This window comes from Adiantum capillus-veneris, chromosome 21 (genome assembly GCF_014529385.1).
Source record: "Adiantum capillus-veneris isolate H3 chromosome 21, ASM1452938v2, whole genome shotgun sequence".
Taxonomy (NCBI): Eukaryota; Viridiplantae; Streptophyta; class Polypodiopsida; order Polypodiales; family Pteridaceae; genus Adiantum; species Adiantum capillus-veneris.
In genome coordinates this window covers 38,638,140-38,710,228 of record NC_140951.1, presented here as the reverse complement: position 1 = coordinate 38,710,228, position 72,089 = coordinate 38,638,140, and the positions used below count along the sequence as shown (strand labels likewise).

Here is a 72,089-nt window from a genome sequence, read left to right as displayed (position 1 = left end):
TTCATATACTTTTTTATACTGAATTAAGATTGTGGATGCAAGGTCCACCACTTGTTCAAGTTAGATCTAAGAAAGTATATATACTGAGTCTTCAAACTAGTAAACCAAGGGGAGAGAGAAGCAGGGTCCATCACTTGTCCAAGCTCATCTCTAGACAACATAGAGAGATGTTATGTCTACTAATTGTCCAATATAGTCATGGAGAAATGATAGAAGGTTGATCCACTTGTCCAACCTATCATCTCTAGTAAAATGGGAGGTTTGGCCTTAAGATTCACCATGTAACCAACATATACTTCATTGTATTATGAAGAGTAGAAAAGAAAAGCTCCACCACTTGTCTAAGGTAGTTCCAAAATCAACATGGAGAGAAGAAAGCTTCACCATTTGTCCAAGATAGGCTCCATTAAAACATGGAAAACCTCATATATGTTGTACATGGAAGCTTTTTTCCAAGGTCCACCACTTGTCCAAGCTAGGATCCATTAAAACATGGATAGAAACAAGGCTCCACAACTCGTCCAACCTTTATAGCTGCGAAGTGTACCGGTTGTCTAAACTAGGCATGGGAAAATAATAGAAGGTCCACCACTTATCCAATATATTATCTCTAATAGCATGGGAGGTTTGGTCTCAAGATTTAGGAATTGGCTGACCTGTATTTCATTGTATTATGATGAATTTGGTTTTAAAGTCAACTACTTATCCAAGCTATAAGTTTATATCTTGAATGGTATTCCTTCCCATCACTTAGAAAACCAATGATATGTTGTACATGGGAGGGTTTGTTACATCCAAGCTAGTTTCATTGAAACATGGATGAAGACAAGCTCCACCATTTGTTAAAGCTAGACTCCATTGAAATCTAGAAAATCCATTCTATGTTGTACATGGGGTTTTTGTTTTAAGGTCCAACACTTGTCCAAGCTAAGATCCATTGAAACATGGAGTAGAGAAACACTCCACCACTTGTCCAAGCTAGGCAACATTGATAGTAGTTGGTTTATTTTGAAGATCCACCACGTGTCTAAGCTAACTCTATTGAAACATAGAGAGAAGCAAAGGTCCACCAACTGTTCAAGCTAGGCTCCATTGAAACATGGACAGAAGCAAGCTCCACCATTTCTCCAAGATAGACTCCATTGAAACATGGAGAGAATCAAAGGTCCACCATTTCTCCAAGCCAAGATCTAGTTGTCCAACCTATAAGGTTATATCTTAAATGGTAATCTTTCTAATCACTTGGAATACCCATGATATGTTTTACATGGGGGTTTTGTTCCAAGATCACCACTTGTCCAAGCTAACTCTATTGAAACATAGAGAGAAGCAAAGGTCCACCACTTGTCCAAGCTAGTCTCCATTGAAACAAGGAGAGAAGCAAGCTCCATCATTTCTCCAAGATAGGCTAGCATGGATAAGTGCACCTTGAAACCAACCTTCCTATGAGGCAATAGAGCATATGCTACATATTTTATGTATGTCCCATGCCTCAAATTAAGAAGTTATAGATTAGAAGTGGACCTTGCTTGAATGTCACATGCAATAAATTAAGGAAAAATAGCCAAGTGGATTGTATTCCTCAATGGATCCTTGCTTTCACAAGTTGTGAACCTTGAGTCACTTTTACATTAACTTGGACAAGTGGTGGACCTAGAAACCAAGCTCTCCATGTTGAGATAAGTTGTAGTTAGGACAGTAGAACATAGAAAACGATAATGGATGCAATATACTCGTCTCCTAATAATCCAATTGATTGAAACCATGGTATTTTAGTTGTTTTCATTGTGTATTGTATGTGCATAAAGTGGAATGAGACCTTAAGAAAACTCAAATTTTTGACAAAATCTCTATATTTTGTACATGATATATTGAAAGTTGTCCAACCTGGGAATTGGGATTTTCCCACTTTACCTAATATGGTCTTTTTACTTCAGTAAAGCATAATTCGTGTTCCTCTCTCCATTCAAATGTGGGTTTGTTTGCTAGCTTGTGCAAAGGTGCAATAGCTTCTGCTAGAAGGTGAATGAAACGAGACATGTACCTTACTTTGTGGTTGAAAGTCATGAGCTCCTTGGTTGTCGTTGGTGGTTGTAGTGACAAGAGAGAATTTACTTTTGATGGATCCACTTGAATTCCTTGCAAAGAAACCACATGACCTAGCAATACCACTTGTGACTCTGCAATGTGACACTTCTTAGGATTAAGCTGTCCCCCAAATTGATGAAGCCTCCTAAGGGGCCTCCTCAACTTTTTGGCAATGAAGTCTTTGGCTACTATAGATACAGAAGTCATCCATAAAAACCCTAATTGACTTTCCAAAGAAGGGCTGAAAGACAAGAGTTGTAAACCTTATAAAGGTACTAGGAGCATTTGTGAGCCCAAATGGCATCACTCTATAGGCAAAGCAACCCCAAGGTGTGATGAAAGTGGTTTTTAACTGATCTTCTTCTGCTATTCTGATTTGAAAATACCCTGAATACCCATCACACACTGTGTAACATTCATAGCCGGCTACTTCGTTTAAGATTTCATCTTGGAAAGGAAAAGGAAAATGATCCCTCTTTGTTGCAGCATTGAGCGGTTTGTAGTCAACACAGACCCTCCATTTTCCGTTCTTTTTAGGGGTTACTACAATTGGGGACACCCACTCAGAGTTAGACACAGGGTAAATGAAACCAGCTTTGAGGAGTCGGTTAACCTCTGTCAAAAGTGCCTCTTGTTGTATTTTTCCTAGGCGCCTTAGCTTTTGAGCCACAGGTTTAATACCTGGTTTTAATTCTATGCCATGCTCTATAACATCCACACCTCTAATTTGTGAGTAATCAGTGATAAACAAATTGGGATACCTCTTGAGCATATCAATGTAGGATCGCTTCTCCTCAGGGGTAAGATCTTTTGCAAGCATCCTCTCAAAGTCTTCAAAGTGCTTGTGGTCACCTTTGTCATCCTTTGTTTGCTCCTTTGTTGGGTGAACCTCTATTGATGGAGTTTTTGATGTGTTGAAGATGATTCCCATTACCTCCAAAGATGATTCTTCTTCGCTATTGGATGTAGTGGTTGAACTTTCCTCGTCGCTTGAGCCAAAACTCTCTTCACTTTCTTCATCATCCGTGGTCTCATAGTTGATGTCGAGCTGCTTTCCTTCATGCCAATCGTATACTACATGTTGCCCCTTTTTGAGAATCAATTGTCCTCGTCCCCATTTTTGATCTGCATTCACAGCAATGAGCCAAGGCCTCCCTAGGATGATGGGATAGCCCTCCCCCTTGGCTGGCATAACATGCATGTCCACATGTGCATCTATATTACATACAGAAGCTTTTACATTCTCGATGATCCCTAGGCACTTCACACTTGCATTGTTGGCCAGCCTAGCTTGACAATTAGAGGATTTAGTGATTTCAAGCCCTAGTCTATTCATGGCTCTTTCCGTGATCACACACATTTGTGCTCCACCATCAACATACACATTGGATACCTTCCTACCCCTTACATAAGCATCTATAATAGGTTCCACATCTTGTTGTGGCTTTGAAGTCAATGCCTTTACTGTCACCTTTTCTTTCTTTCTTGGGAGTCTTGTGCTTACAAGTTTGGACCAGTGCTTTCTCACCTTGGGTGATAGATGTAGGAGTTGAGGCCAAGAAATATTGGGCTTTTGAGTTTGCAGATCTTCTAAGATGTTGTAGGGTTCCATATTCTTTCCTAATGGAAAATAGTCGATGCCGATCTCCCTTCGCCTTGACCTCTGCTTCTTGCCTCCTTCCTCCTTCTTTGACTTTTTCTTCCTCTCCTTCCTTGCAGGTTCTGACTCTTCATTCCTTGTGTCTTCATCCTTGTTGTGTGCTCTTGTGCGCTTTTCTGCTGGCATAACATCAAAATGTATAGGGCTCACCTCTATCTCCTCTTCCAGCTTTATGACGTTTACTCCTCTCTCTTCCTCCACTAGTGGAACAGGAGGGATGTTTGCCACTGAGGTGGTGGTGGTCGACGAAGAATTTACGGGGCTTGAGCATGCTCTTGTTGCACCATGAGCGGAGGGGGTCTAGGAGGGTATATGTCCCCTGGAAGCCCTCGAGGGTGAGGGCAATTATACATGCCATGACCAACTTCGTTGCAATTCCAGCATCTCAACTCTTGTGCTTGACGTCGTTGATTGCGATTCCCTTCTCTTGGTTGTCGTTGTTGGGGTAGGCCCTGCACTAGATTCAAGGTGAGACTCTCTAGTTGTTGAGTTAATCTTTGCAAGATCTCTTGTTGTGATCCTTCCCCTATTTGTGAAGTTTTGCCAAGAGAGCCCCTAACTTGTGCTCCCATGCTTGGTGAAGAATCCCTCTCAATGACTTCATTTAGGTCCCTTGTTCTATGTGCTTGAAAATTTAACTTCTTGAATTTGACCATGGCCACCTCACGTGCTTCTTCAAATGTTGATGGGAATTTTAACTCTACCTTGGTCTTCAAAATTGGATACAAGCCATCCATGAACCTATCTTTCTTTAGAAAGTTTGGTGCACCACCTTGGTTTTGTAAGGTAGCCTCCCATCTATCCCATAGGTTAAGGAAAATGGCCTCATAAGATGGGTAGTCTTCAAGGAATACCTGTTTATGTTGAAGTAGACACTTCAAAAGACCCTCTGGAGTATCTCCTTGTCCAAATTTGGCAAGAAAAATTGCACGTAGCCTCTCCCAATTGGTTTTGTTTTGAGGTTGCAAGGCCTCGTACCATGCCTTAGCCTCCCCTTTAAGAACGAGTGGAAAAGCACACAGCTTTACCTCTTCTTGATCTCTCCCAGAGATGAGGTGTGCCATCTCCAAATTATCCAGAAATTCTTGTGCATCCTCACCATTTTTAGAATGAAAGGTAGGAAAAGTGCTTGACATTTTTACAATACAAGGAGGCTTATGTACCACAAAGTTTTGACTACGATGAGTGATCACATCAAAATGAAAATATATACATCAAGTGTTAGTTCATAATTTATCATAGGCAAAATAAAAGGGTTGATTGAGGCATTAATTTCATTAAGGCGAGTGGGTCCAAAAATTCTCCTAATGGTTGCTTGAAATCTAAATTTTGTAGCAATTATGATGTGCACAGATTGAGGAGCTATGGGTGTAAAAGGAGAAGCAGCTCCAGGTTGGTTCATGTGACAATGTGTTCTCCTTTTTCTTTCTCTTGGAAAAAGTTTCCTTTGAGTGGATCGCTATCTAAGCGCCTCTTGTCCCTGCCTCAAAACAAAATAAAAACATGGACATCAAATGAATCATCATAATTAATGAATGGAAGAATGATGGGATTTGGAGATGCCAAGATTTCACCAAGTCTTTCTGCTCCAAACATAAAAACAATGCGTTGTTGGTAAAAAAAATTGCGATCTACACAAATGTTAATTCTGATGCGTTGTGAAAAATGAAAAGCATATGGTGCAACTCTATTGTTCATGAGGAGAATAGAAGGCAATTAGGAAAGTTCCTCCGTGGGGGCACCACTTTTATGAGAGCGGATTTTTTGAGATGGGGCTCAACTCAAGGCTCCCACCAGACAACCACTCCGTGAGACCCTACACACGCATATTTCTTAGGGGCACCACCCTCTTTTATGGAGAAAGAAGGAAACCAAAACAAACCATATACAACACACACACACTCACACCTTCCTTATGTGCTTCAACACAAAATGCCATTCAACCATTCAACACACACTCCTTAAGAAATCCCTTTGAACGCTGCACAAACTCACATGCAAAGATTGACCTTCACCATATTAGTGCTCATATACTTCTAAGAAAAGCAATCACAAAACCTCAAAACTCAAAACACCACAATGCACAAATACTTGACAACTCCTTTCCTTTCCCAAAAGAAGAGACTACTTACACACATAAGGCGGCATGCATAGAGAGCTCTTCTCCATCTATGCAGCCCCAAGACTTACTTACACACAACATAAGGAGAGAAGCCAAGTAAATAGACACCATGGTGCACAAAAAACTTTCTCAACAAACAAGCAACCCAATGAGCACAAAATATGAAAAGCTGCCAAGATAGGCTTACCAATTTTACATGCGTTTAGAGCAAAAGTGTGACGACGACACCCCAATTGCAACAATTTGTTGATCAAACCATGAGATAGATCATTGAACTTGATATCCTTGCTCTCATATAGAATCTACAATCCTTATTTAGGGATGAGTATGATAAGAGAAATGTTTGCAAGAGAATGGTAGCAATAGCATATTGATGCTCTCTCTATGGTGCCGCTTATGATAGCGAGCTTAGGAAATGGATAGGGAGACAAGAGGAGAGAGAGATTAGGGCTTCCCTAACCTTAGAGGAGCTTATTTGCAGCAATGGAGTAGGTGTGTGTATTTTTGTGCTTGCCAAAGGGCCTTTTTATAGTTGTACAAGACCTTGGGTTAGGTTAAACTTGACTAGGGTAGGTAATTAACCATAGTTAGGTTCCCTTTTGACCATTCCTTCAATTATGCAAATAAGGGACTTATTTTTTCATTAAAAATAGCCTTTTAGGTCGTGGAGGCTCCATGAGGGTTGATAATGTATGTGGGCCCCACCATGATGTCCCTCCAGTGGCCCCTGCAGAGTGTCCCCATCTTGTTTGTTGTGTCTTTGGAAGCATCTTGAGCCGACCCCTCCACATGCAAGTGGTTTTTTAACTCCCCATTGGTATTTTAGAATGTTGAAGAAGTCAAGAAAACTTTTCACCTTTGTGGTTTACCTGATTGTAACTTTGACCTGCAGTAACAGTGTCCGCAGCACCTTGTTTTCACCATAACTTTCAGCCTGTAACTCAGAATTGGGTGTTGTAAAAGGCAAAGTTGACCTTCTCAAAGTGTTTAAGCTGCTTTTGGAGTGTTCCTCAAGTATACCCACGAGCTAAGACATTCAAGATGCATCCAAAACACCTTTTGAACAAAGTCTCCTTGTAGGGCCCCTTTAGCATGCATCCAAGGTGTAGCATGCTTTTTCAAAAGAGAATCCACCTTAAACAAATGAGGTGGGCTCCAATAAAGTTTGATTTATTGGGGATATACATTATATTTAAGATTTGTTGACCAGCACAAGTAAATGATCCAAGACTTGGGTCACATAGTGGTGGGGAAGGGAAGGCCTACAAGGTTAACCCTACCCTTGAGAGAAGATGGGTAAGATAAGTGCCCATAAATTATCTATTTACAAATTATGGGATGTAGATAGCTATTTAAATTAGTAAAGGTAATTAGTTAAAAGAATATACTGTAAAAAACTAGGAGAGTAGAATTAAGTTTACTATTTACATTTAGCATGAAGAGAGAAATATGATGTAGATGCATAAAGATCTGAGAAGGGTAAGGTGTTTGTATGGAAAAAGGCTATTACGGAAAGAGAGAATGAACACTAGGTTAAAACTTTGATAAAAAATATATACATTTGAGTAGAAATGTAGTGCAAATGCACGGTTACCATTTAACGCTACTCATATTAGCCCTCCCCCTTCATCTAGGATCATTCATGCTCCTAGATGAAACAAAAGAGTTTTTTTTTTCTTTTCTTTATTTTTTCTTTTTTTTTCTTATTTTTTTTAAAAAAAAGGAGGAGTCATATACACTCTTTTACTCCATTAGACCTGCTTTTCATTACCTCAATCCCATAAATCGGAGATGGGAGGGTTGCCTTGGGTATGTTGAGATTCCAAGGCTGGTTCTTCTTTGCACATCAAAGCTTTAAAAATAGGTGGAGCATTTGCCAAGCCGAAGGGAGCCATGCCAATTTGGAGCTTAGACGATGTAGGTAGATGACTTCCTATCAACGGATTGATACGTTGAAAGTAGGGCTTTAATCTCCATCCATTGACTCTGGTCTTGTGGAGTTTTCCTGATAAATCTGCTAATCTGTAACTACCATTCCCAAACTTTGTTTTTATCATGAAAGGTCCCTCCCATCTTTGCAAAAACTTTTTGTCAAGTCGAGTATCAAGTCGGTTATCATAGCGAAGAACCAACATACCTTCCTTCAATCCTTTCCCCTTGAGCTTCTTGTTGATTTTGTCCCTTTGGCTTGTGGCTTGGGCAATGTAATAGTCGATGGACTCTTCTCTATCAAGCTCAAGTAGTTGAAGATCTAAAATTCGTTCCTGCAAAGCTTCTTTTGGCCTCTTTGCTCCCCGTGAGAGAATGCGTAGGCTTGCAATCTCCACCTCAATAGGAAGGAGTGCCTCCTCCTCGGCTGTAATTCGTGTTGTACTTGCTGCCTCCGCCCATCGTGTCATGTAATCTACTCCCACAATGATGAAGACCTTCCCGGTAGATGTGCGAGGTAAGGGGCCTATTGCATCCACACCCCACTTCTCAAAAGGACCATACGAAATTATTGGAACTCGAGGTTCGTAAGTGAGTCGTCGATTTCCAGCAATCTGACAACCTTTGCATGACTTACACCAATGCTGGACATCACGGTGTAGACTTGGCCAAACAAACCCTGCTTGCAAAATCTTCCTGTTTGTAATATCATGAGAAAAATGACCCCCACAGACATCATCATGGCATGAAAAGAGGATTTTCTCTATTTCTTGAACAGAGGGCACCCTTCTTAGCACCAAATCTTTCCCTTTATGATACAGATCATCTCCTATGAGTTGGTAAGGAGTTGCCTTTTTTACCAACCTATGCCTTTGCACTTTATCCAAGTGTTTAGGGCACTCACCAGTTTGGAGGAAAAATATGATGTCCTTCAATTCCTCTTGGCCTTGGTACTTTGGTTCATAGAGCTTCACACCTCCCACCATGATCTGAAGATTCGCATTGGCGAGATAATCTGCTTCCTTGTTGAGGGTTCTCACAACATGCTGTACCTGTGTAGCTTCAAAGTTCTTTATCAAAGCCTTCACCTGTCTAAGCCACTCCACTAGAGTAGGGTTCTTGCACTTCCATATCCCTTGGATTTGCCTAATAACTAGTAAGGAATCACCTCTTATTATAAGTCTTTCGATGCCAAGTTTTCTGCATTCTTCAAGCCCCAACTTTAAGGTGACATACTCAGCCTCATTATTAGAATGAACATTTTCCAAGGTGATACCTTTCTTAACAAGAACTTCCCTTTGTGGACTTAGAATAAGAACCCCCCCTGCTGCCTGATTGTGTTGTCGTCGGTAAGCTCCATCAAAGCACAAAATGTGTGCATTGTCCATCTCCTCCTCATTATTTTGTGGTGTAGCTTTGTCTCCTGCCTTTGGTGACTCTTTCCTTTCTCTCACTTTGTATGTGAGAATGTCTGCAAGACCTGCCCTTGTGCTATCTTCCACAAGAAAAGTGTATTCGAACTCTTGAAGTTCTAGAACCCATTTGGCTATCCTAGATGAGGGGCTCATGTGTTGCACAACATATGGTAAATTGTTTTCCATGGTGAGAATGACAAATGGTGCAGGTAAGAGATATGATCGGAACTTTCTTACCGCTGTCAGGAGTTTTTTGGAGCAAGGTATTGCGCATATGTACATATACATGCATGGTGCATCAAATAAAGGATAGCCCATTTTCCTTAGCCAGGTGGTTATGTGGGGCCCACATGTGTACAGGTAGGACAGGGTGTACACAGTGCATCGATTTTCACTATTACCAGTACCAGTGTGTTTTTTCTACAATAAGGAGGAGTTGGTAGCGCGTAAAACTTCTCGAGGAAGCTATCCGCGGGCCGACGACGTGAGGTCAGCAAGTGCGTCAGATGGCATCTAGTGGCGTCAGGAGGGCGAACGAGGTCAATATTTGCACGCGGATGAGGACGGACACAACGTGGGTGTTTTCTTGTGAGAGTTATGCAGAAAGGTCATCATTAGGACCACTTTTTGGGGCCACTTCACGTGGTGGCGAGATGCATTGTTGGAAAAAAGCTGAGTGCCAGGTGTGCAAATGATGCAAAAAGGTGACAACTATGCACTGCGAGGTCAGTTTTTGGCCTGTTCGGGGTCCGTTTGAGGTCATCTAAAAGGCCAAGGGTGCCCAACTAATAAAGCTAAGTGTGGGAACTGAAAAAACAGAGAGAAGACCAGAAAAAACGTGGAGAAGAGAGGAGGAACAGCCGCAGGTGTGTTTTTTGGGTTTTTGGAGCCTGTTTTGGTCGTAAACTGCTCATCCGATGTTGGATTTGAGCACTTTGACATTGTAGACTGGGGTTTTGGGCCATTCCGAACGCGATGGCACTGTCCATTTTGCCAAATTCCTCACTCTTTTTCTGCTGTTTTTCTGTGTAATCTTCTCCGGTGAGTGAAGCTTCTTCTCCAATTTGTGATTGTATCTGGTATCTTTTACCCATATTGTGTGAGCTGTTTGCCCCATTGGTGTTGGCTCAAGCTCAATTGTATCTAAACATCAGAAATTCTCCCCTTTGGAGCTGAGTTTTTTGGGTGTGTGTGTGTGTGTATCTCTCTCTGTGTGGAGTGGGTAACCGGATCGTCTCTCTCCTCTCACTCCATAGGTGTGTGTCCTGTCTCGGCCAGGTGTGTTGTGTAAGCCGAGTGGTGCCCCATAGTGTGTGTGTGTATCTTCCCAAGAGTGTGTCTCGGGTCGTTATAGAGGCGCTGTGTGTGTTTTCATCCCGCTCACATTCTTTTGGCGCCCCCACGGAGGATCTTCTTCGAGTACCTTCTGCTTCGAGCTTCAAGCTTCGAGATTCAGGGCTACAGGTTACAGGTTACACATTACAGGTTATAGGGACAGGTACAGGTACAGGTGATTCACATAGGTACAGGTAGCTGGAGTACATTGATATACTAGCAGTGATGTCACTTGCAGTTGTTGTGGGTATGCATCACTTGGCGCCTATTTGAGCGCATTGTCTACTGGATTGTACGTTACTTGTGGAAATTTCCATTGTACGCATTTGTGGAGCCATACTTGGTTGTATTTGGCAGTCCCAGCCATTTCTGAGACTTGGTCTGGAAGATAGTCATTTCTGAGACTTGACTATACGCGATTTGCATTAGCCTTCGTGTGAGGGTCGATAGCGTGAGGTTTTTATTGAGCTGGGGGATTCTCAAATGTGGAGATCCTTTCGGTGATACAGGTAGCTGGAGCACCCTTTTTGTGACCTCGCCATAGGCTATGTACTAGTGAGTCCTACTTGATGCTCGGGTTCTATTGTTGGCAGTTTATGCATACATATACGGTCTATATTTTGGGTTCTCACTGCTCTACTTCTGGGGAAACTCTACCAAAATTTTTCCGAGTTGCGATGGCTGGTTTCTTGGTCTTTTGATCCATTTATGCTGTTATGCTGCCGAAATTTTGGCAAAATCAGAGGATAAGACAGGTGTGCTTTCTTGGGAGCTGCATGGTTAACTTTAATGGATGATCAAAATGGCCCTCAATTCACTCCTTTTCATTAAACTCAGAGAATCCAGATAAATGTTCATGTGTCCAGGAAGATTTTTTTCCAACAGCGCATAGTCTTTATGTTCGGGCCAAGAAGATTAAGAGAGATCCTGGAATGTCCTTTGCCTGTTGTAATTCCAATGATCAACTATGAAAACTCATTTGATGTGCATGTGTTTCTCCTTATCTAAAGCTGAGCTCCATTGAAGTTTCTGGGGATTGGGTAGTCAAAAGTCTTGGGTTCTTGCACGTGTGTTTGAAGGGGTTCTCAAAGCATCATAACTTGGGTAGCCATGGCTTTCTCTTATCCAGAGTTTCATGGAAGAAGTGATGAAGATGTGGAAGAATTTTTGGAAAAGATGGAGGTTGCCTGCATTAGCAACCAGATTCATGACCCTACGCAAATGTTACGCCTTCTCCAAATTTGTTTGAAGAGTGATGCACGAGTTTGGTCTAAAGCATTTGAAGAGGAGTTGCGTGTGGCTGATCCACCTGTAAGGTTGAGTTGGGACAATCTACGACATGGGTTGGAAGTGGAGTTTGTGAAGATAGAAGATCCTGACAAGGTGTGGCAAGAAGTACAGGCTTTGGTGCAAAAGGAAGGTGAGCCAGTAGATGCATACATACGTAAGTTTTCATTGGCATGGGAGCGAATGTGCAAGGCTTTAGCACCACAGGTACCCCCGCCTGACATGATGAAGAAGGACAGGTTCTTGGCTGGTCTTTGGGAGAATATACGTTGGAGAGTGGAGCTAAAGAAGCCTAGGACATATGAAGATGCACTAGAGGTATCAAGGAACAAAGAGTGGAAGTTGAGGAAAATGAGCCAGTTAGGGGTGGAGTCTTTGCCCATGAGGTCTGAATTTCAGCCTATAGAGTCTTTACAAGGTCGCATGTCAGGGGTTCATCACGAACCAGTAGTTCCTGTTAGTACTCAGGTTATGCCAGCAGTGGTCACTACAGCAGTGCAAGATGATGGGCTAAGGCAAGACATGATGCAAATGGTAGATTTGATGAAGAATCTCAGCCTAAACATGCTAGGTCAAGTGGGAAATAATCGAGGTCAAGGGAGGTTTGCAAATCAGCAAGGAGGTGAAGAAAGGCCTAGGAATGGTGCTGGACAAAGCAATGGTAGGTTTTGGAGGCAGACGCCCACATGTTATAATTGTGGAGAGTTGGGTCACATCAGCCCGCAATGTGATAAGCCACCAAGGATGGGGGGGGACATGTATCCATTGCCAAGGCAGGTGCTAACTAGGTCAAATGATTATGGCATCGAAATTAAGGGAGACGAAGGAACCAGTGGACTGACCCAGGAGAAAAAGGGAAAGACAAAAGTGCTAAGTGTAGTCACCTTGGAGAAGGCATGAAAGCTAGAGGATACATTAGTGATGCCTATTGGGAAGAGGACCACAGAGGATAAGGAAGGAAGAAGTGCCCCAGGTCCTAGTAAGAAGAAAGGGAAGAGCCATGAAGGCGAGGATGTCGAGGCCAAGAGAAAAAGGAGAGCTCGTCGAAAGTTTCATGTTTCAGATTTTCCACTAGGGGATGGGCAATTAAGCTATGACTTGAAGGAGGATCTGACGAGCAGGAAGGCAGATGTTACTTTTGGGCAGCTTATAGAGATGGTGCCTAAGCTAAAGCGACAGTGGAAGAGGATGGTTAACCCAATGGAGAAAGAGCCAGAGAGAGGTTCAGTGAAGGTGTTGGCAATGGACGAGCTACCAGACATTTGTCCAATAGTAGATGTGTGGCATAAAAGGAAAAATTTGGGACAAGGTTATGTGGATGGCGGAGCCCAAATATGCGTCATAACACACTCATGCGTTGAGAAGATGGGTCTCACAGTGGCTGGGGTGTCAGGTTTTCGGATCAGATTGGCAAACCATCAAAAAGTAAAATGCTTGGGTGTTGTAAAGAGCTTAGAAGTGGAGGCATATGATGCAAAGGCAGTGGTTGATTTTCATGTGATGCCAGCAGGGTTGGGAGCATATCCTATTATACTGAGCAGACCATGGTTACGTGCAGTGGGAGCTGTTCAAGATTGGCGACATGGTACGATTAGCCTCTATGGAAAGACAGGTACCAAGAAGCTTTATAATATGGACACAAGGAAACGATTAGAGGAGCTTTATGAAGATGAGGATGAGTCTAGTGATGAAGACTCTTCCATGGTGACAGATGAGGACATACTTTAAGTTTTCTGCCAAGTTTTCTGCATTCCTCAAGCCCCAACTTTAAGGTGACATACTCAACCTCATTATTAGAATGAACATTTTCCAAGGAGATACCTTTCTTAACAAGAACTTCCCTTTGTGGACTTAGAATAAGAACCCCCCCTGCTGCATAAGTGATAGCCCTCTGACATGTGTCCCCCTTTCCCCTTTTGTGAGAGCTTTAGGTAATTAATAAATGCAACTAAACTCTCATTGGACCCCTTTGCCTCCTGGCCAATACGAATCAGGCAAGCCATTGGGCTGATGAATGCTCATTGGACCCCTTGGGAGACTGTCAAATAGTCTTCTAGAGAGCTTAATTCCCATTGGTTCTTTTATTAAGTGTTTTTAAATTAATTAAACTAGATTTACTCTAGCCTAATTCTCATTGGTCCACCTCCAAGGCCATCCAATAGGATTTGAGTACACCTTGTGGGCATCTGGCTAGGGAGCTGATATGTGTCCCTCATTCCCTTTGTGTAAATGGAGATTGTGTGTGTGTGTGAGTTTCTCTCTCATCCCCTACTTGCAAGGCTCACCCCCTCCTATGTAGGGATTGATAAAGACTTTTTGTGACACACACTAAGCATCCAATTTTCCTAGTGTTTGGCCTTTGGACACAACCTTTGAATTTTGGAACCTTAGCATTTTGGAAGTCTTAATGGGCTGAACTTTAGGGTCTTTTAAGCCCATTGTTGCACATTTCTCTTTTGCAGATGGCCCCCCCTTTGGATCCCTATTTTCCCTCCTTTGGATCCCTATTGTGGCCGATCTGCTAGCTTAACACAATATTCTAGCTTTTTCTCCCCTGGCACTTCCCCATATCAAATGATAAGTTTAACATGAGAAATCATTTAGGAGAATTAGAAATTGATTATTATGACACTTGGTGAATTAATGGATTAATTTTTTGTGACGGAGTTTCAAAATAGAGGAAGTCAACATGATCATGGATTGCTTTGGGTAAACGATGCACCTCTCTTTGGTGTAGCACCGGATAATGATACAATACATTTTATCAACACACATATTGCTACCGAAAAGAATTTGTTAGATGAATCTCTCAGAGGCGTGCAAACCCACTACCATCGTAAAACATGCAAAAAACGTAAAAGATTTTGCCGATTTGGTTTCCCGCGTCCACCCTCTCGAGAAACTGTGATTCTATATTCAATCACAGTGACACAAACAGAGAAAGAAGCATTGTTAGCCTAGAAAAAGTGCATCGACAATTGATTACTTGCTCTTGGACATGATTCAGAAGCGTCGTATGATGAATGGTTGACCTCTTTGGGAATGACTGAAGAAGTGTACATTAAGTCCCTTTCGGTGAGCATCACAGAGTCAACACTACTCTTGAAAGACATCCAAAGGACATTTACACGAACAATTTCAACAAAGAGTTTTATATTCTATGGGATGCAACATTGACATTCGATTTATATTCAATGGCCATGGCGCTGCTGCGTATTGCACATCATACATGACTAAAAACGATTCAACCGCAAGCAAAACAATCAAGCACATATTGCAAGAAAACAAGTGTGCCAACGTTGGATCGGTTGAAAAAAAATTGGCAATGCTTTGATCAATACACAAGAGATGACATCACAGCAAGCCACATACATTTCTCTTTCATTGCCCTTACATAGTGCGAGCAAACAATTCGTGTTCGTCAATGCAGATTTCAAAAGCCAACGCACATTGTTGTTGAAAAGAAGAACTACATTGAATACTTTGAATCCTGATGATTCTAACATTTTTTTTACAATATTATCACCAAGTATACCCATCGTCCAGACAACCTTGCACACATATGTTTGGCTGATTACGCAAGCAACTACTGATGTGTGCGTGGCTCTACTCGCAATTCTAAGAAACCTCGAGTCATTTGATATGCTAACTTCACTCTAGAGAAAGATGCAGAGAAGCATTTTTATGAGCTTTGTTTATTGTTCCTTCCATTTACGGACGATGAGAAAACCTTTGAGACAAGTGTTGACTGTTGGAGAGACAAATATACCACAAACCATGTAATTATAGATGAGAATCGTCAAAAAATTTGTAAGTTAGAACTTGGTGCAGCCAGCACAAAAACACTCTCATTGCCCTCATCCTCAAGATCTAAGCATGGCGAGTCATACAAGTATGAGTTGGCCCTTGATATTCAACCACGCAAGCCCACCACAAGATCCTTACCAACATTTTGAAAATTAGCATTATGCAACAAGGACTATCACTCACTTGTGTCCAAGTTGAACATCAAGCAACGTTCCCTTTTTTTACGACATTATGATTAGAAAGCGCTTGCAGACAACTCAACCAATCCATCTCTTTTTGACTGGTGGTGCAAGAACATGAAAAACTTTCACTTTGCAAGCAATCGTGCAAGGCTTGATTTGTCACTACAATGCCTCTCTTGAATTAGATGTTGATCTTCCCTCGACATTATTGATGGCGTATACAGGAGAAACAACTTTCAACCTTGGAGGGACAATGATTCACTCAGCATTGCGCTTGCCCCTTGTCTTGTTTCTCTTTCTTCTGAGAGCCTTGTCGAACTCTCACAACTGTGATGAGGCATCTTTGATTGGAAATAGACTCTTGCGTATCATAGACACAAGGCTATGATCAATTAAGCACAATCACATAGAACCATTCGGTGGTCTGGATGTCATCTTTTGCGGTGACTTATGTCAAGCAATCCCGGTTTGAGATCGTTGGATATTCAGCGATCCACAAGATTCTCTGCAATTGCTCTCGACTTCATTCTGGCTCACCCATATAAAATGCCACGAGCTCACAAAAACAATGCGTCAATTAGATAATGACTGCATTGCCATTCTCAATAGAATACGTAAACCAAAACACACAACCGAGGATTTGTTGCTCTTGAATGCCAACCATACCAACAAAGCCTTTAACAAATTGACAACACCCCATTTATACTTCACCAATAACTTGAAGGACTCACATAATTGACTTGTTTTTGAGGAATTGCCTACTCACGCATACATAATCCATGCGAGAGACAACCACCATAAACTTGCTCAAAAAACCTTGTTGTTCCAAACAACCCACAAAACACAGCAGGCTTGTCCTCAACCTTGGAGCTTAAAGCAAGAATGATTGTTGATATTTGTGGTGGCAATATTGATATTTCCAATGGTCTTGTGAATGGCGCAGATGGAATTCTAAAAATTGTGGAAAGTAGAGCTAATTGTCCTATTGCATGGATAGAGTTTTTTGATTCCTCAACAGGCTCCAAACAACGACATGTGAACCAACACCTTAATACGATTCCCATTGGCCCTCAGTGGATGCCAATTTTTCAAACAACAAAAGAATTTCAAGTTGGTAAAAATGCATTGAAAACTGTCTCCCGAACTCAATTTCCAATACAAGCAGTGAATGCACGCACTATCCATAGGTCACAAGGCTTGACAATGAGCATAGTAGCCTTTGATCCAACATTAATAAACTCACATGGATTGGTTTACACAGCTTTTCCCCGCATCAAAGATCCATCAAACCTCCACATTCTCAATCCTTCATTCACCTCAAATCAAAGTCAACAAAATTGTGCTTGATGAGCTTGACCGCCTCAACAATGATTCCAAATGGGAGTATTTGACAAAATTTTCATTCGCATACAAACGCACACATCATATCATTCAATGATTGAACATTGTTTCTAGTCACAAATATCTCAAACATATCAAAGACGATTTGAATTTTACAAGTTCTGACATTCTGTGCCTCCAAGAAACAAGCAAAAAAATCCTTCCAATGATCTTGCACCAAAGTTTCATCATGTCCATCACCACAGCAAAATAGGTGTTTCAATCTACTACAAGCCTAGCATCAAGCTCCACTCTGCAAAAACATTGCTAGCTCCAGGGATAGAAATTATTCAAGTTATATTAGCCATTCATGAACACCTTGATTGGGAAATCATATGCATCTACAAATCACCGAACACATCTTCAACCGCGTTGGTCACACAACTCTATACCTTGCTGCAACAATCCCATCCTACATGAATGAGTGTCATCATGTGAGACTTTAATGTAGACATTGAGCCCACAAACAATCAATATCGTTACTTGGAGGAGAAGCTCTCCAAGCACATGGCTACACACAACAAATTCATGATGTAACCACTTTGTACAACTCAAAGCTCAATCATGTTTGGATTAAAAATCCCCCTGCATCATTCATCGCAGCCACACGATTTTGTTTTTGGTCTGATCATTCATCCACACATCTAATCATTCCTAAATGATTATAATACCTCCCTCCCTCCCTCCCTCCCTCCCTTTTTCCCTTCATCTCTCCCTTCCCTCATCCTCTCCACAAAAACAAACCATGTTTCCATATTCTATGCCTACCTTTATCCTATGAAGATGCAACTTTGCTACTCTTCAATCTTTCATCAAGGCCCACATTCTCTAATGTAATTTGCAAATCACTTTCTCTATGGATCAATGTGACTTCCATCCTTGTAGCTTTGTGTTTCCCTTTCATGTTCTTAATTGGTTTCATCTATTGGCAGGCCTTGTGATTTTGTCACTTGTTTCATTTGCTTTACTTTCAAATTTGCCTTGAGCATCTTGCTCGATTCTATGAAAATAAATGAGTTTAGAATTGTACAACATACTTGAAAACAACATGGGTTGGTTTTCAAGAGAACACTTCAAGGAAACACTATCATAAGGAATAAATCGAGGAGTAGGGGCCCCCGATCTCGGGGGGGGGGGGGGGGGGGGGGGGGGGGGGGGAATCTTTCCAAACATTTCAAATGCATAAGTGAAGGGTATAGTATAGGAAACAAAAAACCCGTCTACCGACGGGGGTGAAGATTCAGGAGAGAGCGATTGGGTCAGATCGATGCTTGGGGTGCAGGATGGCTAGAGAAGATCTGGCCCGGACTGCCCAACTATTAAAGGCCTCGCAGGGAAAATATGCAAGTGGGTCCAAAGAACATGGAAAATTAGGTTCTTCAAGACTGACCTATTCCTTGGAGGCAAGAATTCAAGAAGTCCTTCCCTCCTCGTCAGCACTCAAATCGTCGAATATTTCTTTTTACATAATGTATGGCAGACAAGGAACCGTCGTGTGTTTGAAGGAGGTTATGAGGTGGCAAGCTTCGTAGAAATTACTCAAGAAGGCAAAGTGCTAATATGGACGCTCGGGCACAAGCAACACTCAGAGGATTGGTCTAGGACTACTTGTGCATTGTTGTCAATAGATGGAATGCTTAGGACGGCGTAAAGATCTCAAAAGGACAAATTTTTGGACCATGTGTATTGAAGAACAAGCGGCGGTTTGGTGGGGGTGGCTGCCGTGATGTAATTATAGTCTCTGGATGATGTCATGGCTCAACAAGAGCATGACCTTGTAATTTTTTTGGGCTGCTCAATATAATTCACTCACAATTGTGAGTGAATTATATTAGCAGGAATCTCTGCAGATTCCCTCCCCTTTCCCCTATTTTCGAAACGAGCTCACAGCCCTGCTTGGCTGCGTGCATCAAAGACGCCCCCCCCTCTCCGCCAAATCACATATGTATGGCCATCTCTCTCTCTCTCTCTCTCTCTCTCTCTCTCTCTCTCTCTCTCTCTCTCTCTCTCTCTCTCTCTCTCTCTCTCTCTCTCTCTCTCTCTCTGTGTGTGTGTGTGTGTGCGTCTTCGCTCTCTGTCTCCATGTCTGTAATGCTGCTTAAACGATCCAATCTCTGTTTCTCCCTCAATAGGGCCGGCAGGTGTGCGCCTTCCCCAGTGACATCCACCCCCTCCTCTCGGCCGTGCTCTGCACCCACTAGGCCTGTCACACAAAGCCCCATGCCTTCAAAACGTATGCATGCACGCAATCAGAGAGAAGCCCTTGCTCCCGGATCTTGGCATTGCGCCTGACAGGCATATCCTACGCCAAGCAATGAGTCGGGAAAAGAGCATTGCAGGTCTAGGAGAACTTGCAGGACAGAAGCCCCTGCTTCATACCCAACCGACTAAAATACAATAGCTTGGCATGAGTGACGGAGGACACTGATAAAACCAAATGCATTTTCAACACACACAAGCTTCTATAAGCTACGATCTGAGCCGGCTTCTCCTCGGAAAGCTATCCAATAAATACCCCTCACACGGACAGAGATTCCCTGCAGTCCAATGTGTTCCCTTTTGCAGATTTTTTTTTCTCTCTCTCTCTCTCTCACTCTCTCTCTACGTGCCCTATCCTCCCATTTGCTTATCCAGCCTTTCAGAGAAGGATCTTGATAGATTCTAACTAATTCACCTGCTTCGGAAAATTAGGGAGACATATACTTGTGAGTTTTGCCAAAAAAATAAAGGAAACAAAAAGCCCATAGAAAGTCAAAAGGCATTTCATCTGTATATAAAAGAAGTGGTCGAGTACATTCTTTCTCCGTTACCTTTTTTTTAGAATTTGCTTCTCTTTAGAATTTTCTTGCACTATCTATGCTAAGGATAAAGGGGGGAGCAAATTCCAGTTCCCCCTCCTTGCCATGCGTCAGAATGTCCTTCAAGCGGCAAGTGTGGCCTGCAGCTCCGGGAGCACAGTGACGCACACACACGCACGCACACACACATACACATAGAGAGAGGCGGCGAAGCCACCGGCTGTACTCGTGTAGGTAGAGTTTCCTTGCGTTAAAGGTCATGAAATCATATCGGTAGGACTCCTCTATGTAGGTTTAATGTGATCCTACCATTTGTAAGTGGAATTACCCTAAATCTAGGTCTGTTGAATTTTTTGGAATCTTTGAATTTTTGAACTTTTAAATTTTTTGAAGCCAAGGAGTCAAACCTGACTCAATTTTGAAAAGCTATTTAATTAAGGGGGATCTTGGAGGATCCATTCCAACTCTTCGAAGTGAGAAAGCGGGGAGATGTCACATGGAGGAGAGAGAAAAAGGGATGCCATTTGTGTCGGCAAAGACATAGGAGGAGAAAGGTATATTTTGTTCTTGGTCTGCTGTCTTGTTCAGGCAGGGATTATTAAAAATTCATGGGAGGTGGAAGTGGGAAACGATGCTGGTTGGATGGGGAGGTCAAAGGACACGCATGAACGAGGGTGTGCTCGGATAGCAACCAGGACAAGGGTGCAGGCCAAGACAAGGCCGTAAGCCAGTGCATGGCGCCATGGATAGGATAGCGAGTTAAAGTGCATGCAAGGGAGTGCGGCTTTTGCATCTCTCTCTCTCTCTCTATGTCTCTCTCTTACTGTTTGTCACTAGCATGCAGTAGGGAGTATAAATCTCTCTCTCTCTCTCTCTCTCTCTCTCTCTCTCTCTCTCTCATGAGCACCAGGAGAGCTCCTTATTGCCAGGCAATGTCTCTCTCTCTCTCTTGTGAGCAAGAAGATTAAACGGTGGTGCTTCTCTCTCAGTTCAAGGCAAGGTTTTGTGCTAGATCCTGTTGTTGATGTCGTGAATGGTATCCAACCAAAGCGACTTGAAGCCAACCAGGGGTGATAGCTACTGGGTGTCGAGGTGGCGACGAATGATGATGGCTAGTGGGAGCGAATGGCAAGTGGTGGGAACAACAGCTTCAACATTGTGGAAGCTTAGGAAATTTTGCATGGAGGGAATCTTCACAACAAATTAACGAAGAGTCTCAATTTGGACTAAAAATTTTATCTGTTCGATTTTGTATTCATTAGTTTTGGTAGAATTTAGAGAGATACCTTTGTTTTAAAAGTAACTAAGTGTTTTAGTTTGAACTAGTAAACCTCCGTCGCCTTCGACGACGGCATGGCCTCTCTTACGCTCAAACCCCTTGCTCTTGATAAATTTCATAAAAGTAAATCAAAAAAAGTTCTAGTTCTCTCTCTCTCTCTCTCTCTCTCTCTCTCTCTCTCTCTCTCGTCCCCCTCTTACCATAGGCTCAGAGTAATTCGATAACTTTAAATTCACCTTTCTTATAAAGTTGAAGGTGAAAAAGCATACATACATAGTGTTCAAAAATGGCCTACTAATCATTTTTTCCCACTTCACCTTCAATATGAGATAAAGACATAGAGAGTACAATGGCGGGTCCTCTTCGTTCTTACCAATAGTACAACGATAAGACTTCCGGTGGTGTTTAGGCATGCCAACACTATGTACATAAGCCACCTTCCTCCTCAAGCACTTTTTTTGCTTTCTGAAGTGCACCACTTTTGGCATACATGTCGACCAAGAAAGTGTTTTCTTTCAACACCCCGTGACCAACATTATCGTCGTGAATTAAGCAATACACTCTCTATTCTGTACCTTGAGTTTCTTTATCTTCTCCAAGTTATGTGTGCATCTTTGCAATCATTATTCCAACAAAATGAAATCTCCAAATCCACAAGTCACTCTCCCAAATTATCCCCTACGTTTGGTGAAAGAGTCCCCTATAAAGTTCCTAAGGGATCCACCTTTAATAAATTACCTGTGTCATGTGCTTTTAAAGACACTTTCTCTTCGTACATGCCTCATCGTGAGTTTTCCAAATTTACAAATTTGAACCCTCTTACATAACTTTTGTAACTTTGGATAACTAAAAGAATACTTTTTTGTGAACCCAAATGCCTACTTCTGCATAGTAAGGCTGCCATAGCAAATCACATCAGTACAATAAGTTTATATAATATTAGCCACATTGACCTCTTTTTATTTCACTTATGTCTTCATGAGTCTTTTAAGTCATAATTAAGCTATGTCTTATCTATGACTAATAAAACGGCGTCGCCTTCGACGACGGCATGGTCCCTCTTATCCTCAAGCTCTTCACTATTGACAAAGTTGAGAAAGAAGATCAAGAAAATCACTTTCTCTTCTTTTTTTTTTCTTGTCTCCCCAGCGCCCCCCCCCCCCCCCCCTCCTCTCGCTCTCCTCTATCTGCAGCTCTCTTTCTCTCTCTAGCTCTCTCTCCCTCCTCCTCTCTCTATCTATATCTCTATCTCTCTCTCTCTCTCTCTCCCTCTCTCTCTCTCTCTGGCTCCCCCTCCTCCTCCTCCTCCTCCTCTCTCTCTCTCTCTCTCTCTCTCTCTCTCACCCAACCATGTCAATCAACTTCAAAATCTGTGCTGAGAGCAATTTCGGAAAAAATGTGTCTCAACTTAATATCACGCCGTTTTTTATCTGCAGCTCTCTCTCTCTAGCTGTCTTTCTTGCTCTCCCTCCTCCTCTCTCTATCTCTATCCTTATCTCTCTCTCCCTCTCTCTCTCTTGCTTGCTCCCCCTCCTCCTCCTCCTCCTCCTCTCTCTCTCTCTCTCTCTCTCTCTCGTTGTCTTTCTTGCTCTCCCTCCTCCTCTCTCTATCTCTATCTCCCCAATGTCAATCAACTTCAAAATCTGCGTTGTGAGCAGTTTCGGGAAAAATGTCTCTCAACTTAATATCGTGCCGTTTTCTATCTACGACTCTCTCTCTCTTTCTCTTGCTCGCGCCGGTTCGAGGCAAGGGGAAAAGGAGAAATTCCAGCCCAAAATAGAGTAAAATAGTGTAAAAACCCAAAAAATAAACCTAACTTTCCTCTTGGCAAATTCAAGGAAAGGAATTTTGTAAGTTTGGAAAAAAATGATTTTGCCCGACCACTGTCTGCAATGCACGCAAATAGGCATGTAGCTCGCGCACAAAGAGGCATTGTCTATTCACCGCCCTCTCTCTCTCTCTCTCTCTCTCTCTCTCTCTCTCTCTCTCTCTCTCTCACACTACAAGAGGCTATTCATATTAGCGACGCTCACACAGCGACGCTCAAAAAAAAATTCCCGGCGTCGCTATGAGCGTCGCAAATTTACTTGTAAATTTGCGACGCTCATAGCGACGCCGGCTGGGCTAAAAAAATAACAGAGAGCGCCCAAAAACTCAGATCTCAGATCTGAGTTTTTCGGTGCCCTCAAGCAAGCGCAAGTAACGCTCTCCCTCTCTCTCTCTCTCTCTCTTTCTTCTCCACACACACACACACACGAGGAGAGGAAGGAGAGCCAGGTATGCTCCTTCCCTCTCCTCACTCTCATGTTCCCTTCCCCTCTTTCTCTCTCCCTCTCTCTCGCTCTCTCTCTCTCTCTCACACACACACACACATAGTGTTTTTGAGAGAGAGAGAGAGAGAGAGAGAGAGAGAAAGAGTACAAATATAAACAAAAACGCACACACACATTGAGAGAGGAAAAGAGAGAGAGAGCATGCATAAACAAAAAACGCACACATTGAGAGAGGAAAAGAGAGAGAGAACATGCATAAACAAAAAACGCACACATTGAGAGAGGAAAAGAGAGAGAAAACATGCATAAACAAAAAAACGCACACACATTGAGAGAGAAAGAGAGAGAAACTAATTTAACGTCGTAGGAAACTAATTAAAATTAAAAGACCTAAAGATCTAGCCGACGAGGAGTTGAACTCAAGACCTATTATTCAAGAGGGAAATGGCATAACCAATCTATCATACTTGGCATGGGTGATAGAAAGGTTATACCATTTATCTCTTTTTATTGGCACACACATCCACACATGCCCACACACACATGAAGAAGAGAGTTATAACATCGTAGGAAACTATCCTAAAAGACGTTAAAGATTAGGTTAGATGTAGACTTATGTTAAATTAGATTTAGGTTTATTTAAGTTAAATTAGATTAAATTTAGGTTTATTTTTAGTTAGATTTACGTTTATTTACGTTAGATTTAGATTTACGTTATATTAGATTAGATTTAGATCTTCATAGACTGCGATGCCTGCATGAAGCGGGTGAAGAAAGCCCTCAATAGAATATAGGGTATTGCTGCCTTCACTCATGGTGGGCTCCGTCGATCCAAAAGTACTGATGAAATGTCTTCAGAAGATAGGGAAGAAGGTGGATCTTCAGGGCGGCAAGAGTCACTACATCCCCGACAATGACCATCTAGACAACCTCTAGTCATTCAACAGCAACTTCAAAGTTAGTAACAAGAGCAAGAACGATCCAAAGGGCCAATTGTTGTCGTCAGATGTGGATGGAGATGAGGCAGCGTCACCGCCGGAAGTTAACTCTCACATCTTTAGTGATGAGAATGCCAACTCTTGCCGAGTTATGTGAAAAATAAGTTTTAAGGTTCTTATAATCCCTGTTAGTTTAGTTCTTTGTTTTTAATATAACATAATTTACGTTAGATTTAGATTTATGTTATATTAGATTAGACTTAGGTTTATTTAGGTTTACCCACACACACACACACACACACACACACACACACACACACACACACAAGAAGAAGAGAGTTTTAACGTCGTAGGAAACTATCCCAAAAGACGTTAAAGATTAGGTTAGATGTAGACTTACGTTAAATTAGATTTAGGTTTATTTTTAGTTAGATTTACGCTTATTTATGTTAGATCGAGTCCACGCAAGAATTACTTACGGTTTAGGGTTTAGAGTTAGACGAACAGTGAAAAGATCTACTATGAAAAGATGTTAAGATGCTGTGAAGTGCTACAGCTAGAGAAGATTGTATTTATATGCGTCATTACGTCATTGTATTTAATGGTCTTTGCGTCATTGTCTACTCTATTCATTCAATATTAAGTTTAAATATTCGTGTGTTTAATGCAGGTATGGATGATGAGGAGTTTCTTTCTTCTTTGTCACCGCAGCAGAGACAGTGGTACGTAGAGCGTCATCGCTCTGGCGCATCATCGCGCGTTCCTACTCCATCCGCATCTCCCTCTCTTTCGGAGCATTCGGAGCGCTCCGAAGCTTCGGCGTCGACGAGATGAGCTTCACACTCGTCTAGACATCGGCGCTCTAGTGGTGGCGGTGGCGGTTGTTGTGGGGATTCTGCCGCCGATGCCTCCACACCGCCTCGTGTTGGACGAGGCTCTTTACCCTCCCCTTCTTTGCCCGCCCCCACACCAGCCACAGCATCGCCATCTACGCCAGGTTTTGCGCGGCTGACTATTCCTAGCAGCTACACACCTCTACCTACTCCGCCAGGAGCCACCCCACTCGACACTCCTCGCTTCGGGGCCCAGACGCCGGTGGAGACACCTGACGTCCGTACCCCCATCGACACGCCGCTAGAGACCCCTACCGGGACACCCAGGTTCACGCGTCACCGGCCAGAGGGCTTGCCTTACTCCGTCGACTTCAGCGGCGGCATCATCATGGATGATGACGGCAAGAAGGTGATCTCGCGCATGCGTGGTCTTTGCTCTCAGCTGTTTAGACACTACATACTAAACAAATGGAGTGAAGTACCAAGTGATTTAAAAAACAGAGTCATCAGCATACTTCATGATGAGTTTCCCATTCCAACACGGGATCAACGCTTCAATGAAGACCTGATGAAGATTCGAATGCGCGAATACTGCAAACACAAGCGTTCCGAAGTGCAAAAAGCAATCAAGCATGGGTGGAACAGGCCAGATTGGCTGGCCAAAGAAGATTGGAAGAATGCGAAGAAAGCAGCGCGCGAGAATCCCGACAAGTGGAAGCAACAAAAGGATGCAGCCAAAGCGCGAGTAGAGGCAGGGAGCTCGCACCACTTGGGGAGCGGTGGATGGGCATCATTTGAGGCCGATTTTGTAAGTGTTTTCGCATTGCTCTTTATGTTCGATAGTTTAGGGTTTATGAGTTTTTTAATTCTAGCATAATGAAATCTTTGTATGTTTTGACAGTGGTCGATGACAGGACGTGATCCCACACCGTACGAGCGCGAGTACGCAGGCAGGAAGGGCTTAAACTCTCTGATGGACATTCTCAGTTCTCGGGGCGGCATGGTTAGTATTAGGGTTTACTCTTTTCTATTTTTTGTATTGTTTTATAAATGTCGTTATATGTTTATACTTACTGAAAGCTGTCTTATTGTCTTTTTTTGCAGAATCCGACAGATACGCCGCTTGGACGCGATGAGACGTCTGACTAGACGACGTCAGTTTAGCCGTAGCTAGATAACATTAGTTTAGGGTTTCTCATAGCTTATGTATCATGAGACGGATTTTATACGTCTTTTTGAACCATGTATATTATTACATTTATCACCGCAGTTCATTTTGCCAATCAATTCTTTATGCCTATGATGTTGTACAATTGTCATTATTACATTTGCCAATCAATTCATTTTGCCTATGATGTGTACAATTGTCAATTTTACGCTTGTCAATTTTGCAAACAATGCATCTTGTGGGTGACTATTTTGGGTCTATTATCTACCCTTGCACTTTTTTTTAAAAGTGAATCAAGTACAATATGGTTGATGGGTGGCAGGGCATTCAATGCCCTATCACCAAAAAAAAATTCTCTCGGGCTTCGCTATAACCGTCGCTATTTATGGCTCTGTAGCGTCGCTATGAGCGTCGCTATAGACTTCTGTTTAAACGTCGCTATATACGTCGCTATACGCGTCGCTATATAGCGACAGTTATAGCGACGCTCTTGTAGCGACGCTATTAGCGACGGTTTTAGCGACGCCGGGGGTTATAAAAACCCAGTGTATTTCCGTCGCTAACAACGTCACAAGAGCACACAACCTCTTGTAGTCTCTCTCTCTCTCTCTCTCTCTCTCTCTCTCTCTCTCTCTCTCTCTCTCTCTCTCTCCTCCTCTCTCTCTCTCTCTCTCTCATCTCTCTCTCTCTCTCTCTCTCTCTCTCTCTCTCTCTCTCTCTCTCTCTCGCCTGGAGCTTGGAGCCTGGAGCCTGTGGAGGGCGGACGACACCTGTGCTGGCGAATCCCCTGTGATCTCTGTCTCTCTCTCTCTCCGATTTGGGTGATCTATAGCCTCAATCGAAGAGCACGAAGTCCTCTACGCATTGATGTAAAGACATAATTTTCAGAGTTATGGAAGGCGTTTCTGTAGCAGCATTTCCGAAGTGAACAAGTTCAACAAAATTGATTCTCATCTCCTTTTTTACATACAATGTCTTCCGGCACTCGCAAGGGTCCTTCTTCAACAAGGTCCACAACCATTGTGGAAAATGATCCAAAATCTCCCAAGTGTGGAGATAACAACACAACCACCCAACCAACGACATCGAAAACCATGATCATGGCGTACTTGGTATCATTGCAAAAGACCGTAAACAAAGAAGGCGAAGACTTACGAGCACTTGCAATGGAGAATGGCACACTAAGGGTACTTGTGGTTGAGAATGAGAATCTCAAGAGGACACTTGAGATGCAAACAACACATTTGATGCAACTTGAAGAGGAAGTCAAGGAATGTAAACGCTCTCTTGTGGACTTGAATGCTTTGAAGGAGCGGATGAGCAAAGTAGAGCATGACCATGTATTGAAAGAGGAGAAATTTGACACTATGAGCCGGGATGTATGCGACATGAAAAATGTATGCACAAACAAGTCTTGGGCTGATGTATGTGGTAGCAATGTGGTTTCTAATTCCTCACTCATGCAAGCTATGGTTCAAACAAAGAATGTTGAGAATGTGGATGTGGAGGAGTTGAAGGAACGGGAGCGACGTTCCAAGAACATTGTTATTCGTGGAATTCCCGAAGAGAAGTTAGAGACACCTCCTTCTCTTGCCATTGTTATTGAAGATTTCTTCAAAACCCACTTTGGCATGTCCGGAGTTATGGTCTATGGAGCACATAGAGTGGGGAAGCAAGGAGCTCCTCGCTCGGGAGAACGGCCAATTGTATGCACCATGCCGGATGAGACCAAGCGAAAGATTATCCTTGATAATAGTTGGATCTATTTGAGGGATACAAAATGTTTTGTATGTGAAGATCGCACTATTAAGCAACAAAATATGCGTCGTAAGGCATATGAGGGAAAGAATAATAAAAACAAGGAGATCTCTCATGAAGAAAATGTGCCCAAGGAGGAGGCAAGTCTCTCAAGCAAATAGGGATGCATGACCTATGAGACCGAGTTACAATTGAAAATATGCTTTTGGAATTGTAATGGATACCCATGGAATGCGGGGGTTGGCATTGATGAACTAACAAGCAAAGCCGATGTTGTACTTCTTGTTGAAACTTGGGAGCATGATACACAAAGGATTAACAGCTTGGAGGATTACAATGTACATTCATTGATGTGGTCAAAGAATCTCAAGCAACCAAGAGGAAAAGGAGGGTTAGCATATATGGTTAAGAAAGGATTGGAAGATTTTGTATCAATTGTGAAAGATGACAAGTACAAACGTTATGTATGGCTGAAAATTATGACACCAAAAAGAGCACCCATTTTTGTAGCCGGTTGCTATATTCCTCATCATGATTCTCCCTTTTATGCTTGCATGGATAGAGATCAACCATTTTCTGATTTGGAAGAGGACATTGCTTATTTCAAAGGTGAAGGTGATGTTATTGTATTTGGGGATATGAATGCTCGCACAAAAACATTGCAACATGATACTCAACAATTTGATATGCCATACATTTCAAGGGAGTTGGAGGAAGTTCACTTGTATGATCGTACTTCAATGGATGAGAAAGAGCCGGATCACTATGGAAAGTTACTTTTACACATGTGTAATAGCACGGGTATGCTCATTGCCAATGGTGTATCTTTGTGGAGTGGAACCAATGGATTTACATGTAGGAGACATAATGGGGATAGTGTGATTGACTATATGCTACTCTCTGAAGCCATTATGTATCGCATAAAGAGTTTTATGTTTGGTCAATGGACCCCGGAATCCGACCATCGCACCTTATGTATTGACCTTTCATGTGGAGAAGCAACTAAGCATAATAATCTCAGCCAAAGGAAAGAGAAGTTATCACTATGTATGGATTTCAAACGGGCACCAATGTACATTGAAATGGTTGAGCAAAAATTATGGATGACAAAGCTTCAATGTGATGCACCATTGGAAACTAAATGGGAAGCTTTCAAGAAAGCTATTTGTTCTTGTGCGGAAGAATGCTTTGCCATAAAGCATCTCCATGGTATCAACAAAGATAGATCACGCAAAAGGTGGTTTGATAAAGAATGTCAAGATGCTCGAAAGTCCTTGATAAAGCTTGATGCAACTATGGACAAAGACAACTATCAAAGTCATTTGCATACATACAAGGCATTGATTCAAAAGAAGAGAAGAAGATGGAAAGTAAAGCAACAAGAATTTCAAGTCCAAGAAAAGGCACATGCATGTGGAAGATTTTGGAGAAACTTGAGAGGCAAGCGGATTGAGAATTTTGGTAACTTGAGTCTAGTGGATATGTACACACATTGTAGGCAATTATATGAGCAAGCAAATACTGAAAAAATGCCATTTTATGGTTCACTCCCATGTATGCCGTCTTTTTTTACTATTGAGGATGTATGCGGTGGGCTTGAAAAGTTGGCCACTCGCAAAGCGGGAGATCTTCAATGTATCAAGCCGGAGATGATCAAATGGACGGGAGATTTTACCCATGAGTGGATGTGTGATATGTTCAACCTTGCACTTCAACATGGTATGCGTTATGATTGGAGTACTAATTGGGTTAAGCCTTTGCATAAAGGAGGGGATGTAAAGAATGTAAGCAACTACCGGACTATAATGATTGGGTCTCTTATGGCAAAGTTGTTTGGGTGCATAATGGAGATGAAATTCAGTGATTGGGCTGAAGAGAATGACAAGCGTGCAAAGAGACAAGCGGGTTTTCGTCGATGCCATAGCACCATTGATCATCTTGTCACTCTTCGTGTTCTCATGGAGGAAAGTCGGTTGAAAGGCAAGCGATTGTATTGTTGTTTTGTGGACTTTAAGAAAGCCTTTGATATGATTCCACGTAACAATTTGTGGAGAAGGATGGAAGAACTCCAAGTGCCAAGTGAGTTTATGCTTGCGGTTTCTCGAATCTATGAGAAGGTGATTTGTCAATTGCGCATGGGAAGAGAAATTTCAGAAATTTTTGTAAGCACTATTGGGGTTAAACAAGGATGTCCATTGTCACCAACTCTCTTTGGTCTATGCATCGATCAATTGGAACAAATGGTACTTGACTTTATGCAAGAAGAAGGCATTGAAGAGGTCACTATTTGCAATGCGGTAATCATGCTTTTGTTGTATGCGGATGATGTAGTGCTTCTAGCACACACTTTAGAAGATACACAAAAGCTTATGGTTGTCCTTGAGAACTTTTGCTTGCATAGTGGGCTGATTGTAAATGAATCCAAAACAAAGGTTATGCTTGTGAAAACCAACCATAAGGAGAAGCCATGCATTGTGTACAACAACGAGACACTTGAAGTTGTTGAGAGCTTTAAGTACCTTGGCCTTGAGGTTCCATCCAATCACAAGTGGCATGAATGTGCTATGCGTCGTTTGGAAGCGGGAAAGAGAGCATATTATGCATTTGAGAGCATGTGTAATGCGGGAAACATCAAGTGTTGGGTTCTCAAGAAGTATCTTTTTGATGCATTGGTGACACCGGTTCTTCTTTATGGAGTTGAAGTGTGGGGCGGGAGCATCTCAAAGTCTACTTGGAAAGAGTTTGAGAATGTCCAAAAGCGTTTTCTTACAGACTTTCTCCAAGTTAAGACACAAACACCATATATGCTCCTACTTCTTGAGTCGAGATCTCTTCCAATTGAGGTTATGGGCATGGAAAGGGTTGTGGAGTACATGATAAAGATGCGTCAACACCCCTCACATCGACTTCCTAAAATTGCATGGGAAGCAAGCAAAAAAGTTCAAAAGACGCATAAAAGCAAGATCTTGAGCACGGGATGGATGCAAGACATAAAGAAGTGGTTTGGGAGATGGGATGCATTACACTTGCTACATGATGCTTCAATTGACTCTCAAGTGAATGAAGCTTTTCTACAACGCCAATGTATTACGGCTTGGGAGAAATCCGGTGGGTCACGCTTCATACATTACACCACCTATATTGCCCCCAACTACAAAACCATGTTCTTCGCTGAGAGAGGAAACCGTACTCACACTTACATGCTTGAGCCTATTCCCTTGTCCGCGATACGTACTATCGCAGCAATTCGGCTTAGCTCCCATTTCCTTCGATGCGAGATAGGGCGTTGGGGCAATGGAGAAGAGTCAAATCGATTGTGCACATTATGCTCACTGCAAGTTCCAGAGTCTGAGTACCACACACTACTAGAGTGCTTAGCTTTTGATCACATCCGAACTTGCTTCTCTCACATTTTCAGCCATAACTTAGACCTACACACTTTTCTCTCCCAGCCAAAGTGTGGGCTCTCCATTGCGACTCGCATCACTACAATTTTGGAGCATCGAGAGTCACTCATCAGCCATACACATACTACATCACATGTAACTTTGGTCCCATAGGTCATATTTGACCTCTGAGGACGATAATAAAATCTATCTATCTCTCTCTCTCTCTCTCTCTCTCTCTCTCTCTCTCTCTCTCTCTCTCTCTCGCTCCCCCTCCTCCTCCTCTCTCTTCTCTCTCTCTCTCTCTCTCTCTCTCTCTCTCTCTCTCTCTCTCTCTCTCTCTCTCTCTCTCTCTCGCTCCCCCCCCCCCTCCTCTCTCTCCTCTCTCTCTCTCTCTCTCTCCCCCTCCTCCTCCTCTCTCTTCTCTCTCTCTCTCTCTCTCTCTCTCTCTCTCTCTCTCTCTCTTAACTGTGTGACGTACGCAGTGTTCGGGAAAAATGTGTCTTAACTTAACAGCATGCCGTTTTCAATTTCAAAAATGCCGGTTGAGGGCCAAGGGAAAAGGAGAAATTCTGCCCCAGAATAGAGAAAAACACTGTAAAAAACCAAAAAAATAACCTAATTTTCTAAAATTTCCTCTTGACTGTAAAAAGGGTTTCGCTCTCTCTCTCTCTCTCTCTCTCTCTCTCTCTCTCTCTCTCTCTCTCTCTCTCTCTCTCTCTCTCTCTCTCTCTCTCTCTCTCTCTCTCTCTCTCTTTATGGAGTTGAAGTGTGGGGTGGGAGCATCTCAAAGTCTACTTGGAAAGAGTTTGAGAATGTCCAAAAGCGTTTTCTTACAAACTTTCTCCAAGTTAAGACACAAACACCATTTATGCTCCTACTTCTTGAGTCGGGATCTCTTCCAATTGAGGTTATGGGCATGGAAAGGGTTGTGGAGTACATGATAAAGATGCGTCAAAACCCCTCACATCGACTTCCTACAATTGCATGGGAAGCAAGCAAAAAAGTTCAAAAGACGCATAAAAGCAAGATCTTGAGCACGGGATGGATGCAAGACATAAAGAAGTGGTTTGGGAGATGGGATGCATTACACTTGCTACATGATGCTTCAATTGACTCTCAAGTGAATGAAGCTTTTCTACAACGCCAATGTATTACGGCTTGGGAGAAATCCGGTGGGTCACGCTTCATACATTACACCACCTATATTGCCCCCAACTACAAAACCATGTTCTTCGCTGAGAGAGGAAACCGTACTCACACTTACATGCTTGAGCCTATTCCCTTGTCCGCGATACGCACTATCGCAGCAATTCGGCTTAGCTCCCATTTCCTTCCATGCGAGATAGGGCATTGGGGCAATGGAGAAGAGTCAAATCGATTGTGCACATTATGCTCACTGCAAGTTCGAGAGTCTAAGTACCACACACTACTAGAGTGCTTAGCTTTTGATCACATCCGAACTTGCTTCTCTCACATTTTCAGCCATAACTTAGACCTACACACTTTTCTCTCCCAGCCAAAGTGTGGGCTCTCCATTGCGACTCTCATCACTACAATTTTGGAGCATCGAGAGTCACTCATCAGCCGTACACATACTACATCACATGTAACTTTGGTCCCATAGGTCATATTTGACCTCCGAGGACGATAATAAAATCTATCTATCTATCTATCTATCTATCTCTCTCGTACGTGTGGCCGTTTGGTAAGGGGAAAAGGAGAAATTTTGCCCCAAAATAGAGAACTCCCCTCCCCCCCCCCCCCCCTTCTCTCTCTCTCTCTCTCTCTCTCTCACTCTCTCTCCTCTCTCTCTCCTCTCTCTCTCTCTCCTCTCTCCTCTCTCTCTCTCTCTCTCTCTCTCTCTCTCTCTCTCTCTCTCGACTGTGCGACGTACGCAGTGTTCGGGAAAAATGTGTCTTAGCTTAACATCATGCCGTTTTCAATTTCAAAAATGTCGGTTGAGGGCGAGGGGAAAAATGTGTCTCAGCTTAACATCATGCCGTTTTCAATTTTAAAAATGCCAATTTCAAAAATGCCGATTGAGGGCGAGGGGAAAAGGAGAAATTCCGCCCCATAATAGAGAACACTCCCCCCCCCCCCCCCCCCCCCCCCCTCTCTCTCTCTCTCTCTCTCTCTCTCTCTCTCTCTCTCTCTCTCTCTCTCTCGATTGTGCGACGTACACAGTGTTCAGGAAAAATGTGTCTCAGCTTAACATCATGCCGTTTTCAATTTTAAAAATGTCGGTTGAGGACGAGGGGAAAAATGTGTCTCAGCTTAACATCACGCCGTTTTCAATTTCAAAAATGCCGGTTGAGGGCGAGGGGAAAAGGAGAAATTCCGCCCCAGACCAAAGGGTCTCGCTCTCTCTCTCCTCTCTCTCTCTCTTGTACGTGTGGCTGCTGCACAGTGTTCGGGAAATATGTGTCTTAGCTTAATATCGTGCCGTTTTCAATTTTAAAAATGCCGGTTGAGAGCAAGGGGAAAAGGAGAAACTCCGTCCCAAAATGGAGAAAAAACACTCCCCCCCCCCCCCCCCCCCCCTCTCTCTCTACTGTGCGACGTACACAATGTTCGGGAAAAATGTGTCTCAGCTTTAACATCATGCCGTTTTCAATTTTAAAAATGCCGATTGAGGGTGAGGGGAAAAGGAGAAATTCCGCCCCAGAATAGAGAACACTCTCCCCCCCCCCCCCCCCTCTCTCTCTCTCTCTCTCTCTCTCTCTCTCTCTCTCTCTCTCTCTCTCTCTCTCTCTCTCCTGTGCGACGTACACAGTGTTCGGGAAAAATGTGTCTCAGCTTAACATCATGCCGTTTTCAATTTTAAAAATGCTGGTTGAGGGCGAGGGGAAAAATGTGTCTCAGCTTAACATCATGCCGTTTTCAATTTCAAAAATGCCGGTTGAGGGCGAGGGGAAAAGGAGAAATTCCGCCCCAGACCAAAGGGTTTCGCTCTCTCTCTCTCTCTCTCTCTCTCTCTCTCTCTCTCTCTCTCTCTCTCTCTCTCTCTCTCTCTCTCTCTCTCTCTCTCTCTCTCTCTCTCTCTCTTGTACGTGTGGCTGCTGCACAGTGTTCGGGAAATATGTGTCTCAGCTTAATATCGTGCCGTTTTCAATTTCAAAAATGCCGGTTGAGAGCAAGGGGAAAAGGAGAAACTCCGTCGCAAAATGGAGAAAAAACACTCCCCCCCCCCCTCTCTCTCTCTATCGATTGTGCGACGTACACAGTGTTCGGGAAAAATGTGTCTCAACTTTAACATCATGCCGTTTTCAATTTTAAAAATGCCAATTTTAAAAATGCCGATTGAGGGCGAGGGGAAAAAAAGAAATTCCGCCCCAAAATAGAGAACGCTCTCCCCCCCGCCCCCCCTCTCTCTCTCTCTCTCTCTCTCTCATGTGCGACATTATCTGTAGTATAGATAGATAAATGGAACCCATGTTTATCATCATAAAGACCCAAAGGAAGAATCAAATGTGCACTACCTATCCTTTAGTTTTAGAAAGTCCCAAGCAGCCCAATCAATGTGAGTCCTCTCTCCAAGCTGACGAGGTGGATAAACCAAAGAATCAAGAACTGCATCATTCCAAATGAGAGGCTGGCGCTCAATCTCCTCACGACATGAGGGAGGTGAGCGTATGAAAGCCCATCGCATGGAAACCCAAATCTGAAGGAGCGATCGGATGAAGGGTGAGAGGGTGATGGTGGACAAGGGGGCATCCGTAAAGAGGAAACAATACCCTGTATGCCAAGTATGACCATCTCTAGTGCCGAGGCGTGGAGTCGCTGTGCAAAGAGCGGCCTGAAGAAGCATCTTCCAAGGTTCTTGGCCGGGAAAAAGACCCCGAACAATAAGCTTGGTAAGAAGGGCGCGGCTCTGTAATTCTGGATCAATAATGCCAAGGCTATGTCTCATGTAAGGATGTGTAAAAAGGAACATCCTTCAAGTACAAGATGTACTTGTGTGTGGAGGTAACTGCAAACACTCTACGACGGGAGTGAGAGGGACCCTCATTCATTGCTCCACACTGGCTAAACCGAACTCCTTGAGTTCCTAGACCATGTTGTATCCCATGTGACAACATGTGCCAAATTGAATCCTACAAGTGGATTCATAACAGCATAAGGCAATAGATTGGACACTTGGCCCAAAATACTTTGTGCCGACATGCCCTTGGCAGTAATAGTTGACCTTACCACACTTTTTTGAAATATTGCAGACTCTTGCTCTCTCACAAGGATTGGAATTAACCTCAGAGCTCCTCTCAGTGGCCACTTCTCTTGCACTCAGATGTATTAGCAACTTGGATGCGTCTCAACTAATATCTCGGCTCTTACCTCTGACAAGAAACTATCTGTCCTGCATATGCTGTCTTTTAATGATTGGGTCAAAATATTGGCTACCCTGGATAAAGACTCCATGGAAAGAGTGTATTTAATTACCCAATACATACCCCAGCTTCCCCTACTTTCCTCACAATACCAACAAGAACTTGCCCTATTTTCTTCCTCTGGTGCTGATTTGTCTATCTTTTTGAGGAAGTTGCGTGGTCTCAATCCCTCTTTTGTCTGTACACTGGCTACTTTGACTATTCCACAAACTGGTGGTATCTTTTTTTGGGATAGTGCAGCCCTTGAAGCAGTTAAAGAATTTCAGAGTAATCTTTGTTCCCTCAATGACTCTAACCTCCTGGAGATGGTCCCAAAAATATCCAAAGTTTTTCCTGTCCTACTTGTTAGACAAATTGAAATTGAATCCCTTGGGCTTGATCATCAGCTCTGGGTCCTGCCCAACAAAGCATTTTAGCACCAATTTTGAGTGAAACTTGGGTCTACCTTGCCAACCTACCTGCCTCTACTGTGGAAGACTACAGACTCAAGATTTTAAAAGGAGGACAATTTCTGAACAAAGGGGAGCTTATTAAAGCACCTTTCAACCTCAATCTCATTGACCACTCCAAATGCCCCTCCAATACAGGCCTCTACATCCGTACCAAAGGAAACATGGAATTCGCCAAGAGTAATCCAGAGTTTTACACTGAATCCATCTGGAATGTCTTCCGACCTTATGTAAAGTGTGCCTGCAAGTTTCTTGACCCTAAAGTCCCTTGTGAATCCAGCATCAGGTCATGCCATTTGGTTTATCCCCAACCATCTGGACTTACTCTTCTCAGAAAAGCCCGTAGATTTTCACCTCTCCCTCATTTGCTCCTGGTTAGGTGGCCAGGCTAAGCAAATTTTAATTGCGCAGATTGCCTTTAACATCTTCCGTGGGTTGATGCTGGATATCCTGAAGGAGTTAAAATCTGATGAACGTGGGATTTACCTAGCTACTTATGCTAACTTTCAAGGTGTTAAGATCATCACTAGTTTACTTAAACCTTGTATTGAGGAGGATGATTCCCCTGCTCTTAAAAGACCCAACTCTCTTACCACACCCAACTCCTTCACTTCCTTTCTAACACCGAGCTCTTCCTCTAACCGAGGGAAAGCTCGTAGCTACACAAGGGGAAGAGGTAGGATTCCCCCCATCATGAATTTTTCTGATATGTAATCCTTGGTGTTACTACAGGTTACTACAAGCCCTTGTGGAAGAAGAACACTCGTCAAAGTGGATTTGGACAATGGATTCATCTACATGCATTGTCTCTTTCACAATGTACTCCTCGATTGGATACAACCAAAAAAACTTTTTTGTGAGTGCTTTGACCTGTTTTTTGGCAATCACAAACTACTCAACAATATACCCATAGGATGGAAGTATCAACATCTTGTCAAGGATTTAGTTTACACTAATGACTTTTTTCGACATAATACTATCCCCCGTTGTACATGCTTTCAGTTTACCACCTTTTGCAAATATTTTGAGGCATATAGTATACATGTTTGTACCTGTGATCTTTGCATTATTCAAAATATCAAATATGTAGAATCTTGGCCAAAGGGCTCAATCATATACCTAACTTTCCGAAAAACCCCTACCTTGCTCTATCAACTATACTAAGCTGCCTCACTGACCTTGTCAATACTCTCCAACTGGAGATAACAGTCCTACTGGACTTAAGGGAAGTTGTGAAGGAATGCTTCCTTCAAAAAATATCACAACTACCTATTAATTGGCTATCATATGAGGAATCCTAGCTTACATCTCAGCTAGCTTATTTTCAAAAAATCCCTGATAAATGGTTTGTTGTCGGACTTGACAAAAGTTCTAACTATCCTACTATTATATGCAAATACCTGCTTGGAAGACCGCCCGTGATCGAGCATCTGGAAAGGAATTTTGTAGTATTAACTCTCCACTACAAACAGTTACCGATAATATCACAAAACACGTAGGGAATATTGGCTACCCTATACAAAACACTAAGTTACCTGCATTATTTCCCACCTATAAAGTTCATAAGCATAAGTTTAGATGGATATCTGATGCTTCCAATAGTATCTTCACAAATACCACCAAGGATATTACGTTATGCCTTGACCTTGTACTAGCCAAATTTGAGCTTATTTGTGCCACTAAACAGAAAATCGGCCAAGACTTCTTACATATTCAGTACAATCCATTTTGTCTTACAAAAAACTCTACAGAAGTCTCACTTAATCTTCCTCAACAAATCTTCCACATTTTTTCTGCAGACATTACACAATGCTACGAAAACATTCCCCTTGATGGGGATCTTGGTCTTAAGACCATTCTTGCCAAAGTGATTAAAATGGCCTTCACCAATGCCAAAAAAAAAAGAAACTGTTTTACATCTCTCTCTCCAAAAAACCCAGATGGATTAAAAAAACTCAGTCTTTACACTCCTTATACTTCAGTGAAGCTAAGTTCTGCTTTTTCATTTCCTGGCTGCTTTGTCACTGTACTATAGTCTCCGGTGATCTGTGCTTCAACCAGTGCCTAGGCATTCCCATGGGATTCTCTTGTTCTCCACTTATGTGTAATATTTACCTTGGTTTTTTTGAATACAATTGGTTTCTCGAAAACATGGAATCGTGCAAAAATAATCTTTCACAGTTCAGGCATACCTTTAGATATATGGATGACCTACTTAGTATCAACAATAGAGACTTCCTCAAAGAAGTTTGTCAGATTTATCCTCACTGCCTTACTATTGAATGCACATCTTTACAAGAGTTCATCACACCCAATGGGGATTTTTGCACATCGGTTCAATTCCTTAACCTTTCTATCTCCCTTCATACCCCTTCTATCGGTTGCTATGACCTTAGGTTTGTGTGGAAAAGGGATTTCCTGAAATTGCCACTTGTAGAATTCATAAAAAAGAAGAGCAACATGCCTCACAAGGCTGCTATTAGCTCATGTATATCAGCCTGCTACACTTAATTTGCTATTCTTCCTCTGATTCTTTTTTTGCTTGGGAGGAAGTTAATCTAATAATAAAAAAATATTGCCTTAATGGGTTCAATAGGAACCAGGTCTGCAACACTATTACACAGGCTCTCACCCAGCATTTTTGGCCGGGGCTACACTTTAACCATGAGATTCTCATCTCTCTAATTAGGTAGTAGGCCCATACACAATGGACCTACTACCAACCCATTGTGTATGGTGCCTGGGTAAGGGCAGGTCCACACACACACACACACACACACACACACACACAGTGATATTATATTACTCTTGGTTTTTTTTAAAAAAAAGGGCCCCCCACACATTAACCTTGCCCTTCTTTTGGGACCAGTTGGGTTTTTCTTCTCGCATTACACACTACTCTCTAGCCAAGGTAGCTTAATAACTTGGGTTCACACTTAAAAGCCACTACTGCATTCTAACATCATGGGACATATCCCGTGTAATGAACCTAGGAGCTATTTAATGATTCTACCTCTGGCATGGATGAGCGTGATTGCATTTCGAGTATCCCTCTTCATCACACCATGAAGGCGGCCTCACTGAGGATTCTCCCACTCATGGGAATCGGCGCACCAAACAGAGCTACTACGTGCGCGTGCGCGCGCACACACACACACACACACACACACACACACACAGTCTCAATGAAGGTGGCCTCACTTATGGCTCCCGACTGGCGGTCCCTCCTCCTTCCCCTATATAAACAAGTGAGGGCGCATCTCTGCCCCTCACTTAGCCAGGGTTGTTCTATCGTGTTTTATTCTAAGAAACCTACCGCTTGCTTCAATTACGGAACTATGGAGCTCACTACTCATGATTCTCAGGTTTTTTCTCACCTTGCTTACTTCTCTGTGGGTTTCTCTTGAGTTTTGATAAAGGTTTACATTAAACATACTTGAGGTATTGGTGGCTACAACAAAGGTAAGTGTAAATGGATGTCGAACAGTGGCATGATAGTTGTATATGCCTTGCCCTAGGTTTTGTCTCTGGTATCTACTGCTTGATAACATCCGAGGTATAAGGGATCGCTTTTTTTGGCTGTTGGTAATGGGTTTTGTCCTACTGTCATTTAAAAAAAAAAACTGTGCGCAGCATGATTCAATTATGCTTATAAACTGTTATATGGTCTTATGAGTACCATTGAACTTGGGTTTTTCAAGCCTCTGTAGGATATTACCGTCTGCAGACAATGGCTCGTCCCGACAAAACTGGTTTTTTTCCAAAAAATGGGGTTATTCTTGGCTTTTGTAGCAGATTCACCCGTTGCCCTCCTAGCCGTGGCCTTTACACGAGGCATCTCTACGAATAGCATAACACCAAAAGACAATTCATTTGTCAGCACAAGGGACTTCAGATTTTAGAAAAGGTCAGTACCAAGCGAACAGGTGCATCGGAAAGAGTTTGCCTTCCCTTATTCGCTCGGTAGTGACCTCAGGAAATAGTAATATCAGACATCACTTATATTTTTTGAGGTCAGTACCAAGCGAACAGGTGCATCGGAAAGAGTTGGCCTTCCCTTATTCGCTCGGTAATGACCTCAGTAAATAGTAATAGTAGACATCACTTATATTTTTTGAGGTCAGTACTAAGCGAACGATTGCATCGGAAAGAGTTTGCCTTCCCTTATTCGCTCGATAATGACCTCAGTAAATAGTAATAGCAGACATCACTTATATTTTCTGAGGTTAGTACCAAGCGAACGGCTGCATCGAAAAGAGTTTGCCTTCCCTTATTCGCTCGGTAATGACCTCAGGAAATAGTAATAGCAGACATCACTTATATTTTCTGCGGTCAGTACCAAGCGAACAGGTGCATCGGAAAGAGTTTGCCTTCCCTTATTCGCTCTGTAATGACTCAGAAAATAGTAGTAGCAGACATCACTTATATTTTCTGAGGTCAGTACCAAACGAACAGGTGCATTGGAAAGAGTTTGCCTTCCCTTATTCGCTCGGTAGTGACCTCAGAAAATAGGAATAACAAACATCACTTATATTTTCTGAGGTCAGTACCAAGCGAACAGGTGCATCGGAAAGAGTTTGAATTCCCTTATTCGCTCGGTAGTGACCTCATAAAATAGTAATAGCAGACATCACTTATATTTTCTGAGGTCAGTACCAAGCGAACAGGTGCATTGGAAAGAATTTTCCTTCCCTTATTCGCTCGGTAGTGACCTCAGAAAATAGTAATAGAAGACATCACTTATATTTTCTGAGGTTAGTACCAAGCGAACAGGTGCATCGGAAAGAGTTTGAATTCCCTTATTTGCTCGGTAATGACCTCAGAAAATAGTAATAGCAGACATCACTTATATTTTCTGAGGTCAGTACCAAGCGAACAGGTGCATCAGAAAGAGTTTGCCTTCCCTTATTCGCTCGGTAGTGACCTCAAAAAATAGGGGTGTCACCGTTCTCCGAGTGAGACCTTTCAAGCGAATGTGGATTTCGAGCGAACCATGACAAAACATTTTTCTTTAAGCATTATTTTTAGTCTAGCCACTTTTGCCTCTTTCATATGCATTTTTTCAAAACAAGATGAAAGTTGAATATCTCATATAAACTAAAGAGTTTTACAATTTTCTCTATTTAAAATATATTAAGTAGAGTCACACTCATCATCTACAAACAAGAGACGAGAACTCCGACATCCTTGTAACCTCACATCATATCACGTATATCTTTCCATGCTTCTAGCCATCGCCTATGCATAGTCTAGCAACACATTTTAAAAAAAAACATAACAAAGTAACCACGAGAAAATATTATTCTCTAAGCACTATTTTTAGTCTAGCCACTTCTGCCTCTTTCATAGACATTTTTTCAAAATAAGATAAAAGTTGAATGTCTCACATAAAGTATAAGACATGTATTCACTATAGCAAAACACAAAAAGTGAAACATATGAACATAATAATATGATAGCAAACACATTCCTGCTAAAAAGAAATCAACACTTTGTCCACCCATTTAAACAATCAAAAGTAACTTGTGATGTTTGCATAGTCTACAAAGTGACATGATAATCTAGTCAATTACATCTCAAGAATTAGAAAGCTACATGAATAAGCACTTTTAGACGGAGTACTTGTCACTTCACAACCTTCTTTTTTGATAAAACAAATTAACCCTAATTTGTAGTCATAGAAATCATGAATATCTAGTGTTTATCACTATACAAAGACATGCATTTATATATGAAAAGCATATTGAGCATAGCATGCAAAGTAAACAATTTGAAAGATACACACACTTAGAAGTTTTAGACACAGTTTAACTTCAAAAATGCACATCTGAAAGAGTGTTACGGTTTGCTCTATTTAAAATATATCAAGTGGAGTCGCACTCATCATCTACAAACAAAAGACGATAACTTCGACATTCTTGTAACCTCACATCATATCGCGGATCTCTCTCCATGCTTCTAGCCATCGCCTCTGCATAGTCTGGCAACACACTTTTAAAAAAAAGCATAACAAAGTAACCACAAGGCCACTACCAATATCTAAAACTCCAAAAGAGATAAATATCGATACAAACATGCAAATGTATGAAATAGTCAATGCCCTCCGATGACCATAAAGTAGAAGACTCTCACTAGTCGTATGGTGTGACCCCTCCAAGAGGATCAATCTCATCATCGTCGTCCCTCCCTGTATATGCAGTGGGGGATGATCGAGCTATGTGGCTACTCAATAGCGGTAACACAAAAGATGAGATGATGCCATCGTTCCGATCTAAGGACACACAAAGACGTGTAGATCCAAGGCATGCCTGCAACAATGGAGCTATTCCACAACCAAGCTCCAAACATATCGCATCTGGTGTAGATAGCATATCCAAGAAACATGCAACAAAAGAAACACTCCTCTGCATCACACCTCGCCACTCCATGCCCGTATCTGTACGTGCCATAGCCTCTGTGGGTAGGTAGTGATACATGACTGAGTCCTGAGGCTTCATCCCTAGAGCCTCAAAACGTGAATTAGACTCCCAAAGGAACACAGGAGGAACCAGCCCATGTCTATGAGCTAACCAAAATCATGGAGGTCATGTACTGCGCATAAGATAGTCAATAAGTAAAACACATAACAAAAGCACTAGAGACCACAAAAAATAATTTTGCCAACCTCTGTGGTAGAAGAAGAATGAGTCATACTGCCATATGGAGTATGATGCACCACAATAATGCGTCTGAAGATGTCTAATCCTGACACTTGGCAATACCGCTCCACCAATCCCATAATCTCACCTACAATACGATGGCTACAAACTTACATTTAAAAAAATAAATCAATTTGAGATTTCTACCAAGAAAATTACCTCCAGTAGATCCCATTATCAACATCCATCCGAAATCAGAGAGTGTGGCAACAGATAGAGATATCCCATATCGCACATGATCATCACTAAGCTCATCCCAAGCGGGATGTATGGATGACCCATGCAAATCGTGACCATAAGGAAAATCAAGAAAAACAAAATCTGCAGCCCACTTCACTTGTCTACCTTTCTTTGTGTACTTAGTGCATCCAACTCTATGTTTTAAAACGTGTTCATGAATCTGTGTAAACTTTATTCTTCTTTCCCTCACCAAAATCTTTGCCAATGAGCACATAGTCTCCCACAATAGACAAAGATTCCGAACATATCAATCCATTCTCTGCAACCCAAGGCTTGTGTACAAATAACATTGACTTCCCTGTTTTCAAAGAGAGTGAACTACCTAAAAATAGATAACCAAACTTCAAAATGGATTGACTACATAATCTGCTAACATATGCAAGGCCATAGACACATAAGATTAAATCCTTCTTACCAACAACATCCACAACTTCCTCATGCTCATATCCCAAGCCACCATCTAGGCTCTCAGAGACGCTTATGTGATTTTTCTTGAGAGTGTCGCTTTCATCTATGTAAACCAAAAAGCAGCCATAAAAAGAAGCATACATAGAAGAACAAAGAGAGGATTTAGATCTCCAAGAACACAAAAAAATTCTTTCACATACCAAACGCTCAAAAGCAAACATACATAGAAGAAGATTTGGGTTTACCTTGGATTTTTGCTTTTCCCTTCTCTCTAACATCAACACTTTCTTTCTCTACCCTTGCCTTTTCTGCTTCCTTTTCCTTGTCTCCTCCATGCTTGATCCAAAGCTCCTTCTCATTTGCTAGAATATGACCTTTTTCCAAGTCGATCCACCATGGACAGTTCTCTACTTCCCAAGGAGTTAATCCTTGCATTTTCATCGGATACATACAGGTTGTTTCATCATTCAAATCCACCCACTTACGAGCAAATATGGGAATGGAATTAATGTGCTCTTTACTCTTTAATGCAATGAAATACCTATCCAAAGGAAAACACATACATTATGCGATGAATACTTTCTCAAAATAATGTTTATAAAATATTCACAATTATTCAAATAAGAGATAAATTACAAGGTGTAGAGAGGAGAAAGTTAGACCTGTAAACCAAGCGTTGCCTAGCTTTTTGCAACAATTCTGGGATTCTTTGTGTCTTGTTGAGAACACCTTTCTCTCTAATCTCTCCACGAGACTCTAGAGGAAACAAAGGTTTCCTTTTCTCCATTTTCATCTCCATGTAGTAGTTAGCAAGAGTAAAATCTTCAGGAAGTAGCAACCCTCCAGGAATGTCATTGAAGTCTTTGAGAATGGTATATGCAGTTCTACCCACCTTTTCTAGCAAAAGCTCCCTTCGAATCCAACTGAAACAATCAAAAGGGTTGACCATCCAAACCATGAAAAACAAACAAAATAGAAAAAGATAAAATTGTTCACATACTATCTGTACAAGTGGTCTCCTCTTTGCAAGTGAAACAAAGTTTTTGTTGCCTTGTTTGCTTCCAAGAGAGAAAGCCAAAGTATCTTTGAATCAATAGCGACATCAGACAAAGCAATAAGATTCAACTTTTCTGGTGTCGCAAAACTCTCACTATCGCAACGAAGTGCTAGAACTTTTTCTTTCCAAATGTCACCATGGCGAGGATCAATTATATTCAGAATCTACATACACAAAAGAGTTGATACATATAAAATTAATAATGAAGAATCCTATTTGATGCAGAAGATTATCTTTCTTAACAACCACTAGCTCACCTTTCCAATCCTATCTCCAAATCGATGAGCAAGCTCCTCACTCTCTTTCTTCTCAATTTTGCCAAGCTCTTCTTCAGACACTGTCAATCTTAGTTGGTCCAACTTCTTGCTTAGAGCCATTGTCATTTGAACCTATTAAAAATAAATTATAATCTCACACAAAATATATAGTGACCTTCAAAGTTATACTCAAAGAAGAAAAATAAATGCTCACATTGTATACTAACTTTCCCAAGTATCTTCGAGTCAGTGGAAACCAAGGCTCAGACCCCTTTGACATCTTTCTCCTAATGTGTGCAATGACCTTTTGATCTTTATCAGGAAGATCAATCAAATATGATTCATGGTCTGCCTCACATATACTCATGTAGTTCACAATCTCATCCCTTAATGACGTAGGGACAAGAGCATGAGTATTCAAGCTACACAAAGCCAAAAGAAAAAAATCATGATAAGAACAACAAAAGATATATCGTATTGTAGAAGAGTTTCGATACTCACTAGTTCATCCGTTGGAGTGTTGAAAGCAGTGCAATCTCTAGAAATTTGCAAGGATCAATGATCGTACATAAGACTCTTTGATGCTTTTCTTTAGTGCGAGAAAAGCGCTCTTTTATGGCACTAGTCCATGCCATAAGCCTGTGATTTCCTTCCCAAACCAGAAACATTTTGTTGGAAATAATTGCAAGGTATGGAGACCTAACGATCTCCTGCTCAAACTCCGTATTAACAACTCCAAATGAGGTCCCATTCTTCCATGATCTCTTGGGTCACCAAGTACTCTTCACGTGAACATGACCATATGGAAACAATAAAAGCCCCTTTCTCTGCAACATAGCCCTCCTTGCCAAATGTTGTTTTCAAACTACTAACCTCATTTCTTAGACCTCTTACTTTAGCATGAGACACCATTCTACAAAGAGGAATCGGAGGACACTCATGACAAGTAAACATCCTAGTTCTATTTAGAATGTCCTCTCCTTTGTTCAAGTAGAGTTCAGCCTCTTTGTTTTCATCAGTCCCCACCTCCGGTATCACCACAAATGGAACTATTGCAAGTTCTTGTTCTTGAGGCACTAGCTCTGTAGGAATGCTATCCTCACATTGTGTAATAGTTTCTGCGTTTGACTGACTATCAACCTCTTCCATAGCATCACCAAAATCGTGTAATTGGGTCTCCATCACATGGCTAACATCATCCAAAAATGTACTTGGCATGTTAGAATCATCTTGTTTTGATAATCTTGCTGGTCTGGGACGCTTTGAGGACCCACCACTTCTCTGTGGGCTGGCAATAAAACGATCAAGAGAAAATCAAACATTCAACTTCTTCATTCAAAAGCTAACCTTATGTTATTTAGCCTGTATAAAAAACCTTCAAAAATTGTGTATATTTCAAACCCAAAAATTATCAAATTTATCTAACTTCTCTTCTTTTGTTGTCCAAAACAAGGCACGCCGACGTGCGTTGTCTTAGCAATAAAACAAGATTTTAGAACTTTTGGCTTGAAAAATTGATTTAGAACTTATTTTGATTAAAAATATAGATTTAACTCACAAAACAAGGCATGCCGATGTGCCTTGTTTTATGATTAATAATCAGACTCTTTATGATGAGATTTCTGTCTGCTTTGAAGCATTTGATCTCATCATTTCAAATCATGAAATAGGGCACGCCGGCGTGCCCTTTCTCATGAGTTGAAACCAAACTCTTAATCAAAAGTTAATCAAAACTCTTAATAAAAACTCTTAACCAAACTCTTAATCAAAACTCATGAAACAGAGCCCGTATTCAACTCATGAAACAAGGCATACCGACGTGCCCTATCTCATGAGTTGAAACCAACATTTCCTTTTCAGATCATGAAACAAGGCATGTCGACGTGCCCTCTCTCAGGATTTGAAACCAAAATTCCAAGCATACTGCTATCCCGCTATCAAAGCAAACCAGCAACTATATTTGAGGCTGGAAGAGAATCACAAATTGACTAAATTAGGCTGGAAGAGCATCTAAATTGACATACATAGACTCAAGTATGGAGGCTCAAGTATCCCACATCCAAAGTGGATGATTGTGCAGTAATATGCCTCTTTTTTCATCAAGAAGCGAGCACAACCATGTGACGGCATAGCCTGGCAACCACTTACTACTACAACGAAGACGACGAGGAGGAGCATAAATTTAGTATTATCCTTTATTTAGCATAACTATATGATGTTTAATTATCCTTTATGGAAGAAGGCACGCCGGCGTGCCTTCTTTCACAAGGCATACCTGGAATGATTTTTTTTCTTGGTGGCATCGCAGACCTGCTCGCAATCCAGAGCCGAGCTGAATTAGCTGAGCTGTTCGCAGTCCAGAGCCGCACTGAATGACCTATTCGTAGTCCTGTTCGCAGACCTATTCGTTGAGCAGAATGCGTAGTCCTGTTCGCAGAATGCGCAGTCCTGTTCGCAGACTTGTTCGCTGAGCAAAATGCGCTGAGATCCGAACAGGTTTGCGCTGCGCTGAGATCCGACCTGATCAGCTGAGCAGAATGCGCAGGAGAGAGAGAGAGAGAGAGAGAGAGAGAGAGAGAGAGAGAGAGAGAGAGAGAGAGAGAGAGAGAGAGAGAGAGAGAGAGAGAGAGAGAGAGAGAGAGAGAGAGAGAGAGAGAGAGAGAGAGAGAGAGAGAGAGAGAGAGAGAGAGAGATAGAGGGGCAGAGAGAGAGAGAGAGGTATTGGGTGAGAGCAAACTAAAAAAAGAAAAAAAATTCTCTCTCCATTTCTCCCTCTGAAATCGATGTGGTTATTAATGAGGTTGCAACTAACATGGACTCACAGCAATAATGCAAAATATACTCAAATCTTGGATGTTTTTTCGAGGCATTTTTTTGTCAACCCAAAAGTCTGAAGGTGACTACTCTCTCTTAAAACGATGTGACACACTCTTGGTATTTAATGTGGTCGCAAGCATGATGGTCTGACAGGAGTTATGCCAAATACCCCTCGATTTTTGAAGGGTTTTTTGAGTCCTTTTTTTTCCATAAAAAGGCACGAAAAATTATATTGAGAATAAAAGCATTACAAAGACAGGCATGAAAACCTTGAAACCACTAGATATAAGGAGTCTTTTCCTTTTTTTTTACCATAAAAAGGCACGAGAATGTATAAAAAAAGAGAGCAATTACAATTTGTTCATCCATAGAATGACCAAAGAGTCTTTTCATGTGTCCAGCAAAGAGTCTGGCATTGAATATTTTTTAGCCTTCTACATTTGCCATTTTCCTCTAGTGTGTTAAGGCAGATTTCTTCTTGAACAGATTATCTTTCATAGTTGTGCTCTCTATATGGCAAGACACGTTACCATCTATGGACCTTTAGCTCACACTAAGCTTAGCCTTGCAACCAGCTCTCAAATGTTGGAAGTAAAGCTTCAGGTTATTAAGGAATACTTTGATTTGGTGGGTTTACCAGTTTCATTAAAACCTTTATCTCTTAGCCACGAAGATGTTAAACTAGAGCCAAACATGCTTTCATGTGGAGTACCTGGGTTTGTCTTGGACATTCACACCCATCAGTTCTATAAAGTATACATCGACATTGGACACAAAGATGTTGATTCTAAATCCACTACTGTCAGTGTCTTTGACATCATTAAGCGCTTGCCTTTGAACAATAGCCTTCATGTGGCCTTCAGCAGTTGTATTGAAGCTCGTCATGTTTCAGAATTGCCAAAGGCTTATGATGGTTATATTGCTTTTGAGCTTCAACCATGTGGTGAGAAGTCTTCAATGGACGGTATGGAACAAAAGAGTGATGGGCACACATGGACCGAGTACATCACTTGTAGCTCAGATTGTTTTGATGGTGTCGTGCGACTAAGTAGATGTGCTGGTCACTTACGATGCTTAAACATTGATTGCCCATATTATGCTCGCTTGCATGTGCATAATGAGACACAGTGGAATGGAAAATTAAAGAGGAATTGTCCAGTAGGTTTAGTGCAAGCAGAGTACGGTAATATAGTCTATAAGCATTGTTGTCAAATGCCCGAAATTGTGAAAGAATGCTATGCAGTAATTTATTACAGTATTCCAAGAGAACGTCTTCAAACAACAAGATGTGCGATTCACTTGGGAAATCACAAGCATCCCTATGAAGAGGGTGTGAATAGGGACATTGCAAAACAAATTGATGAGAGGATCATATCTCGAGCAAACCTGAATCCTTTTTGCTCCCCCAAACAATTAGAGACAGCAGTTGCTCAAGATGTGATATTAGAGATGCTGATTAATAACAAGGAAGGTGACAACTCACATAGAAGAGGACGAGTTCACCAAGATATTGGATCTTTTCAGTCCACTGTCTGACAAAAGAAGGACCAGCAAGTGCTTGGAAAGTGTGAAGAAGCAAAAGAATTTAACTTCAAGGGGGTTTGAGGCTATGCTGGAATTGAAGAGTCGATGTCGATACCCATATATTCACAGTGTTTTGTTTCCAGGACAACTTGGTGAGAAACATGAACCGCATGTTTTCAAAATGTCCATAAAGGGGCCTGGGAGTGGGCTTGATCTTGTTAAGAAAATGAGACCACGTGGAAGCTTGGAAGACATGTGGGTCCATTTTGATCATGTGCATAGAGTTCAAGGCTGGCCAACAATGTCTGCACATGTATACGACCCTTTTATGCGCTCTTTGCTAACAATCACCACATACGAGTTCAAAGTTGAAAATAAATACGCTCAGGTTAAATTTTGGAGGATGCTCAACTCTGTGGTCCAAGACAATGGTTATTCAAAACCACAATTTCGTGGATTTATGGCAGATGAAGCAAATGCAAATTGGATCGCAATTTGTACTGTTTACTTTGGGGGTGCTAAAAAGAAGATTGAAGAAAAGGAGAGGAGTTGTTCTTTTCATTGGGAACAAAGCATGGTACTTCATACTCGTAGGTGCATCCGGCCTTCATTTCAAGAAGAACATAAGATCTTGTGTAAAAAGTGGAGAAATGCTCCATCAGAGGTGGCGGCAGAGATCTGTAAGAATGATCTTAGAAAATTTTGGTTTGCTGGGCATGCGGTGCAAGGAGAGATTCCATCTCTACAAACTTGGCTTGCATGGTGGGATGTAAGAGCCTTGCATTGGGGATCTTGGTTTGTCTCTCAAGATGAATCTGGCATTTTTGTGCCAACTACCAATGTTTCGGAGGCACAACATGCTAGTATGAGGGCCAGTGTGGGCTTCAAAAATCAAATTTCTCTCTATGAAGCTACAGGAGCTGACATGTCATTGGTTGTGTTGCAGAGCGTGAGGTACAATTCCTACTTGAAAGGTACACATGCAGGTAGTGGACCAAGCATGCAAGACATGGCAGACAGATTTTTCAATAGTACGACAGGACGCGCATCCACTAAGTGACTGTCAGGCCTTGCTAACTTGTCCATGGATGAGATAGGGGAAAGCTCTCCTGAAATGCAGCGTTCTAGGCCTGGAGAGAGAAGTGTTCGAAGAAAGCGTCCTGCCAATGTTGACCTAGGGTTTATTTTGGAAGAGGATAGTCATAGGCCGGAATTTGTGACTGTGACTGTCAAAGGTCAAGGTAGTGCTCAAGTGGTTGCAGCATCTAAGGGAGACAATGAGTGTCTTGAAAGAATAGTAAATAAGACAATGTGGGCCATTAGAAGGACAGAGCCAGGAAAAAAAATGACATGTTTTGGGCAAATGCCTAGTGGACGATGTGGTGCTGCCATAAATGCAGGTGCTGGAAATGACAAGGATGGTATTTTTGCTCCATCTTTTTGGGGTCATAGAAAATATCCAAGAGGTGTTGTGAATGGGTTCATTTGGTTTTGCAATTTGTCACCGACACATTCTTGGGAGGTTTGTAGTGATCATGTTATTGGTGTGCCAGGACCCGCCCCTGGTGTTTGGCCAGTTGACAAAGGCACTAACTTGCAAAGCTATGAAACAGAGATGTTGAAAAATAATGGATTTGTACTTGAGAGTGTTGAACCTGCCTTACTACGCACTCCAACTACTGGTGCTCGGATTGCAAACACACCAAGCTCTTTTCGTCCAAAGTATAGAGACGGGAAGCTTGTTAGGTGGAGATCTCGATTGACTAAAGAATTCCAAGAGAATATTGAAAAGGGTAGAGAATTGAATGGTGAGGTAGTTCGAGAAACAATAGTCGTATGCTATGAGTCTCACACATTCAATATCAGCATGGAGGGTTCTCAGGCAATGGGTGTACATTACTCAGTTTCAGTTTCAAAATTTCCTCGATGCACATGTGAGTGTTTTCAAAAAAGAGAAAGCAAGCATGTGGCTTTTGTTCCTTGCAAGCACTTGTACTTTGTGTACCTGCAAGTTATGGGCTTGGATTCTGCGGCTCATGAGTTTATCCACCAAGCTGCACTGACAAAAGTGGAGTTGTTTCAGGCTTTGGGTGGCAGACGAAGTCACACAAGCATGTGATGAATCTTATCCTCTTCACATGTTATGGTGATGCTAATGGCTTTGGATGATTGTATTGGAAGCTTTTTGATATAGTCCTTTTTTGTTGGAAGTGCCTATGTATGCAAACTCTAGTTTCCCACATACAACATCTACCTACTTGAGTATATTGCCATGATTTGTAAACTTTTTTCTTTGATAATAGACATGTTTCCCTTGTGTTTTTCTCCTGTGTGATCGGTCTTACCCTCTTTGGATATTTTGGTGATGCTAATCTTTTGCGATAGTCAAATTCGAAGTTTTCCTTCCTTGACGAAATTGCCTAAGTACATAATATTTTGTCTGTCATGTATAGCATCTGTTTTTGCGGATATATATGTGTAATCTTTAGACCCTTTACTCAATACTGCCATATTTTTTGCCGTGGTTCGCCTCAAAAAAGTGTAATAGCAAGCGAACAGGTTTGCATCCCCTGCAACAAAATACCAATGTGAAGGAGACGTTTAAGTCCATGCGGTCCTAACTGTCATGTCGTTCCCTCCCATCACCTCCCCTAATCTAGGGGGGGTGGTATGAAACCGCATGGAGGTACCACCCCTCACAGACCACTCATAAGCCAGAACTTAGGCTTTGCTTTTTAGGCATGTCCAGCTAGTCTATTTAACCAGTAGTTTTTTCAGAACCTCCCTCAGGGTTTCGCAGAACAACTACAAGAAGCTTAGGATAGTGGTGATGCCTTTCCAAGGTATACTCCCGCATCGCCAGAAACACCGCATCTAGGCCCTCCTCAGGAGGTCCCCCCTTGGCCCTCCCCCGATGTTACCCTTAATGTTCTGAACTGACACAGCCCGGGAGTGGCTGATGTCAACACGGGAGTCAATTCTCGAGGTAAGACGATGGTAATTCTTTGCTTTCTGCTCCCAATTTCCAAGCTCCTAGTTTGAACAGCTTATTTGCTAAATGCTCTGTGTAGGATGCTAGCCTGAAGCTGGAACAAATGCTGATCGTCAGGCATAGGATCTCAATCCTTAAAGACTCTCTAGAAGCAAGAAGGCCTGAATACCTGCAGCGATTGCTCGCCGAGAATGGCTTTGTAGAGGCTATCTATAATTGGCTACAGGAGATGAAGGATGAAGTGCTTGAGCTAGTCAGTAAATATGAGGAAGCCATTAACTTTGCCAACAGGCTTCAGGAAGAGATAGTCTGCTGTGAAGGAAAAGGACTACATGGTTATTGTGAACCCTAAATCCCCGGAAATTAGTAGGCCACTCTTTGTAAAGTCTGAAACTTGGCCTTTGCGCCTGTCCTAGTGTTTTCTAACTTAAAACCCGGTGTTATGTTGTAATTTTGTTTCTCTTAATAAACTCAAAATGCGTATTTGGTAAAAAAACCATAAACCCGCAACAAACAGGGTTTACCTTCCCCTTATTTTCTTAGTATTGACCTCTGTACTAGCAAACATCACTTAACTTTTCTTTTAGTTAGTACCAAGCGAACAGGGGCATCGAACTAAGTGGCCTTCCCTTATTCGCTTGGTACTGACCAAGGAAAAGTGTAAAAGCAAACATCCTATGGTAAAGACGATGGTCAGTACCAAGTGAATAGGTGCATCAAACAGGGTTTACCTTCCCTTATTCGCCTGGTACTGAATACACAAAATACAAGTGCACAGAAGGGTAGTAAGTAGCATACCTCTTCACTGTGTGTAGAGTTCTGTGTCACTAAAGCACTGCAGAACAGGAGTAAGAGAAGGATGCGCGAGAGTAAGAGGTGATGGAGTTGGGATAGTTTGCTTACCGCGTAGCGTCGATGGGGGTAGAGTTAATTAGAATGATGCACAGTAGAGGACGCAAAAAGAGGCAGAATAGTTGAGATTTTTGGCGGGGGTACTGCCTCTAAACTTAGAATGCTTACCTCAGGGAGGGTGACAACTTCACTTATGCGCGAGATTGTGGTTGGTAAATCGTACTGCATGGGAATTTGAGACCATTTATTACTAGTTGTCCTTGTGAGCGCAGCCCACGTGCCTTTTTGAGTGACCGTTTAGGGTCAGATACACGCCAATTGCCCTTGCAGTCGCCATCTCCATCTCCAAGTGGAACAAACAGATCGCCGCTGCCTGTGCCTTTTCTGCGCTCTTCCCCTTGGCCAGCTCTCGTGATCCTGCGTTTAGAGTCAGACGCCGATCTCCCTTGCAGTCGCCATCTCCATCTCCAAGTAGAATAAACAGATCGCCATTGCCTTTGCATTTTCTGCGCTCTTTCCCTTGGCCACCTCTCATGATCGTGTGTTGAGAGTCAGACGCCGATCGCCCTTGTAGTCGCCATCTCCATGTCCAAGTAGAACAAACAGATCGCCGTTGCCTTTGCATTTTCTACGCTCTTCCCCTTGGCCACCTCTCGTGATCCTGCGTTGAGCGACCTCCAGTTGGTCGAGTCCTTTGCTGCCGCCTCGCCATCGCCATCGCCATTGCCACCTTCTGGTTCTTGCTGTCGGCGGCCTGCGACATCACCATCCAACTCGGTGCCATTGGATATTTCAGAGACAGGTTCTTTCTCCCTACCTCTCTGCCCTTCCCATGTGCACACCGAAGCCACTGCGTTAGGGTAAAATTAAAAGTCTTAAACCGCATGGTTGGAATAATTACTCCTTATGTGACCGTGCCTGAGTTTGGGCATAGCAAGTGAGTAGGACTATAAATCTATCACTGATAACATTAAATGCTCTGTTCTTATCCATCTGTTCCGAATACTTGGGTCACAAGACAGAACCAAGCGAATAGGGCCCTTCGGAGATTCTTGGGCCCCTATTCACTTGGTTTTGACTCAAGTGACATCACCTTTTATGACATTAGCGCACATGACAGAACCAAGCGAATAGGGGCCTTCGGATATTCTTGGCCCCTATTCGCTTGGTTCTGAGCCGTCACCTTTTATGACATTAGCGAACGGGACAGAACCAAGCGATAGGGGCCTTCGGAGATTCTTGGGGCCCTATTCGCTTGGTTCTGACTCAAGTGACGTAACCTTTTTTGACATTAGCACACGGGATAGAACCAAGCGAATAGGGCCCTTGGGAGATTCTTGGGTCCCCTACTCGCTTGGTTCTGACTCAATTGACGTCACCTTTTATGACATTAGCGCACGGGATAGAACTAAGCGAAAAGAGACCTTGAGGGGTACTCGAGGCTCAATGTTCACTTGGTTATGACACCAAATAGTTTTGGCTTGCTTTTTCTTTCAGTCGTGTGGATCATAGTCCTGGAGACAGGCTTGAGCGAGGATACATGTGAAGAAAAACTATTCACGTTCGTATACAACACCCGTGCTCATCACCGTGCACCAGAACTATCAGGAATGTTTAATGCAGATTTTTCTATACAGAGGATTATAGATTTCTCATTTGAGTACCTACAAACTCATTTGCAATAGTATGAGGTAGTCACTTGTGAAAATTCCATGACAGTTGATGGCATGAGATATGTGCACCCATTCGACCTTGACCCTGACAAGAGTGCTTCAAGGAGACTGAATCGCTGTCTAGAAAAGTGTCCCTCCAATGCACTGCTTGTATAAGACAGGTGTATGAAGCACTTCAAAAAGTGTCGCTTAGTGGAATTCTACCATGGGTTTGTCTGTTACTTATACTTGCAGACGGATGGTGAGTCAGAGACTTCCCAGTCAACAAATTTCGGTAGTTGTCCATTGGCGCCGGAGGAAGAGGTAGAGGATGTGGAGGTGCAGTTCGACCCAGAAGAGGAGCGGGTAGAGGTACTAAAGGAAACATTTGATGCGGGCTTAACTCTTGTTTCAGCAATAGGGTGCAAGCAAGAAAGTCCAAGTAAGGAAGTGACTTTGCCTCTGAATTGTGCTCCCAGCTTTGCTATGGCGGGTGACACCCACTATGTTCTGCTCACAGATAGCATGTACGAGCTCAATATACGGGAGGACTACTGCCTAGCTGCAATTGCGAATTTTTGTGAGGCAGACATGGGGTTTGTGGATGATGATGGAGTGGACCAACATCTTATTGCTGACACAACTGTCTGCGACTCACAGTTCACTTCAGGGTGGCAACTGATCAAAGATACATTCAATGAAGCGAAGTCCGGAGAGGCCAATTTGCCAACGGATGAGCAGTTTGAATCGATAAAAAAACAACTCAGCTTGGAAAACATGGGTAGGCCCGTGGCACCCAGAGATCAAGTAATGAATAGTCAGTCTATTCACTTGTGGGGGAGGTCGATGCTGGAAATGGATGAGAATCAGATGGTAACTTTTGTCGTGCATTCAGATGGTATTGGAGATGGCCCAGTGATAAAATATCATGATCATTTTTTTTGTTGACAGGTGCTAGTGTATGACGATAGTTTCCTTAGAAGAGCGGGAGGCTCACGGCAAGGGCTTGTCACTGGAGTTCAAGGCAAGGATGCGGCATTGTCTCACTACATCCGGCGTTTCAACCACAAAAAGGTTTGTAGAAACAATTCAAGTACTTGGAAATTGTACTCATCTCACTTACGGCCCATAAATTCATTACAATTTTTATGTAGATCATAATATACCACAAAGAATACTCCGATGACAATGCAAAGTTCCCACTATTTGCAATGAAAGTTATTACAAGATTGTGTGGTGGGCACCCCCTCCCACTAAACGCAAAAAGACTAATTCTGATTTGGCATTGGGTATGGGTGCCAAGTGTCCTACACAGCTCAGGCTCTGGATGTAGGGGTTGAAGACCCGGAAAGCTTAGATCCATACAACAAGCGGTTGTTTCTGAGGGAAAGAAGACGCTTGATGCCCGTGGGGATGCTGCCATCAATAGAGGAACGAGCTCGTCTACAGAGCTTGCACATCGAAGAGGTACAAAGTGAGGAAGAAGGAGGTGCATCAAAGAGGGTAAAAACGACGGGCTCAGGTCCATCTTCTCCCGCTCCTGACTCGTGACCGTCGCCACCTTGCATGGTGCTCCGCCGCATTTGAAGCTCCCTAAGCCATCCGTTTCTTCTCTTTGCAGATGTGTTGTAAAGACCGTGTAATTTTTAAACTCTTAAGAAGTTCCTTCTGCCTTGCTCTATGGATTAGTCGTCTATAAGTCAATTGGTGTAACTCTAATAGGCTATTGGCCTTTTCTTTTCCTCCCCCATGTCTAGTGTGCTTAAAATAACCTGTTCTTGCCATGTAGTGGGTTTTTTCCATGCCTTGTGTGGACCATATTGATAGTGAGCCATATGTCTTGGCAAAATATGGACCATGGTTGAACAGTATGTGCTGTATTGAAATAAAACAAAATGGTCAGTAGAGTACAATTTAAAATTTTGTTTTGTATACGTAGAATGCCAACCCACCATGTAATGTGTGATATGTTGCCCACCCCACCCTGTAAGGTAAGCCTTTTTCCAATCCAGCAAGGCTGCTTGAAATGATGTGAGCTTACTTTGGTTCCAAGAATGCTGCTCAACGTAATGGAAAATTTTATCTAGTGATTTCCACACGTTCGCCTTGTGATTCTCGATTGCCCCACCACCAGCATTGTCTTTAACCACTTTATGTAACTCTTTACATTTGTTGAACAGGTTTCTCCTTTCTTCTCTATCTGAATCTTTGAGGCTAAACCCAAGAAACCTTCTTGCCTTCACTCCGCCTATCAATGCTTTCCTCAGTACCTTGTACCGCTTTTGAGACATCTTAGGGTCCTCTTTGATTTTGACATTGCCTCCATGCAAACCAATGTCTGAGAGCACTCCCTCTAATGCTTTGATCACTCTTTTCGACTCACTCTCTGGCTTTAATGTCCATGCAAAACATATGTACAAATGAACCACCTTTTCAATTATTCAATAGAGTGCATGAAGTGTACATACGTGAACTCTACTCAGAGGAATATCAAGCACTGGTTTAAAAGTCTTATCTTGAAGATGTTTGTTGGAAGCTCTATTCCATTGCACACTCTCAAGAGATTGTGCATCAACCATGCAATATAAGCATGGATTTGCCACAACTGCTCCGTGTGTTATGTTGTACATACACTTAAGAATCTTTAAGTCACCTGCCATGTGCCATTCCACTGTGTAGTCACCAAATCCTTCCACTGAAAGAATGGCTCCGTTTCTTTGTTCATTGATGATAGAAGAAATTTGGGTTTGACTAAAAACCCAATCGAGGATTTCAAAATTTTCCTTATCAACCTGCAGTGAAAAACAAAAACACAAAATCAACAACCAAATAATCAATATTTTTGTTATCATAGAGTGAATGAAGTATACCTAAAATGATCCTAGAGTTAAAATATTGTTTTTGGATTGCACATTGAAGTATCGTGGATCCTCTTTCGTTATTGATGGATCCATAGCTCTGTTCATGAGGGTAATGGTGACTCTCTCCAGCTTCTTGTTCTTCAGGACCTCGCACTCGTCGAGCTTCAAAACAAACTTGAAAACCCCACCGCACTCCTCTCGACTGATGTCAAAGAAGTGAACTACATACTTTGCAATGCTTCAAGATCAACGAAGAGGTTGTTGTGCTTGTTAAACTATACCTCTCTGCCGCCCTTGCCTAAGAACGTTGCTTCAATATGAAATGGTGACCCAAGTTTCTCAAACACCTCATCGTTTACGTGCCGGCGAGCAGCCTTTACATGTGATGGCTTTGGTAGCAATGATCCTCTTTGTAGTTTATTTTGAGACTTTTTAGATAATGCTTTGAAGAGTGCCCTGTATCCCATCTGCGAGATGCCACTCTCATCAAGTATTGCTTGCACTTCCATTGGTTCCAGCTGATTCTCGTTCATGAAGGAGGTAAGTAGCCTCCCTTTCAACTTACAAAATTTTTTCTGAGTTATCATCTCTTCAACTACTTATTTTGGAAGTAGACGGCTGTAATGCACTCCGGCATTGAAGCCTGCACCGTTTGAGTTTGGATGTAGTAAAAACCTGCCAAAAAAGCACCATGCGTTATGATCATGTATAGGAAAGTGTATCCATTTCTTAATGAAGCACATTGAAGAAACAAACTTTGAGTTACCTTAAAGCTCGTATTCGTTTTTTCAGGCCACCACTACCAACCTTCATGTTCTCAATGTTGCACAGATCTCGTTTTCTTTTCCAACTACCAAGCACGGTGTCTTTCTCTCGCAAACTTGTGATCTTCTTCTCAAGGCCTGGGATTGTCTCTCTGTTTGATGAAATCTTTTGAGAGCATGCTTCATTAAGTTTCTTCAGCTACACGTTCTCCATCACCAGGAAGTTCTTTGCCTTTCCACATTCAATCCTCTCATTTCCAAATGTTCGGTGTATCCCAATAGCCCATCCTTGCCATCGCCTGTGAAATGTAAGAGGTTAGTGATATTAGCAAAGGGAGGTGGCGCATTTGTCGTAGGATCCTTTGGATAAATAGACCCATCGGTCCACAAATCCAAATGATGTTCTTTGTTTGTCCTTCTAAGTTCTTTCTCCCGTTGAGATAAGAAAGACTCCCTCCTACGTTTCTGCAATGGTGTGTACTCTTGCAATACATCAACATGAAGATGATGTGTGTTCTTTCTTTGGGTAAGTGTTAAAGATGAAGGGGCTGAGGATTGCAAGTTCAAATTAGTGTTTTCATCAAGAAAAGAAGCGTTCTCCATTCCTAGAGTTGATAGAGAAGAAGACGTAGACTTGAAACTCATGAAATATCTCAGGTTTTGGGAGGGAAGGCCATATTCTCAAGTTTAGAGTTGATAGAGTTCGTGTGGCTTATGTTTCTGGAGGGAACACTTGTAAGTTGGCATTTCAAATCATTAGTCATACGGTTACTTGGATTCTTGACAAAAGAACGAAGGATAAGAATGATAAAGACGGCGGCTACCTACCAAAGAATGTCATTTTGGCTTTTTGTTGCGCAGCAAAGTATCAATGCACAATTTAACATTTTGATTTTCTCTCTCTAAGTTGACGTTTCACTTCTTACAAGGCCCAAAGTGAGTCCAACTTTCTCCTAATGGATCATTTAATATGGGAGAATAAACGGGAACAAGAGTTAGAATATAGACATGTGCTTTTAGATTTATCAGCACGGGACCAAAGGCAATGGGTCCAAATGGAAGATGGTCTAGCAAAGAGCAATGCCAGCTAATGGAGCTTAAAAACCCTTAGGGTTAGCTTCATTAAAGACCTCCAAAGGCTAGTGTTAGAAGTCCTTAGACCTAAGATCTTAATCAAGCAGGGGTTGACCTTGAGGTGGGAACCTTGCCCAAACTTGAGGTGCTTGTCGTGCTTGATGACTAAGGTGCTTGAGGTGCTTGATGACTAAGGTGCTTTATGACTAAGGTGCTTGAGGGGCTTAAGGTGTTCCAAAAAGTCAATCATATCCCTACACAAGGGGGCCTAGCCCTACAAGTAGAGGCATGAGAGAGAACTCTCTCTCTCTCTCTCTCTCTCTCTCTCTCTCTCTCTCTCAAGGCAAGCCAAGTCTAAAGAGGGGACAAGGACACATGTCAAGTTCCTCCCCATGTTGCCCTCATAAGGTGACTAAAGCCTATTGGTTGACGTCTAAAGTGGTCCAATGAGAATTTCGCTTATTTAATTGATTGTTTAAAGCATTTTTAAAGCCCTCTCTCTCAAAGGGGAAAGGAGGAAACTTGTCCAAATGCTACCATGGATGCTTGATATGCACTATGCATGTGATTGGCTAGGCTTACAGGGGTCCAATTAAATTCAAGGATGAGCTACAAGGAGGGGTCTACCAAAGCAAGCTGGGGGTGTGCTTGGGGGGGTATACTCTCTCTCACACACACACTCACATGCTCTCATTCTCACTTTCTGAAAGTGCAAGAACTCCATCTCCTTCTCCAAGCTTGAGAAGTTGAGAGCCTACACCAACACTCTTGTCTATGGAATGCAAATCCAACCAAGAGCCATGCTTCAATGCTATACTAGCCATCTTCTTCATCTCCATTACCATGCTACTATGCTATGCTAAGATCTATGAGTAATGGTATGAGAGGACACTATTTCTTTCTCGTAAGAATACTTTTTCTTCCTCTTTTCTACCCTCATTCCCTGTTAGCTCTCTCCACCTTTGAAGGTGTTTGAGGTCTTGGGACTGAGGCTGGGGACAAGTTAATGCTTTCATTTAGCTAATTTACGGGCATAATTGTGGTCCATGAAGATCTCTATATTCATCGCACCATCAAGGTCTCAAGGAACACAAAGATTGTATTGTACCAAGTCTCTCTTTATGGAGAAATTATAATACAAAATCCTTTTGGAGGGGGGACCGGCTCCACATAAATCCGGTCCTCAACTATTCTCGAGTTCTCTAATTCTCTCTCTTGCAAAGTATTATTCATGCTAAGTTAATTAAGTATAATGGTTATGTTCCTACCTCTAATCAAGTTCACCCTCTATTTTCTTAAATTATTCTCACAAACATGCTGACTACACTTTTCTTAATTCCACTATTCTCAATGTTTATAGTCCATTTCCATTACACTTTTTGGGAGTCTCTAAAAGTGCATAGTCAAATGTGAACTTCTTCTAGTTTTTCCAACTCCATGTCGTGGACTCTCTTCCCCATGTGTAGCTTCCATTTCCCTCAACCCCAATTTCTAGTGCATGGAAGAAAATTAATTAAACTAATTTTGTATTCTTCAACTTTAAGCCTTGTCTTTTCTCTCCAATTTTAAACCTTTGACAAGAAGATTTGGCTTGCAGCGACTCAGCTATGGGTTCCTAAGGTGAGCGTGGGTTTGTCTGTTGAAGGTGAGCGTAGGTTCTGAGCTATAAATTCCTAAGGTGAGCGCGGGTTTGTCTTGAGGAGATTAGCAAGGAAGGGCGTGGCCACCTTCGTGAGCTGCTGTACGAGACTTGCAAGCCCAGTGTGTGGGAGGCTTGCATCGGGAGTTGGAGGCTTCCTCGCCTGGGTCTGAGACCTAGCTTGGAACCCTTTTGCTCGCTCTGTCTGAGGTTTGTGCAAGGCCTGCGTCCCATCTTAGGCGCATTGAATCCTATTGTTTTTTGTGTGAAGCTCCAATGTCATCTAAAGTGCGATTATTGTCTAAGGAGGAATGGTGATTATTGTCTAATCTTAAGCCCGATTATTGTCTAAGGAGACTTGCTATTATTGTCTAAGAAGGAAAAGCCTATACTTGCTTGAGGGAGCGATTATTTTCTCTTTAAAGCCTTTTTGCCTTTCATTAGCTATGGTGATTATTATCCGAGTGATTATTATCTTTGGTGATTATTATCCGAGTGAATATTATCTTTGCTGATTATTATCCGAGTTTATCATCTTTTTGTAACCCTTTGTGTAACTTGGTGTCGGTGAGGCTTGTCACCGCGCCATGGCGAGCTCCTCTAAGCCGTCCTATGCCAAAGCAATGTCAGGCAAAGAACAACCCGACACTCTCAAGGCTATCGAGCCGACCGGCGACCTTGTGAAACTGGGCGCCGAAGATAGCGGTCAAAGCTCCCTTACTAATCTGAGTAAGGAGGAACTGAAGCAAAGAAACGCGCAGGTGGAAAAAGACCTAGCGGCAATCCTAGGTGCGCTGTCATTGCACAAAAGGTCGCGCGAGAATTCGGCGTTGCTGGAGGATGCTGTTGAAGTGGCCAAAGGGGATAGAGTTTTGCAAGCACTTAAGAAGGCGCTCTAGTAGCGTGTCGAGGTGGAAGATGCCGTTACAGTATTTGTTCCCCCTACCATAGTGAAAAAACAACTTGCGGAGGTTGCAAATTCCACTCTGGTCTTCGGGTTTATGGGGAGAGTTCCCAATAGAATTGAGCTCTGTAATTGGCTTTGCAGTCCACTGGTGTTGAATCAACACGGCTGAGTGATATTCACCCAGTATATAGCAAAAGGATTTGTGTCAGTTCAGTTCAATGATAGTGCAATGGTTGAGAAGGTTTTGGCGAAAAGCCCACTGCGCTTCAATCGTGTGCCGGTGTGCGTGCTCCCTTGGGACCCTCTGTTTGAATCTAACGAGGCATTCAAGGATCTCTACCCAGTATGGGTGGAGCTTGGCAACCTCCTAGTACGGCTTACGAAGAACTTGAAGGACCTCGCAGCTTCGCTGGGTGATCCATTGTTTATCCCACCTTCCAGAGCCTCGAGGGTAGCAGCAAACAAGGTCTGTATCTGGTGGGATCTGAGGAAGCCACAACCAAAGAACTTGGTGGTGAATGTTGGGGCAGGGCTAAAGATCATTCCTCTTAACTTTAACACCTTCTTCGGGGCATGCTTCAAATGAAACAAAATTCGGGCATTATGCGAGGGCGTGTCCTACTGAGGTGCTAAAGCCTATACAGAAGGGAAGCAAATCACAGGTTACCCCACAGGGTGGCACGAATGCAGTAGATCCAACAAAGAAGCCTACTGAAGATCTTGGCAAGGCAGAGGGTGGGTAAAATAAAATCAACTTGAATAAAGATGTGAAGAAACAAGATCATGGAAACCAGGGTAAGGGCAAGACCACCCAAAGCTACCGCTTTTCATCCACCGCTCAACAAAGAATGGCCACCCCAGTAATGCAGAAGATCGTGATGTCTCCAACTATTAGGTCAAAAGATGAGGGCTGGCAACAAGTATCTCATATTTCATGTAAACGGTTCAAAGCAAAGGCTAGAACCTTGGGACAAATCATAGGTCTCCCACCGGATTCCCCAAAGCCTCATGTCCTGTATGACAATATATTCGAAGTTTTGGGGAAGACGAATCAAGAGGACCTTTTCACTTCCAAGCTGGATACCATGCAGGTTCCAATAGAAAAGGAGCCAATGGAAGAGGACAACGTGAATGGGAACTCTAGTGAAGAGTTCCTGGAGGTAGAAGAATTTGTCCCCCTTTCTCAATGATGGATACTCTCTCCATTCAATCTTGGAATGTGAAGGGACTAAAAACCCGGAAGAAGGGCACTCTCTTCTGGGAGGAAGTGAAGAAAGAAAGGCAGTCAATTATTGGGCCATCCAAGAACACCATTCGGATGCCCGGTGCAAGAGAAAACAGACTGTAGGAAAAAAACTTATCTTTTATGGGGAAGGAAGTGATGGTTTCAGTGGTGTCTTGTTCATTACTGACAGAGATTTGGAGCCAAAGGTGGTTCTTAACCACCCCTCCGGAAGAGTCCTTGGTGTTAGAATCAGATGGGACAATCAATCTATCACCATAGTAAATGTTTACGGTCCCTGCAACGCAAAGGATAGAGCTAAACTGTGGATGCAGCTCAGGGATACTCCGATGGAAGGGGAGTGGCTGATGGCTGGAGATTTCAATATGGTCTAGAAAAGCAAGGATAGAACAGGCGCCGTTAGTCTACTAGCTGGCTCAGAAAAGTCTAAATGGCTGAGCTTATGTGAGAAGTGGGCTATGATTGACTTGTAGTGGGCCCATGGAACAGCATGCCTGGATTCACCTACACAAGCCTTTAGTATGCCCGCACTGCCTCCCAGTTGGATAGATGCTACTGCTCTCATCAAGCTGATTGGATCTCATTGACTTAGAGATGAAGGTAATCTCAACAAAAAGCCTCTCCGATCACATGCCAGTACACTTACAACTCAAGAAAGAAAAAAGGGGGGGGGGGGGGCAATCCCCGAGAGGGGAGAAAAAGCTTCTTGTTTTACAGGGACACACCTGTTCAAAGACCCTCTCTTCAGAAGCATCACCAAGAAAGCGTTGGAAAAGCTCAAGAAAGATGTGGGGATGAATAAACCTAGTGCTTAAAATGTATTTGTTCGGAGTGTGCAAAAAGCTATCAAAACTTCGGGTCCTCGGGTAAAAAAATCCAATGAGGCACATATCAAACATCTCACAGAGGAGGTAGCGCAATTAGCCTCTAGGAAGGCTGCCAAACTGGCACCGAAGATGAGCACAAGCGATGGCTTGAAGCTAAATCTCACCTGGCCCAGGAACAGCTAGAGGAAATCAAGAAGGCGAGGTTTCTATTTAGGGAAAATTTCCTGCAACCAGAGCCTTCTAACCAAGCACATTTTTTTAGGCCTCTGAAAGTGAGGGAAAGTCGAGGCCATGTGCAAGTGCTCGATAATGAGAAAGGGAGTACAATTCAAAACCAAGATGGGATGGCTGCACTTATGCTCAAGTATCTCAGCCAAATTAGTGGCCAACTAGAGACCCAATCTCAGGAAGTGGAAGAAGCCCGGGCATCTTTACTTGGAAGTGTTGAAAAGAAGGTTCCCCAGGAGGAAGCCAACCACATGGAAAAGGCCTTCTCTGAGGAGGAATGATCAGCAGCACTTAAAGCTCTTGGCATTTAAAAGTCCCCCGGCTGGGATGGACTGACGGTTGAATTCTTCAAGGAATTTTGGGACGATCTCAAGGGTCCAATCACACGGATGGCCAATCTAGCTGTTTCCGAAGAGTCGTTGGATGCAAGTGTTAAGAGAGGGCTTATCAAGCCCTGCCCCAAACAGATTTGCTGCTCTCAACTTAAACATTGGCGTCCCATTACGATGATGTCAGTAGCATACAAAATTATTGCCAAGGCGATAGCTCTCAGACTTGCCCCCCTCTTGAGTTGAATCATCTCTCCCCATGAACACGGGTTCATTAAAAGGAGATCTATATATGACAATATCTTGGCAGCAATGGTAGGAATAGAGTATGCATCCTTCTCCAAGCAAGAGTGCATCTTGCTGCAGCTGGACCTCGACAAAGCCTATGATAGGATAGAATGGTCCTATATAGAAGAAGTCATGGGAACTCTGGGCTTTGGGCCTCGCCTTTGTTGCCTAATACGCACACTAGGCGGTGGCAGCCAATCAGAGCTTCTATTTAATGACAGAATTGTGGCATCTTTTAAGGTTAAAAGGTCTATTAAGCAAGGATGTCCCCTTGCCCCCTTGTTGCTCACCATCGGGTCGCATCCTCTCATTACAATGCTCGAAGCCAGTGCAGCGCGGGGAGAGATTCAAGGTCTGGCATTGCCGTACAACGACCAGCTACTGGCCAAAATGTTCGCAGATGATTCGCTCCTATTCTTGAAGGCGTGCCCTCAAGTTTTCAGGAGAGCTATGGAGATTGTGCAAACATTTGCCGTGGCCTCAGGATCCAAGTGCAATATAGAGAAGTCAAGAATAATCTCCCTATCGGAGAACGACTCTTTTGACCCTGCAGTCTGGACATGAGAGATTATCTCAAAAGGGTGTATATTTAGACACCTGGGAGCCCCCGTAGGGGTGGACGTAACCCACAGTCAAATATTTCAATGGGTCATTGGAAAATAAGCGCCAAAATGAGAAGGTGGGAGTTTGTTCTCCTACTCTTCCAAAGCCGGATTAGAGTGATCAATGCTTTTATGATCCCGAATATTGCTTTCCTCACTCAGGTGCTCAAGATGGCTAAGTGTAACTGGAAAGGATTCTTAAAACCAGTGAAAAGGTTTCTTTGGAAGAACAACACGCAAACCTCCCGACCATGGCAGTGGGCTAGATGGGAGATAGTTGCTCGCTCGACAGACCAAGGAGGGCTCGGCATTCTTAACCCTGTAACTCAGCCGAGGCCCTTTGTGCCAAATTTATGGTCTCATTGGCTAAACAAGACCAAGCTTGGGCTATCATGACCAAGGAAATGCTTGATGCAACAAAACTGGGATTGAAAGGGGGAAAGTGGAAGGGGGTTGTGATGCATGACAAACTTCTCGCTCCGAAGTGGTCTTATTTAGATCTGGTGGACTCTCAGGGGAGCTGATGAGGAAGTGCAAAAGTGCTGCTAAGGTTTTGGAATGGGGGAAGTAACCAGATACTCTAAGAACTTCATATTGCAATGGTCCCCTTAGCTCTCTAAAATATTGGGGCCGCCGCAAAGCCCTTACTGGATAAAATGGCCAAGAAGGTGAATAATAAGGGGCTCGTTTGACTAGAGCAATTCTGGGATGGCAACAGGAAGTGCTAAAAACTGCTGACTCTTTAGACATCCAATTTCAATTGAATGGCTTTGAGATCTTACTAGTCTATAGGGTGATTAAAGAGCTTGATAAGGTGGTGATGCCAATTTGTGAATGCAACTTTGAATGGGACGCTTGGAGATGGCCCGGGAGTAGCCTCTTTTGGAAACCACACTGTAAAGGCATTTACCATGCATTAATGCATGAGGCTAATTGGTGTAGCCCCCTCAACAAATTATGGAAGAGGCATTGGACAGAAAAACGGTGGGAGGGAGTCATGGAGAACATCTGGAAGCCAAAATTTCCTCAGTATATGAAGATATTTCTGTGGAAAGTGATGTGGGGTGCTCTGCCCCGACGGGCGTAAAGATACAAGAAAGGGGCATTGGGTCCGATCGTTGCTCGGGGTGCAGAATAGCAAGTAAAGACCTAGCCCACCTTTTCATGGGATGCCAGGCAATCAGGGGCATGGTTGGGAAAATATGCAAGTGGATTCAAAGGACATGGCAAATTAAGTTCTTCAAGAATGATCTATTCTTTGGTAGTAACATGATGGGAAGTCCTGCTCTTCTCGTCTGCACTCAAATAATCAGGTACTACTTCTTGCACCATATTTGGCAAGCAAGGAACCTCCGCGTGTTTGAGGGGGATCTAGCTGTGGCAAGCTTTTGTGAAATCATGCAAGAGAGCAGAGTGATGATCCACTTGATCGGAGGAAAACAAGCCTCAGAGGACTGGTCTAGAACAATACATAACATCTTGTAATAAGTAAAGCCGAGGAGTAAGAGTGGTTTCTTTGCCAAGCAGATAACTTGTAATCCTTTGACCCTCAAGGCTCGGTGTGAGCTCGAGGGTTGGTGTATATTTCTATTCTTAATACTATCCACTCATAGTTGTGAGTTTTGCAAAGTTTTTTTTTTTTTTGGCTTGCAGCTTACTGAGCGTCATCGTCTTTCCTTCTTTTTGTTTGAGTGGAAAACTCTACACACACATACACTTTCTCCCCCTCAAAAATTTTTATTGTCAAAAAATCATGGGTGGGGTTTGTCCACTTTTCAGAGGGAAGGGGTAAGTCAAGTACCTTGCTGACTCTAGGGGTAATTGAGGTTTTCTCTATTATAGCTGACCCCCTCGCGTGTGGGGCCCCTCTATGTTTGTAATATGCATGCAGTTTTCATTCACTTGTGAATCTAAGATTTGGTCCACAACACACACACACACATTGGCACAACTCACTATCCTCTCTCTCTCTCTCTCTCTCTCTCTCTAAAAGAGATATTTGTACATACACACCCTTTGCATTTTTCAAACATACTCTTTGAGCCTCTGTATCCCCTTTGCTCAATCAGGTTTTGCTTGTATATTCTTTCTACAAGATGCACTATAGCCGCTGCTCCGTAGCCACTAGTATCTCTCTCTCCTAAGAGGAATAATTGTGTAAGGTGTGTGAAATTTTAAGTATAATGATGGGGAGCTTATGACCCCTTCCTTCGTGCAACACAACTAGCTTAATATTGCTCCCGTGTGCTGTGTGTAGAGAGAGAGAGAGAGAGAGAGAGAGAGAGAGAGAGAGAGAGAGAGAGAGAGAGAGAGAGAGAGGGGGGGGGGGGGGGGGGGGGGGGGGGGGGGGGGGGGAGGGCGTGCCACAACCCCAATCATCATGTAATGGCTTGTAAGAGAGAGATTGCAGGTGCAAAGCGAAGAGGGAGGGATATAGAAGAGATCAATGTGTGCTCATGGAAGAGAGCCTACAACGAACAAGCGGTGTGCTCCATGGTCCTTTGCAAGGTAAAGCATGGCATCATGCAAGCAATGCCTGCACAACTCCTTGCAGCCAAGAGGACAAACACCCTATGTTGCGGGTCATGCTACCTTTGTATTGGGCTCAACCCTTCTTTGGTCCTTATTACCACAAATTCCAGGTGATGCAATATTGTAGTGTCAGTAGATTTAGGGTGGCAGCCAATATGGTTGAGAGCTTCACCATCTCCAAATGAGCGCCAAGGGTCTTCTATCATTGCTGCCTGCACCCGAAGTGGTTGCACCGCTCACAATTTCTCTACACCAATTACTAGCATGGCAATGCCAATGACCTTGCTACCTTTGCTAGGAAGCATACTACTCCAATCCATATGCTTTCAAAGAGAATGCTGCATATAAATGCACCATCCTATTGGCCCTGACTAGTTCGTCATCAGTGAGACATAGATTTATACATTTGTGGCTAGGTAGGCCTCGTTAATGCCTGCATGATCAGAACCCATGTTATTCATTAGGGCTGTACATACTTAGGTTGAAGACAGATTTCACACCTTCAAAAAGTTGCAGCTTGGAGCCAAGAAAAATGAGAACCATGGTTGGCCCCTTTGCCATAGGTCCACATCATTGTGGTTGTCTGCAAGCATATTAATGTAGTGACTCAAGCCAATATTGATCGCCTCAATAATTGGTAGCTTATGGAATCTAGCCGATAGCTACTGCCCAAGCTACTTGCCCCAACTTGTGATTCTTGTCTTTTGTGGAAGATTGTGCAAGGGCTTGTGCTCTAAGGAGAAAGTTCCCTGCAAGGAAAAGCTTGCAAGAGTTGTGAAGCCCAATAAGAGGGATTTGGTTGCTCTAATGAGCACAATAAGGTGTCTTCCGTGTTGTCACTACAACACCCATTATGGCTTGTGAGAAGTTCTTGCTGTTCAAAAAAAGGTTTTTGTTTGGTGAGGCAGCATCCCCTTGGTTTGGAAGTTTCAATGGTCTTGTGTGCCTTTGTTCATTGGGCAATGCTTATAGAGAGCAGGAGATTGCTGCTTGAAGACTTGCTAGTTAGCTTTGCAATGGGATATGCATACCGAGAGTAATAATCTGGTTTCTGATGCAAACTCTTTGGTCTTATAGTTGAACGAAGAAAGGAGTGGAATGCGATACATTTGTTGTGCTAATGACTTGCAAAGACTTTACTATTTCTAATGATGTTTAGTGGCGGGTTATACATGTAACTTCAGCTACGAATTTTTCTTCATAATTTGAAGATAATAATTTCAAGGCTTTTAATGTTTTTGAGATTTAGAAGATGCATTTCATAGGATGTTAATTGTCAACTTTTTTGCTTCGAGGAGTTTGGATCTGGCCTTTAAACATTGTTTTGAAATTTGAAGTGATTAATTTAATGAAGGTATTACTAATTTTTTTTATTTTGGGAAGTTGAGGCTTATGCCAATCATCATGGGCAGGCCTTGTGATTTTATCACTTGGTTTTTGGCTTTTTAAAAGAAGCCTTAGAGAAGTGCTAGGTTAGGCATACTTTCAATGTTTTCAGTGATGATTGAGACTTACCTTAAATGTTATTTTGGTTTTGAAGTATTTATTTTCATTTCACTTCCTCACATGGCTTGACTTCTCTTGGATTCTATTTTTTAGAATGATAAAGTGAAGCTTCACCTTTCATAATTATACTAAGTTCTACATACACACACACACACAATATATATATATAAATAAGTAAATATAAAATATATGTTGATGAGTTCTTTTTATTATATATGTAAATTTATTTATCTATTTATACACACACACACACACACACACATATATATGAACTAACCATGGTAGAGAGAAAAAAAAACTTGTGCAACGATGTCAAAACTTAGTTCAAATATCCTACAAATTTCAAAAAATTTCCTAGTATTTTTGGTTTGCTTCTTTGCGAGGAGGACACTCAATCGCTCAATAAAAAAGACAGTTTCGAACACTGCTTCAATTTATATAATTCTAGTTAAACTCGACCTAAATTCTAATGATTTTATCACTTTCACTTGTTTTTTAAAGTTCACCTAGGCTAAGGCCTTTTGATTGCATTTTAAGTAGGTAGTGCAAAGCAAGTTGATACAAAAAAAATAAGGAAAATTTACTCTCACAACTGGGGGAATTTTGGAAAATTTGAAGGGCATTTTGGGAATTTATGACAAATTATGGGGGTACTTTTGGAATTTTTGAAATTTGAGGGGTATTTTGGGAATTTCCACAAATTAGAGGGGTATTTTGGTAATTTTGGTAATCATGTTTCTGTGTATGGGGAAATCTTCAAGACCTGCTCCCCGTTACGGCGATGAGAGCCCTCTTTCCCAGTACATTGACAATACTTGGAGGCCAAGCAACATGGCACAGCTTGTTTTTATTAGTGAATATCATCTTGTTACCTGCAGGATTTGAGAAAAGAACAGTGGGAACGCCAAAGAGATGAGGCCAAGTCCCTTCGGAAAGCTCTGATGACATTCTTGTGACCGGAAGCTCTTCAGGCTTATACTGGCAGGGTCGACAAGAGTGCTCCAAGCTTTCGGGAGGAGAATTGGCATGGGAGGTCGGAGGTGAACGCGTTCCCTCTTCTGAAGCGATTTACTTTCGCATTGTTTTGAAACATAGTATCAAATTACAGGAGTGTTAGCTGCATCAATCTGTTTTGTTGTCCCATAGCAAACTAAAACCAGGGTTCTGGGTCCAAAATTTGAATTTTGCTTTGTTTCACTGGGCACTGTTAGAGGGAAAAAGCAAACTGGAGATTTCTTATTTCTTGCGAAAGTCGGATGCCACAATAGTGATTTACCGATTGTGTCATGACGATGGCCTCCCAAGGATCCTGTTTTTTTTATAAATCTGTGCAAATTAATGGGGTAGACTTGCTTCGTGAATGAATAATTCGTCAAAGGTTAATTGGCAATAACCCTAGGTTCTTATCTGTGTGCGCGCGCGCACGCTAGTCCCCGTGGCGAAGCACAGCAGCGTGAGATGGTGGGTTCAAGCACTGCTTGGTCATCTGCTGATTCGTAATAATGGTGATTAATCAGGATGAACAGTTACGGGATGTGCGCTATGTGCCAATGTAGGCACCTCGGTGATCATCCAGACATATCTGCTTTAATTACACGTTTATGGTTGCATTGTTAATTGGTGGAACCAAACAGAGGGGGAGTCATGGTGCTTAGTTTTGTGTGTTTTGTGCTTGCATTGTTGTGGGTCATTCCATTTGAGGTCTACATAACAAAGTGATACTACTGTAGGTACAAAAGGGAGGAGCAAGAAATGCTTGAGGAACCCTTCAATACAATGGTACATGGCCTATTGCAGTTACCCATTAGGTTGCGTGGGACTCGCTATAGTAGAGCCATAACCGCTGCAAACTTGCTACGCTCCCAATTTCAAGTATGGATTGAAGAGAGAAGGCAAGATCTTACTTTAGGCAAGGGCTCCCCCGCCGAGAATGACATGCTTTCCTGCTTATTGACCTTTGTTCACGAAAACGGTAAACCTTTATCCAATGAGGACATCAAGGACAACATTCTTCTCATGCTCTTTGCTGGTCATGACACAAACACTTGACGACTGCCTTGGTATTCAGATATCTGGCACTAAATCCGGACATTTTTTATGCTGTGTACAGAGGTGATACATTGAATGGCTTTTTTCTGAAGTCTTTGCTCAAGACTATTCAATGGTAATTTTGTCACTCGCCATGTGTGGGCCGTGAAGGGCATGTGCGCATAGTTGCACCCTACAACTACAGTGCTCGAAATAAACATTTTCCAAAAAAACTGGGAAAACCTACACAAAACTAATTATTTGTTAATTTTGTAGGTTTTCTCAAGTT

At 42.5% G+C, this 72,089-nt stretch overlaps 1 protein-coding gene and 2 pseudogenes across 1 annotated transcript in view; 2 read left to right on the top strand and 1 right to left on the bottom strand.

Annotated features, from left to right (window-relative positions):
- Positions 1–42,606: 42,606 nt before the first annotated feature.
- On the bottom strand, positions 42,607–45,644 carry LOC147430813 (uncharacterized; annotated as a pseudogene).
- A 16,253-nt stretch (positions 45,645–61,897) lies between these two features.
- Positions 61,898–62,160, top strand: LOC147430812 (uncharacterized; annotated as a pseudogene).
- An 8,386-nt stretch (positions 62,161–70,546) lies between these two features.
- LOC147430811 (Cytochrome P450 superfamily protein) overlaps positions 70,547–72,089 on the top strand; it is a 3,406-nt gene continuing 1,863 nt past the window's right edge. Inside the window, exon 1 of the mRNA XM_086494452.1 lies at positions 70,547–70,812. The gene's annotated coding sequence lies outside the window, so the exon portion shown is untranslated. The remainder of the gene's footprint in view (positions 70,813–72,089) is intronic.